Here is a 72,089-nt window from a genome sequence, read left to right as displayed (position 1 = left end):
AATGAAGTAACCAGGGAGAAGTTGAGCTCGCCATGTCAACCTCTTCAGTGGTTATTTACCAATCAGAGATGTCTTGGGACATCTAGGTAGGGACTGAGTGGTGAGTTCACAAGAGTCAGATGGGTCAGAGAAGGGAAATACTTTTTTGGATGGTAGAGATATAATTGGTCAGATTAAAATGTCTTGACTGATCAGCCAGTAAATTAACTTAAAATTAAGAAATATGATCTCTTGAGAATATCAATCATTGAACTTCTAAATATTTGAGAAAATATTGATGGAATTGAAGGACCTGATTTTCAATTACTGATTCCAGTAATGTGTTCTTTGTACCTGTGACTGAAGAAAGGTAGATACAATTTTCTATTAAATGTAAATATTTTTTTAGATTGCCATAGAGATATTTTAATAGGTTACTTTGTTATTCAGTTATTTTATTCATGTCCTACTCTTCATGATCCCATTTGCTTTTCTATTTTTTTAAATTACACATAGAAGTAATTTTTTACAATTGTTTTATGATATTTTGCAATTAATATTCTCTCCATTCCTCCTTCCTCTCCTCCCCAAGGAAGAGTCACTGACCAAAGACAAATGCCCCAAAATTCACAGAAAAATCCCTTACTTATAGGAGAATACTGATGCAGTCAAGTCTCCCAGAAGGAATTATAACACTTTTAGAATATTTGGAGACAAGAGAATTGATTCCCTTTACAATGGCTTTACAATGAACACATTCAAGTTAACATCTTCAAGAAATTGGAGAGTAGCGTCATATTTGATACATCCAAGCAAATCAATATTTTTATGAAATGCTCAGGAAGTTGGAGACAAATTGGGCTTGACCTCCTTGAAGAAACCTCAATAATCCAAATATATAAGTACAATATGAGAGTGTTTTAAGACAAAAGGGTACTCAACATTGATACTTAAGATTTGATCAAGGTACTTCAGGATCTAAGACCATCAGCCTGGGACTCCTAGCTAGGGCAATTCCCAGACATACTCACTTAAAGCTGTAAAGCTTTTGTAAGGATGTGGGGCGGGGGAGGGAAGGAACACCAGCTTTTAGATATTAGTAACTATTAATAACTTGAGAATAACATATTTATTTCTCACTCTACACAACCCCTATTATTTTAACTTTCAAGGTTGTGTTATTCTCACTTGCTTCCCCTTTAAACTATAAGAAACAGCAATATTGCTTACCAGACACTGCCTCCCCCCATCTTTAGAAGTTGTCTTTATCCAAGAGGAATCTTCAATTGCCTACAGTTCCACAGTTGTTTGTAGAAATTTTGGGGATGCTCTCACCAATAGGAATCTGAACACATAACACTTTTTACAAACAACTTTCTCTACCACAGATTTTGTAGGGAATACAGACTTTTCTGGATGTCTAAGCTCTAATCCTTGACTACTAATTTACTTTGTTTAGGAAATGGAACTTTGGAACTTCCATTTTATGATTTGCTTTTTGTGCTGTTCATTTTGTCACAAAGGAAAAAGAAGCCAGGGGAAAAATGTCCTCAAGTCTCAAAAGGGCACTGTGTCACATACAAGCCCAGGCTGTGTCACTGACTCATGCAGTTGTGGAGGGCTTGAGGTGAACCTCCTGGGTTCAGGAAGGGTGCCCTTTTCAAGAATGTAAAACTCCAAAATTTAGCTTAAAAATAAAAAGAGAAATTTATTAATTTAGAAGGGAATGTTGAATCTGGTCAGGAGGACAGCATGGATGGGAAACCATCTCCTAGAGGACATCAATTCTGGGGTCTTTATACTTTTTACAACAGCAGAGTACATCACTTCAGAAAGGTATACACTGGGGATGGGGGAATGGGAGGGTTGGTTGGGGTTCAGCCTGAAGACATAGGAAGTGATCCTCATAGTTTAGGGGATAGATAGATGTCTTAGATACAACCCAATGGTATCAAAGCATAGCCTGGAGCTGTATTTTTATGTCCGTCTCAAAACCTAAAGGACTTCCAAGAATAATAATCCTCTCGGGGAACTTATGTTCACAAGGATGCAAGGAAGCAAAGGAATTTTCCTGCTTATAGTTTGACCTGAAACACTTCTATAATTTGGGGGTACAATGTCCCATGCCAATACCATATTCTTTTCTCAGGCATCATCATTTTCATCTGGCCCTAAATTGAGCTTAGGAGAGCCCTCCAAGCTTCCCCTATGGACTTTCCTCTGAGTACCTCAGTGATCATTACTTCTTTTTAGAGAGAGGTCAATCACCAAGACAGCCATAGACAATAGCCTAAATTGAGATCCCAAAAGCCTTTTTGCCTTACATGTGTCAACATGGAAATATAGAAATCCCCAGTTTACTCAGTTTGAGGGTAGAAACCCCAGGTTTTGACCTTGTCACAGGAGAGGTTTCCCCCTGAGGGAAGGCCCCCCTTCACCAGACAATGAACATCCTGGTAGTTTGGGTGGAGGCAGCTAATCCCATCCAATATTAAGTATCTCTTTTGTCCCAATGGTTTCTCCCCCTAGGCTAAAGCCCTTTACCAAGGTGGCCCAGCCCCAGGCTGACTCTTTCCCTTTTGTGTCCATTGTAGGGCATCAGCCCCTCACTGTTATTCCTGTCTGGAACTCCTCATTTTCCTTTCTTACCATTGTAAAGTCAGTCAACTGTCTCTCACTCCAAGCCCCCAGGTCATCTAGAGTGGTATATAGGTTCCCCAAATTCTTTTGTTCCTCAGAGTCCATCCTGAGTCTGTGGCACTCCCAGGGGTCAGTGACCAGGGCATCCAGACTCTATGCAGTCTTGGGGAGCAGCTCTGTTGTCACAACTTAGTAGTGCTAACCCCATTTTCCCTTGATTAAAGAGTGATTTTGACTATTTAATAGTTCTGTGTTTTTTCTAGTTGACATGACAAACCTCACCAATTATAGCTTAGAGAGAATTATTCTCAATATCCCAATTTTGTTCCTAAAATTTGTATAATCCAAACAAACCTTTGTCTGGCTCCTCAAAGCCTTACAAATTTATAAATAAAATATCCACTTTGCTACTAACTTTTACTCTACTACAAATCAAAACTTCTCAGATTATCAGTATTAACAATTACGTTATCCCTATACATAACATAGTATCCTTTGCTCATTGTCATAACTAATTCAGTCCAAACATTTAGTTTATAGTATAAATCATAGATCATTTGTGGGATCAAATTCTAACAAATTGCTTCTAAACTGTCAACACGCAATTTAGAAGCTCCCAAACATAGCCATGTGGAATCTGAAAGCCCCCCTGACATGGGCACTATACCCCAGAAACCCAGGCCAACTATTATCAGGGAAACTCCTTTGCCCTTGGATCCTTGTGACTCTTAACCTAGAAACACCCAATGACCCCACCTAGGGTCCTGAAATGTTTACCCTCTTTTGTCCTCTAGATTTAAGGTGGACAAAGAGATGAATCTTTATGCCTCCAGGCAGACCCCAGTCAGATGACCACCCCACCCCACCAAATGCCTGAGGGACTAGCACTCTCCAAGTCAAGTCCACACCAGGACATAGCACCTAAAGAGTATATAAACCCCAGAACTGATATCATCTGGGGGACAGCCTCTCCATCCATGCTGTCCTCCCAAGGAACTGCTCCCCATCTTGCTGTCCCACCTTGCTATCCCCCTGGCCACTATCAACATTACTTTCTAAATTAATAAATCTCTTTTTGTTTTTAAGCTAAGTTTTGGAGTCTTTCATGCTTGCAAAAGGTATCCTTCCCAAACCTCAAAAGGCTATCCTTCCATGCCCATAACACCCCAAATTCAGTTAGCTTGAAAGTTGAAGAACTCAAGTTTGACCTTGTCACATGAGAGTTTGGCTTAACAATGGACCTTAAAGTAGTTTAGGTGGAGCTAGCCAATCCCATCAGGTGTTAAGTAACCTTTTTGGTCCCAGTAGTTTCTCCCTTTGTGTCAAAGTCCTTTACCCTTGGCTGGATCATTTCCTTTTGTGTTCATTGTAAAGCATCAGCTTCCCCTTGATAGTCCTGTCTAGGGCTTCTCATTTTCTTTGTTGCCTTTGTAAAGCCAATCAACTATACCCCACTGTCCTCAGACCCCTAAATGGCTTATAAATCAATCTAGTGAAACTAGATGACAATGCAACTATCTAGTTCTAGTGTGGTTGTGCTCCCAGGGGTCAGTGACCAGGGTAGCCAGTCTTGGGCTCTGTATGGGTTTGTGGTACTCAATCCTGTGTGGAGGTCTGAGAGATAATTAAAGGTGTGTTTTTTCTGACTATTTAATAATTTTATTATTTTCAGTTTAACAAAACACACATTTACATTTAAATACATATTTACAATTTTAGCAGAATTGTGCTTACACAAAGTATATATTTTGGTAACAATATATCACAATTTAGTCAAAGGAATTTCTGAATTTTAACAGTATTCTATACTCTTAGTATATGTTCTATCTCGAATTTACAGATTTTAAAACTTTAAAGTTTTTAAAACTCAATCCCAGGGGTCATTATGTCTCTTTAAAGAAAGCCTGGTGGAATTCATATTTATAGGTCTGAGCTGACTAGACCTCTAGAGGGCAGCCTCTATTCGTTAGAGCCTCTTTGTATCCCCCAACTGTCACATACTCATTCTTTCTCTTTCTATCTAAGACTGATGAGGACTCATGTGTGACTTTTCCAGCCTCCTATAAGCACATTGCAGGGTTCAGATTTGAAATTACACAGATTTGGTAAGGTGTGCTAACTACTAGGATTCCTCCAAAAGTTAATTTCCTACTTTCTTCTATTAAAATCACAGTGGTGGCAATTGTTTGAGTACAAACTGGCCAATCCCTCTCAGCAGAATCAAGGATTCTAAATAAGAAGGTCCCTGGTTGCCTTTGTGTTCCTCCTGTCAATATTCCTGGGTTCACCCTGGCAAACAGATGAAAAGGCTCACTCAGAAAGGGTAGGGCCAAAACTGGGACTGATTTTAATGCCTTCTTAATTCTGAAATTTTTTTCCTTTCTGAATCCCATTCTATGAGGTCTAGAGCTTCTGCTAGTAGATGAACACACACCATCAGCTTGCCCATCAGAGTATAGGGGTTTGGCACAATTGGGTAGATTGGCATGACTATTTTATCTCCCTCATATCTTGAATTGGCAAGGTTCCAAAAGTCCATCTTCTAAGAGGACTACATTTTGTCCTGTCTTAACAATCTGACTAAGTTTCCTCAGTTGAATTTGTAAAGGAAGCCCCTCTATTCTTCCTCTGCTGTTCCTGGGTCTAAGCAGGTTTAATTTGGTAACTATATTTCTTTCTAACAAAATTGTGACTACTTATGGAATCAGGAGAAATAGATTGGCTTCCCCGGGTAGGGGAAACTCTAGCCAATTCTTCCTCACTCTAGTCTGCTCTATTTCTTCCTCTTAATCATATTTCACTTCTATTGGTTGGGTGAATGGAAACTGGAGAATTCCCTTTTACGGAAGTCATCAGACTCTTCTTATCTCCAGAAGCCTCTCCCTGTATATCACACCCTCCTTCCAAGAATCAAATTCGGATCTTCAGCTAATAAAACTCAAGCAGTGCCTACTGAGCTAAAAAGTCACTCAGCTTGGGCTTAGTCCCCACCTGAAGTGGACTGTTTTTTACCTTAGGGTCCATTATTCAGTCTGAAACTGCCAGCCTGAGATTCCCTTCAGGGTGGATTCTCTGGGGAACAGGGAACAAGGACAAACTTTGGGGTCTCCAACTTATAAGCTAGTCCTATAACTTGGGGTTCATCACATCTTACGAGGCTATAAGTTTGGGGTTTCTAGATTCCATGTTGACACAAGTAACCTACTCCACAGGAGGGACCCAAGTGGCCTCTGGAGGCCTTCTACATTGATTGTTCTCTCCTTTTTTCCTTACAAACACTTTTGAGGTTTGTTGTCTAAAAGGCTCCCTTAATCCATTTACAAATTCAGTGGGAGTCTTTTCCTCCCTCTGATTGATCTAAGATTCTGGCTCTTATTTCCTGCTTGATGATATCCATGTTTGTATGGTGAATGGATTCATTGCTATCCCAGAGGGAAATCCCTGTTCACACACTGGGCTATGGGATTTTCATTATCCCAGACCTCCATAGTAGCTTGTCTGATCTGGCTCTGTTCTCGGGTTTCTAGACAACTTTCCATCTCTCTCTTAAAATGCCTCACTTCAGAGTCACTGAGGGGAAACATTATCATAGCCAATTCCCTGTCCTAGTGGCTTTTCCTTCAGTGAGCATCGATTCACTCTTCCTGAGAGTAAAATCTCCTGAGGTGGGAAAGTTGCTACCACTTCTAGCTGAAGTACTGGAGGAGCTGCTGGAGGGGAGGTAGCGGAACAGCAGCAGGAGGGGGTTGGTGTTGATAATGTTGGTAGAGGGGCTGACACTGGTGGGGGAGGAATAAGGACGGGAATGGAGACCTGACTAGGAAAAGAGGTAGGTGGTGCCTGGGAAACAAGAGCTGGGAGAGAAGGAGCTGGACAAGGGGGTGGTGCCAGGACAGACTCCAGTGGGTCCCAAGTCCTCTCCACTTCCCCTCCTGATCCAGAAGCCTTCCCTTTCTCTCCCTCCCTTTCTGTCACCCTCTTTGTCTTTTCTCTGGCCACCACTGCTGCTTTATTCTCTTCTGCCCTTTTCCTTAACACCAAAATTTCTTCCTCAGTGCTACACTTTCTCCTACTGATGTACAAATATAAACTCTCACAAACTGAGTCTTCTGACCCAAATCTTGGCCAGTATATCTGGTTCTGGCTGTCCACTTCTAATCCAATCCATTTGATACAAAAGTAGTGAATAAAAACCTTTTGTTCAAAAGTTTAAAAATTGGAAGACTTATTCCAAGCTTTTAATTTTGATCCAATTGGACTGTCCAGAGGGATCCCCTTCGGTTCTCTCCTTTTCAGCTCATAGCCCGATGTTTCTCCTCCTCTGATACAGATTGTATTGTCAACATGGAAATCTAGAGTTCCTCAGTTTATTTAGTTGGGAGGTAGAAACCCCAGGTTTTGACCTTGTCACAGGAGAGGTTTCCCCCTGAGGGAAGATCCCTCTGCACCAGACAATAGACAGCCACTTCAGCTTTGGCGCAGTTGGTAGCATGTCAGTCTGAAGGTCCCCAGTTCGATCCTCCGAAGGAGGATGTGATATACTGGAAGAAGCTTCTGGAGACAAAAGAGCTACTTAACTTTGGATGGGATTTACCTCCCACCTGAAGTGGATGTCTGTTGTCTGGTGAAGAGGAACCTTCCCTCAGGGGGAAACCTCTCCTGTGACAAGGTCAAAACCTGGGGTTTCTACCTCCCAACTAAGTAAACTGGGGATTTCTAGATTTCCATGTTGACAGTATCAATCCCATGGTCCATCTCTGTAGTTTTAAACTCTAATCTTCAATGATCAGCAAAAGTTAGAATTCCACAACTACCCAACTAATTTACCTGATTCACTCACTCCTGTGAATCAGACCCTGGGTTCCTCCTTAGCCCAGGCTAAAGTACACTCACCCTCAGCCTCCTGAGGGATCTTGCCAACTACCACACTAGTCCCTTTAAACCTGGGTTCTTTAGCTAGGTTTAATTCAGGGGCTAGTTAGTCAGGGCTCTACCCTAGGAAACTGGCTGGCCCGGCACTAGCTGCTCACTCTAGACTCCTAAAACCCGATTTCCTGCCAGTTAATTTGGTCCTACTTCACTCACTCTCCTTCCTGAGAGACTGTGTCTTGTGAATCAATCCCTAGTGTGTCCATTCCCAGACTCAGGCCTGAGCTATCTTACAAGCTAGCACACTAATCACTTAGCCCGAAGGTCGATTCACTCCTCCTGAGAGTAAAATCTCCTGAGGTGGGAAAGTTGCTACCACTTCTAGCTGAAGTACTGGAGGAGCTGCTGGAGGGGAGGTAGAGGAACAGCAGCAGGAGGGGGTTTTAAGATGATCAGGAAGTTGGAGACATACAAGGAGGAGAGTAGTTCATTAGAACTGAATTATTTAGGAAGGAGAGACTGATGAGCTATTGGGTTTGACCTCCTGGAAGAAGCCTCAATAAATAGAGACTTCTAAGACAAAAAGCTACTTAAGATTTGATCTCGGGTACTTCAGGATCTAAAACCATCAGCCTGGTACTCCTGACTTGGGCAATTCCCAGACAGACTCACTTAAAGCTGTAAAGTTTGTGTAAGGATGTGTGCATGTGGGAGATACCAGCTTTTAGATATTAATAACTATTAATAATGAGAAAAATATGCCAATTTCTCATTCCACATAATGACCCTAGGCTATGAAATATTCCTTCCTGAAACTTTCATTTCAAAACATTCCTACTCTGTAGTTAGTAGGGAGATAAGGTATCCATTATTCTAAGTCAACACTGATTGATCAAGGGAGTCATTTCAGAAAAAAAAAATCCCACAAAATGAGAACTCAATAGGATTTGTTCACAATGCTGGGTCAAGACTTTTTCACTGCCCATAGAAATGTAGTTGCATTTTCACTACCTGCTGCTCATAGTGGTTATTAGACTCAAAGGAGAAAATGTATCCAAACTGCTTTTTCAGTGTAAAACCCGATATAAATTCAATATTAAATGATTGTTACTTTTTGCTATGCACCTTCAAAGTCAGAACTGTTGGTATCAGAATGCAGATCAAAGCTTACTATTTTTCACTTTAGGTTATTTGTGTTTTTATTTGGGAGTTTTGGTATTTATATGAATATTCTTTCACAACAGTGGCTATAGCAATATGTTTTGCATGGTCATACGTGTATAACCCATCAAACTGTTTACCATTTCTGGCTGTTAGGGAGAAAAAGGAGGGAGACAATTCGGATATTATCTTTTCAGAAAATGGATCTTTAAAACTGTTATTACATGTATTTGGAAAAATAAAATATTTTGTAAAAATGTTTGTTATTTTTTACAGCAATTCTCCAACAATAGATTTGATGACCTTTGTCAATGTGGAATCTAGAAACCCCAAACTTGTAGCCTATTAAGATTCAATGACCCCCAGTTTAGTTAGTTTAAAGATGAAAAACCTCTAATTTGACCTTGTCACATGACAGCTTCTCCCTGAAGGGAAAATCCAACCTCAAGAGTCTCAGACTAACAATACACTTTAAAGTAGTTTAGGTCCCATCAGGTGTTAAGTATCTTTTTTGTCCCAGTGGTTTATCCCCTTAGGCCAAAGTCTTTTTACCAAGGTGGCCCAACCCTTTTGTGTCCCACTGTAAATCAAGAGCCCCTCAATGTTATTCCTGTTTGGGACTCCTCATTTTCCTTTGTTACCACTGTAAAGCCAATCAACTATCCTCATTCTGAGTCCCCATGTTCCCTAGAAAGAAATTTAGACTTCCCACTTTAATGGCTCTTTGGAGTTATCATCTAGAATGTTGGCAGGAGTTTGGTGATTCTGCATGGGGTTTTGGTACACACTTCTTCAAGGAGGCCTAAATTTTAGTGCTAAACTCCTTTCTTTAATTAAAGAGTGGTTTTTCTGACTATTTAATAGTTCTTTGTTGTTTTTTTCCCCAGTTAACACCTTTCATAATATGTGTAGTCTTCTTTTCTATCTCATTAAAAATTGAAAATGAAAAATGATTCCTTTTAGTATTTATTGAGTCATGAACTATTTGATGATCTTGGCTAGGATATGAGTAAAGTGAAGTAGACTTGGAGGCTCCAATGGATGTCCACTTTTATTTAGAGATATGATAAAATAAAGTTAGAGTTGGCTTATTTCACCATAGAGTATTTGTGAACTGTATAATCACTTTTTCAGGAAGGCCACGAAGAAAATTGCCATAGAAACTAGTTCAATGTTATGACTGAACCCAAAATATAGTCAGTGAAAAGAGGTTTGCCTGGATTGTAGACCTGGGAATTCAGCCTTTACCATCCATGCTTATCCTTGCCTTTGAAGTCTCCCAATTACCCTTTCAGTGCCCTTCTTCAATCTTCCCAATTGCCATGGGATTCTAGGGACAGCTCCATTTCCTTCCCTCCCCTTTTAATACCATGCCTGGGTAGATTCCCATTTCTACCCCATTATCCCTCAAGGCTCAGGTTTTGATTAGAGTAAGTAACCAAGGTGCAGGGAAGGGGAGTCAACCCCCACCCATTGACCTTCCTTTATCATCTACCTCAATCTCTTTCTCTACTTGTATTATCAGGTTTTTGTTTGTTTGTTTGTTTTTTAAAGTGGATGCCTTATATTTTGGATAAATATTTTTGAAGTTGGCATTTCTCATTTCCTTAAGAGAAGAATAAATGGTAAATTATACCACAGCTATCTTGGTATATTATGAGAGAGAATGCCTAAGTCACCTTTTAAAAAAGTTGAGTGATTGGGTAAGGATAAGTCTAGATGCCTTGTGCTTTTTGAAGCTTTGAAAAGTGTGGAAGGTTTATTTTAAAGAATGGACTTCTTAACCTTTTTTTGTGTGTGTTCTAGACCCCTCTGGGCAGTCTAGTTAAGTCTATGGAATCCATAGAATAACCTTTCAAATTAAATAGAATAACATACATAAAATCTTAAAGGAAACAAATTAAAATCAAGTATCAAAATATTATAGAAAACAAATTTATATACTCTAGTGATGGCAAACCTTTTAGAAATGGAATACTGTGCCTACCTGATTGTTGCTGTGCCCCTCCCTCCAATATGCTGAGTACACCCCCCACCTTACCTCACACAGGGGAGTGAGGAAGCACTCCCATTAGGCTGCTGGATGGAGGGGTGGGTGAAGTGAAGAATGTCCTCAGTGAGTGTAGAGAGAGGGAAGGGAATGGCCCAAACACTCTGCTTCCCTCCAGCTCAGCCACCTCTGAACTGCCCACTTTACCCCCTGTGCTCTCCCATTGGACTGCTGGGCAGAGGGGCAGGGGATGTAAAAAAATAGCATCAAGCATGGTGGGGAGTGGGAAGGGAGCAACTCTACCCAAGTCCCTCTGCCTTTCTAGTAATGAACTGGGAGGGGGTGCTGGGAGCCATCAGGCCACAACACCTTGACAAAGTCACTCATGGTAGCTAAGGAGGCCACAGAGTAGCCGTTGCCAAGATGTGACTGCCCACACTATCCCCTTTGCATAACCTCTTTCATTAACATCCCTTACCTATGGAATTGACATGATTACTATTCCCCCTAGTCTCAGAAGGAATAATGCAAGAGCAAAATACCTGTACCCTAATTCTCTAAAATGTCACCAAAAGATCAGATCCTCAAACCCAATCCCAAAAGACTACAATGGGTTACTTTTTACTTAGGTACATAATTCCCAGCAAAACCATAGCTATAAGCCAAGCCTAGAAATTTCCCACTTACAGAAATTTATTCTCATGAAGCCAGCTTACAAATCAATCATAAAGGCCCATAAAAAATGTCCAGGTACACCAAACTTCACCATGCCTCAGTGACTTGATTCTTCCCCTTAAGAAACTCCCTAGCAAACCCTGAGAAATGATCAGTCTAATATTAAATCTGAATTGTGTTCCCAGTACTTCTCAACCTCACTGATATGATTGTTGAATTGTCTTTAAGAACTTCTGATTGATTACTTTTAATAAGTAAATTTCCTTGATTGTTTTTAAGCTCAAAACTCCTCACAGGGTGGTAAGAAAATTAAGCCACCTGTGACAAAATTATTTATCTGGAGTGAAAACTTTATGCTGTCAAGAATCTGCAATCACAATATAAGAATATAGAATTTTAATCAAGTGATTTGTTAAAAGTTAATGTATCACTTTTCCAAATATCTCTATTTGGATATTGTGTTAGGTAATGTATCTGTGTACCAAGAAAATGGGCATAAAAATAGACATCAAGTCTGAAGATGGTGGAGCAGCTATAAGATGCAAAACCTGTCCATGGCCGTAAATATACAGCTGTCTTCTGTTTATTATTTTCTTGTCTGATCGTTCACCACCTGTTGGGAATACCTGCAGTCTCGGAGTGAAGCTGGACCTTGCCTGTGACAAGGGGGGGGAGGGAGGGAGCCACATTCTGTCTTCACCATCACTGTTCTAGTTTAAGAATCCTTGATTAAATAGAATGTAAAGCTTGTGTTTTGGAGGAGATGGCAAATCCAAATCAGAGCTAAGATACAGTGTTATGGGGACCACATCTGGCACAACAAAAAATCTATGTTATGTTAGCCCTTCAATCCATGAAATCTACATCTGTGTTTTATCCATGTTGATGAGTAAAACTTTTTTTTTTATTTTTTTTTTAAACCCTTACCTTCAGTCTTGGAGTCAATACTGTGTATTGGCTCCAAGGCAGAAGAGTGGTAAGGGCTAGGCAATGGGGGTCAAGTGACTTGCCCAGGGTCACACAGCTGGGAAGTGTCTGAGGCCAGATTTGAACCTAGGACCTCCCGTCTCTAGGGCTAGCTCTCAATCCACTGAGCTACCCAGCTGCCCCCTGAGTAAAACTTTTTTTGAAATATATTATTTTCTCAGCATTAAATGTATTACAAGTGTCTCCATCTATTTTTAGTCCCTGTACCCTTTGAGTTTGTTAACCTTCCCATTCCCTTTTATTCTATATGACTGGAAATAAAATTCTAGACAGTTCTATGACTATTAGCTCAATAAATTAATCAACTTTTAGGAAGAGGTATTTATTAAAGTGCTTCCCTAAGAACAATTGGCAGAAAACATTCACTTTCCTAAATTTATGACAAACTCTACAAAAATATATATATAAGGAATCAAGGAAAGTAGGCTCAAATTTAGGTAATCCACATGAGGTAAAGGTAACCCAATGTCTCCTTTTTCCAGAAGCCTTTTTTTTTTTGTCAGTGGGGATGCTGAGGTATTCTCTTGAAACTTGACTTCAAGATCTATTCTTGGCTCTCGATGTAGACACTGACATCAGAAGATCTATGGAAGGTGGAACAGCATTGATACAAGGGGAGGAAATCCAACAACCTTAGGACTTTTAAAGTAGAAATTAAATTTAACCAAGAAGTAATAAAGCTGTCCTAATTTTTTACTTCTTTTGAACATTCTTTTTCTTTCTTCTACATATTTTGTTAATGCTTCATTTGATATCCTTTCTTTTTTTCAATCATAACTACCTGTGAATTCCCACCTCTTCCCATCCCCCACACCTCCACAAGATAAAATTTATATTAGGGAAGGTCAAACAAACTTGGCCATGCCCCAAAGGATATATGTATATATATATATATATATATATATATATATATATATATATATATATATATATATATATATATATTATTGAAAGCCTCAAAGAGATTCAGTCAAAATGCTTTAAGCCAACATAGTTTTCTAGTACATAACTGCAGAGGAACTGCTTTGGAGGGGGTGTGGAGCAAGGGAGGGAGTGGTAAGGAGGAGTCTTGCTTTTGAGCAAGGGAGGGAGTGGTAAGAGGAGTCTTGCTTTTGGCCTTAGATAGGTCTTCTTGCAGCCTACCCCACCCCCACCCCTTACTTTGACCAGAATAAGAACTTTCAAACTTGGAAAAGCCCCAAGGTTGTTGGATTTCCTACCCTTGAGTCAATGCTGTTCCACTACTTAAGGTTTTTAAGTGCCTTGGGGATGCAGACTCTAAAATATCACTTTATTGCAAATATAAATAATATGGAAATAGGTCTTGATCAGTGGTACATGTAAAACTCAGTGGAATTGAGCATTGGCTATGGGAATGGGGTGGGAGGAGGAGAGGGAAAGAACAGGAATCATGTAACCATGGGAAAAATTCTAAATCATTTAAATAAATAAAATAAAATAAAATCTACACAAAAATGAGACTGAATATTGGACCCCTCCCTTATTAATTTTATTCTATCAAAGAAAAAAGAGATCAATCCTGGAAATATCCCAACCCAACTAGTATTACACTGATTTATATATAGGTCTCATTTCCACCTAGATCCTTGGGCACAGCATTCAGCCTCATTGCCTTGCAGTTACCTTGAATGTAACAGGTATTTCAGATTTAATGTGAACATGATGAAGTGTGAATTTTTTTCCTTGCTTCCTTCAGCCCAGGTATAAATTCAGTTCTGATGATCTAATTTCAAAACAGAACCCTGGTTCCCAATCATTGAATCAAGCAAATTAGAGCCTAGTAGGTGTAAAGTCAGAGAGGTGGATCCTGGAGGTTCAGAAGAGTATAAAAGGAAACAATTTGGGAAGTTCAGAGTAGGAAACTGAATCTTGGTTGGGAACTCTGACCTGAAGCTGTATACATTGAAGGAAACCTGCTAGATAAGTAGAAGTAAGTATATAGTATCCATTTTTGAATATCACTTTTTTCATATTATATTTTTTTAATGGTGTCAACGTGGAATTTAGAAACCCCAAACTCAGTAGCCTAGTAAGATCTGATGAACCCCAAGTTTTAGGACTAGCTTGTATTTCTTCCTTGTTCCTGTAAGAATCCACCCTGAAGAGAATCTCAGGCTAGCATTTTCAGACTGAATAATGGACCCTAAAGTAGACAATCCCTTTCAGGTGGGGCCAAGTGACTATAGCTCCCAGTACGTAGTATGTCAATCTCATAAACTGAAGGTCCTAAATTCAATCCTCCAATGGAGGATGTGATACAGTGGGAGAGGCTTCTGGAGACAAGAAGAATAAGTTGGTTTGGGCTTGGCCCCACCTAAGTAGGATTGTCTTTTTTACCTTAGGGTCCATTATTCAGTCTGAAACAGCTATCCTGAGATTCCCTTTGGGGTGTATTCTCACGGGAACAGGGAACAAGTATAAGCTTTGAGGTATCCAACTAACAAACTAGACCTAAAACTTGGGGTTCATCAGATCTTACTAGGCTATAAGTTTGGGGTTTCTAAATTCCATCTTGCCAACGGACAAAAGAAAATAACAAAGGACAGTGATTCCTGGACAAGAAAGTACTTTGCTGCAAAGTGAGAGATTATAAGGGAACTAGATCAGTAAGAAAAGTGATGATGTTATGAAAGAGAGTTATTGAAGGTCATACATGTACATATGAATATACTATATTTACATATATATGCTCAAAGTATGCTTAAATGAATTTAATAATTCTTGCTCACCATTTTGCTTGAAGCTAGACTTCTGGAACCTGATAGTCAGGGACCTCCAAGATCTAAACGTAAAAGGAATGGGTTTGGACCCATGCCCTTTCAGGCCTACTCCTACTCTGACATTTGAAAGTCTGTGGTTGGAGAATCTTTGCACATGAAGGGCAAAGCCATATTGTGATTTTCAGAGAAATTCAAGCTATATTTTATATCATGTTTGGCCTAAACCTAAGGTGGTGTCCCTGCTACTAAAGGATCATTGAATTTTAACACTCAATGCAGGTTTTTCCTTTTTTGATTTCTAAATATTCAGAAAATAATTTTGCTAAAATTACAACAGTCTGAGTTTCTTGAAATACTCAAGAATTTCTTGGAAGAAACCCATTTTCAATTTCCGATTAATGTCTCTGTTAACATGGGAAAACAGAGAACTACTAAAGTAGGCATAAAATTAAATCTTTAATCAGGACAAGGGACAGGGCTCGATATTAAGTGGCCAAAGAATCAAGTGCTTAAAAACCACACAGTCAAGGGCTCTGGGACTCTGAGAACAGTGTCTCTCAAAGGACAATAGAACATAGGGATCTTATATGCCTTTTGGGGAACTAAGGACAAGGAAGGATGATTGATTGACTTTATATTGGCTACAAGTTCAAAAAAAGATTATCAGGGAAAGGCTGATGCTTTTCAATGGATACTAAGGAAAGAGTCCAACCAGGGGCTAGGCTTCCTGGGAGAGGACTGATTCCAGGGGAAAAATTTCTTAGACAAAAGTGGTACTTAATAATTGATTATATCTATTAGTCTCACCTAATCTGGGATCATTAAGTACTTTAAGGTCTATTGTTTACATACATACATACATGTTTGTCTGAAACAATATCAGTCTGGGACTCCTTTAAAGTATTTCCACAAGGAACAGGGGCAAATTTGGGATTCCCAAAAACCCAGTTGACATCTTCAGGAAATTCCAAGTGATTGACCAGGTAAGGGCCAAGCAATTCATGTAGTTGTGTTGTGAGATTAGATTGGTAAACTGGAAATATAAAGGTCAGACTAATCTAATATGATGGACAATGTGGGGTAGCCTGATTTCTTATAATTGAAGTTCTATATAATGGCTGAAAGGAAGAGTTTATCATTCTTTGTTTCACCTGGGATAATAGGACACATTCTAATTTGCTAACAAAGAAAGAACAAAGTCAAATTCTTTTTTCCACTTTGGTCTAATCTGTTCAAGAGTTTTTTCAATATTTTTTCATTTTCATCTTGGGGAAAATGATGTTCTTGGAGAAAAAGTGTGAAACTGAAAGTGACTAGAGGACCCTGGGAGGAATTTCAATTGAGGCAAAAAAAAAATTACTTCAGAATATTCTTCTGTTCTGGATCTTTCTCTTCAGAAAAAATGGCAATGGCTGAAATAGCTGAAAACTTCAAGGAAGAGCTGACCTGCCCTGTGTGCCTGGACTACTTCAGCCGCCCAGTGACCTTAGGCTGTGGCCACAACTTTTGCCGACTCTGCCTCCTAAAGAAGTGGGGAGAAGTTGACCAACCCTGCCCTTGTCCTGAGTGCAGAAGAAGCTTCCTGATAAGAGACTTTGAGATCAACCATCGACTAAGTAGGCTGTCTAAAATGGCCAGAAAAATTAGACCCTACTTATTACAGCTGAAGAAAGAAAGCGCTGTGTGTGAGAGACACCAGGAGGAACAAAAGCTATTCTGTAAGGAGGATCAAACCCTTCTCTGTGTATCCTGTGTCCAAACTCAGGATCACAGTAAGCATACAGTGTGCCCTATAGAAAAGGCTGCTGAGTATTCTAGGGTAAGTGTTTCTTAAAAGGAGAAAACAGCTAGGATTCATAATCCTATTAGTAATTCTTCAAGACTATGACTTCTGACAAATATAGTGGGAATGAGAATCCATGAGCACCCTGGGGACCCTATATAAGTATTACCTTTTAATATCCAGGATAAAGGTTTTCAATGACATCCTCACTATTATTGACTTTCCAGCTCTGAGATGGTGGGGTTTTGCTTATCTAATCCAAGACCTTCACAATATAGGGAAAAGCGTCATGGGTCAATCAATGATTATGTTTCCTCAGGACAAACTCCAGAAAACTTTGGAACTTCTTTGGAAAAAAGTGGAGTTAATTCAGAACATGTTGACTGAAGAGAGAGAAAAAATGTTGACTTGGAATGTGAGTGTCTTATTTCATTGGAGAAGGGGTGGTTTTAGCAGGGCATTCTGGAATTCAAGGGATCTTAGAGGCATACAAAAAAGAAATAACTAGGCTACTCTCTGGAAAGAGAAATCTCTGCCAAAGAATACAACCAAAGATTTCAGCCTAAAAAGAGAGACCCATTCCTTCAGAACAGTATTTGTTGATATGTAAAATCATAGTGCTGGCTTATTTAATTTATAAGTTTGTGTTCCTTTTCTCTTCTACCCTCCTGAGTTTTAAAAAATCTGTGAAAACACTCCTCTTAACAGATAGGCATAACCAACCAAGAGAGATACTCACATTGACCACAGCCAAAACCGCCTAGCTCATATCATGCTGTTTATCACAATGTGGGCAACATGCTTAGCCCCGAGCCTGTCATTTTGTGGTTTATCATTTTATTGAGAATTTTTCAGTCTTTTCAAGGTATTGGCTTGACAATGTTGTTATTATATAGTTGTTCACCTTCTTCTGCTCATTTCACTCTGTATCAGTCCATACAAGATACATTAATTTTCTATTATAATTGGTTTTCATAATTTATTTAATCAACACCCTGATTAATGGTCACAATACCTGATTTAGTCACAAATGTGCATGCCATATACATGTGCTTATAAATATGTATGTTTGTATGAGTGTAAGTATACATACATGTAAGTATATATGAGTGTATACATATGAATCCTTTTCCTTTTTTCTTAAATTACCTTTGTAGAGCTCTTCATAATGTATTTCTAAAGGAAAAAGATGGGCAAAGTGTAGTAATTTGGGGGGAAAGTTCCTAATCACTTTGCAGAATGGTTGAAATAATCACATCTCCATCAACAGTTAATTTGTCATATCATTTTCATTTTCAATTAACTCTGTTGCTCTAGTGTCATGAATTGCTTTATTTTTCATTCCTTGATTTGAATTATTCTGTGATAAAATTGTCAATGACATCACATGTATGTGTATAACAGTATTTTCTTTTCCTTTGACTATGCATCTATTGGAAAATGACTGGTTATTATAAACGTTAATAAGTTTAATTACTGTCTTGGAAATGATACTTTTAAATCAGAGAAAATTGAAAATTTCTTCCAACTCACATTGGAGTGTTTCCCTTCAAAATTTAGCTGCATTTTTCTCTTGTGTAAAAAATATTTTCCTTTTTATGTAATCAAAATGATGCATTTTATTTTATGTGGTCTTCTCTGTCTCTGGTCATGATCTAGTCCCCAACCATACATTGAAGGAATATTTTAATTCCTATAATTGGTTTATGATATCATTTAAAAATATTTCATATATTCATTTGTTTATGGTGTTCATTTTGGACCTGACACTAATTTCTTTCGAGGTTTCCCGACAGTTTTGTTGAATAAGTCCTTATTCTAATAGCTATAGTTAAGACTCAATTTGCTTTTAAACTTTGTGTATATTCTACAATGTGGAATTTTGTGTTCCTAAACTGTTGGATCTCTTTTTTTTTTAATAGTATGACCACTGCTTTTGAGATTTGGCACTGATCAACTGCTTTTATTCTCAATTTTATTCAAGTATTTCCCTTGAAATTTCCAAATCCAGGCTTTTCCATTCCTTCAAGCATTTCCCTCTTATACAGTCTTGAGAAGTAGATTCACTAGTACTTTCTACATTCTATTTAGGTAAAGTTTTCACAATGTTGAGAATAAAATAGTCATCTGTTCTTTTTTAATATTAAAAAAGTCTTTGAACCATATCAGATTGTTATATCCTTGCAGGAACAGGCAGATGCTTGGAGGGAGAGCACCAGAATACAATATAAGAGATTCTGTGAGTTCCTGAAATATGAGGAAAAGTGGCACCTTCATCTCTTGAAAATGGATGAAAGTAAGAACATGAAGAATCTAAGAGCAAGTGAAGCCAGACTCTCTCAATATCTTCAGAATTTAAAGAAGGTCATTATAGAACTTGAGCAAAATGACCAAAAAACAGATCTCCAGCTTTTGCAGGTGAGACTTGGGAAGATAAGTAAATATTCTGAAACAATTGCTTTATTTGAAAAGTCTAACAGCCCACTAGCTTTTAACAGTCCAGACTACCAACTAAAGTCTGAGCAAACTATTCAATGCATAGTACAATATTAACAATCACACCTAATGATTGGGGGATGGGAGGGGTGTTACCAAAGAAATATATTATCATGTTTCATGTGTTCTGTTTACCATGGCAGGGTACTGGACTATGAGTTTGAGCAAGTAGCCTGAGGAAGTGAGAATAACTTCAGTACAATGTTTTATAATCTGACCAATTTTCTTGATTGATGTCTCCCTCCTCGATGAACTCTGGCCCATGAAATGTAGGGGAAATGAAGGACACCTAGTGTTGTCTTCTTGCCCAGGACAGGCAGGGGTCCTTTTTTCATGAGATTTGGATCTTTTTCATTTTGTCTTTGAGAATTGCCAAAAGAGATTTTCCTCAATGGAGAATTATTGTCCTAAATTTTTACCACTTTGGTTCCATTTTCTCAAAAACTCATGTGTACTTGATGAACTCTTAGCTCATTTGACTTTATGATCATATCAGAGGACCATCTCACAGTAGGGCCTTGGCCCAGATCATGGCAGAGAACCAAACTAACCATCTCTTTTTTTTTCTCCTCAGGGAGTAGGAGGTCCATTGGTGAGGTAAGATTCCCTTTTGAGCAGCAAAGGGAATTTAAGAGGAGGGCCTATCTTAGAGGAGGGAGGGTGATAGTATCTATGCTGAGTCTATCTTGATCACTGAGGGTAAATGAGTGTCCTCTTTGCAGGAGTGAGTCCCTTTTGAGGCATCATCTAGAAACTACCAATACTCAAGTATCCATGATTCAAATCACTGGAATCTGGGAAATGATGAAATTCTTCAGAGGTGAGCATTAGCATTAGTGGCACTGAACCGGAATTTCAAAGTACATAGCAGCTTCCCTGATGGTTTACTTGATCAATAAAGTAAATAGGAAGACATTCTCATATCATGAATAACAAAGTTATGATGCAGGTCAAGTCACTTAATTAGTACTTTATAAGAATTAAATTATTTCCTTGTTATGAAATGTGTTTACTCTAGCCTAAAAGTTGATTTCTCTTCACATTTTTAAAGTGTAACCTGGAAGGCTCTTGTCTCCCATAGTAATAATAGAGTATGTCGTTGTCACAAGAGGAAAGCATTTAAAATCCTAGATCTTTGACCATTTGTTCCTAAGTAATTCTTTTCCTTCCTGACTCCATGGGCACAGTTGAACTGATTATTCATTCAAGATTTGAGGTCTTAAAAATCATGAAACTTCTTGGTCTTTTTATAGAGAATGTGACATTGGACACTGAAAGTGCCTGTCCCTATCTTATTGTGTCCGAAGATATGAAGACTGTCACCCATGGAGGATTTCAGAAGCATATACCAACTGGTCCCCACCAGTTTGAAGATAGTATTATTTTGGGGGCTCAAATCTTTACCTCTGGAATGCACTACTGGGAAGTATATGTGGGAGATAGTTGGGAATGGTCAGTTGGTGTATGTAAGGCATCATTGAGTAGGAATACACGCATTCCATTTTTTTATGGGGATGTATTTGCCCTTACTTATTTTCAGAAAAAAAATAATTACTCCATCATGACCACACCTTTGTCTGTAGAACATGAATTCAATTCCCCTATCAAAAAGATAGGCATTTTTTTAGACTATGATCAAGGGTCCATTTCACTTTATGATGCTGAGAAGCATTCTTTAATATTTCATTTCCCTTCTTTTCCCTTCTGTGAGCCCCTGAAAGCCATGTTTTGTCCTTGTCCCCCTCTGGCAGAGGAGAGGGGGATTCCAATGACCATCAATCCATGAAATACTCATTTCTGAAGAAGCTACTTCCTGAAGGACCCAGCTCCAAACTCTAATAGTGTAAAGACCAAGACCAAATCTGGGTATATATCTGATGTGTTATGTAAAAGCATTTCTACTGGGTGATTATGAAGAAATTATCATTATTTGTCTGCAAAATTAATATACAGATGGGTCTTTTCATAAAGACTGCTATTCTTATTAAAGTCTGATTGCAGATCAAAGCAAGCCATCTTTTACTTTATTTCCTTCATGAATTTTCTGTCATAGTATGAGGAACATGAGAATGTGTATTGCATGACAGTACTATATAACCTATATCAGAGTATTTTTTTCTTTTTCTTTAGAATATTTTCCAGGGGGTAGCTAGGTGGCTCAGTGGATTGAGAGTCAGGCCCAGAGACGGGAGGTATTGGGTTCAAATCTGACCCCAGACACTAGCTGTGTGACCCTGGGCAAGTCATTTAACCTTCATTGTCTAGCCCTTATCACTCTTCTACCTTGGAACCAATACACACTATTGATTCCAAGATGGAAGGTAAGGGTTTAAAAAAGAATATTTTTCCATGGTTACAAAAGATATATATTTTGGGAAATTAAACCTTTGTCAGAGTTTTGTTATAAAAATGTTTTCCCAGTTTGTTGCTTCCCTTCTCATTTTGGTTGCATTGGTTTTGTCTGTAGAAAACCTTTTTTATTTTATTTCATCAGAGTCATTCATTTTACATTTGACAATGTTCTCTACTCTCTTGCTTGATCTTGAATTCCTTCCTTTCCCACAGATCTGATAGGTGTACTATTCCATGTTTACCTAATTTATTTGTGATTTCACTCTTTATATTTAACCCTAACCCCTAAAGTCTGAGCACTAAACCCCATTAACTAATGATTTCACTAGCTATGAGTTTATTTGCTTTAACTATTCTAATTAACTTCTTAGTTACTATATTAAATTTAGGGAAGGACTTACAGGTACAGGAACAAGGGCCAAAGGAAGTCTCACAGACTGTTGTCTTTTGAGTCTGGAAGAAGTCCCAGTAGAAATTAGCAGCAGCAGCACACAGGAACAAGAAGGGGAGTAATGGTTTAACCCATACAGTCCACCTGTGTAGTGTGAACCAAACTCAACCACTTCTCAGTAGGTGAATTTGCTTGAAGGAAGATCACCAACCACCCTGTCTCCTCCAGAGAAACAAACTCCCTGCCTTATAGGATTTCCTTCTCCTGCTTTGCAGCAAAAGGCTAATCCTATATCCTTACAATAGTTCCCCACTTTGCACAAAGCCAAAATTGTGTTGAAAACATTATTTTGGTATTTGTGTACTAACAAACATATTTTCCTTAAATTAAAATTCTTACCCAAAATAATAAACAACTTACACTCATCTATCTTATCCTATCTAATACTATCCTATTCTAGGAATTTAATCAAGGAAAGGAAAAAGGAAAGTATACAATAAACAATTATAAAGTTCAAAATACAGATCAAACATATGAAAAAGCAAACAAACAAATAACATCAAAATCAAAATACAAACACAAATTTCATGCAAAACATTGAAATCATAAAATACTACTCTTATCAACTAATACAGAAAATTCTATTACTATTGCAATGTATAAACAGCAAACTTAGAAAAAAATTTTGAAAAAATACAATGAACATGTTGCATAAGTTTTACAAAAAATTAAACCAAGCCATCAAACTTATGTAAAATACATTTAACAATAGATGAAAATAAAACAACCTTATTCTTGTAAGAACTTAGCAAATATGATCTATTTATATATATACATATGTGCTACACATACATATATACTTCATATTTACAAATGTTACATATATACATATACATGAATATAATTAATTCTACAATCCCAACTATAAGCAGCTAACTATTCTTTATTAGTAACTAACTACTTTATAATTAATTATAACATTGTTAGTACCTAGCTATACATTGTTTCACTCATTCAACTAGTGAATCAATGGATCCTAACCATGTTCATGTTTTTGTATATATGTGTTTTATGTTGTTATTCATGCTATTTTTTTTTGTGTTATGTCTGTTACTGTTGTATGTAATATACTTAACAAAACTTTAGAATTTTCTTCTCATCTCATTTGAAGAATTCCTCTCCAAAATCCATGGTAATTATATATATTGATGAATGCTTGTGAATATATGTTATATTATATTACATTACCCAAATTTCTTAGAACCATTAGTCCATCAGTCACTTGATTGTCTTCATTGAAAATCCCCTTCAAAGTCTTTATCTGCTTAATATTTTAAAGTCAGCCTTTGTACAATGTCCATCAATTTTCTAAATCCTCCTCTTCAATTGCAATGTCCTCTTCCATCTGAATGTTCTCTTTCACTGGAATGGTCTTCTCCTTACTGATCTGTTTGACTGCAGACTCTATTTGACTGATGAATCTCAGCTTTCCATGAACTCTTCTTCATTTTCTTCAACAATTTCTACATTTTCATTAGCAATTCCATGAGCTAATTTAATATGTGAACAATGATACCATGAATTTCTGCTCTTAGTCTCTTATGTAGATAAAACAAAGCTATGGAAACATCTGGCCAATTTAGAAGAGTTTCATCACAAATTTTCCCCACCATGTTCTTGAGTTCCCTATTCAAATGCTCCACTTGACTTGAACTTTGTGGATGATAAGGAACATGATACTTAAGTGTTATTCCTAGATTCTCATAGACTCTTTTCAGAATATCTTGTGTAAAATGAGATCCTTTATCAGAATCAATGGTAATCAGTACGCCATACCTAGGAACAATTTCTTTAAGCAAAACTTTCACCACAAAGCTACTGCATTAGTATTAAATGGAAAAGCTTCAGGTCATTTTGTTTATAATTACAATACAAAACTTGTATCTTCTAACTTTTGGCATGCTTATGTAATCTATTTGCAAACTCTCGAATGGGACAATATGCCAAAGATCTACCATCCATTCTTTCTGAATGTACCTTGATTGAATTTTGGCAAATAGAACAACTTAATTTGCAACAGTACTTATTCCCAGTGCTAGCCATTTCCTTTTTACAGAGTCTACTACAGCTTGAGTACCAAAATGATCTTTTGTGTGAATGGCTTGACACAAATAGGTATATAAATCTTTTGGTAACAGCAGTTTTCCAGTGTCTGCAACCCATATTCCATGTTCTTTCCTCACTCTGTGATAGAGGCTGATCCCTGGGCAACAGGAGCTGAGGTAAAAAGTCTGCTCATGTTTCTCTTCAGAAAGTCCCTTCAATTGGGAAGTATTGGGGAGGAAAGATTTCTAGTCACCAGCAGGAAAACTGGGTAACCCTCAGGAGAAAGTCTTTTTCCCACCTTCTGTCTTTGACTTACTAAAGACTGAGAGCAACTCCTCTAACAGCCAGATTCTCCTCTTCCTCAAGATTCCAAACTCCTGGGCCTCTATCCCATCGAGGTGATCAATTTCACATACTCTTCAGCTTGGCACTTTTTCTCTAGTGCCAGCCTCTGTCACATCTCCGAATTTCTTCTTCCACTTCTGAATTTCTGATTCTACATAAGCTCTTTCTAAATCATAAGACTCAATAACTTACAAATTCATTACATACACTGGAGCATTCCAGGCTACATACTTAGCAGCTATATCAGCTCTATGATTTCCTTTTAGAAACTGAATCTCTGCCACAAATATGACTTCTACAATGGATCACTGCTAGCTGTTTAGGTTTTTGGATAGCATCCAACAACTCAGTTATTATTTCTGCATGTACAATTGGTTTTCCTGATGCAGTAATAGAACCTCATTGTTTCTAGATCTTTCCTGTTGCACGACATATTGAAAAGGCATACTGAGAGTCTCTAAAAATATTAGCACTTTCACCATCAGCTAAAATAGAGACTTGCTTTGAGAGGTTTTGAGACCAATTAAGAAGCACCTTTTTTTTTTCTTCAAAAGGTGAAGTATAAATCCTTCTACCCCCCCAAAGTGGATTTTCAAGTAATTTCTTTCAGCAGGGGAACACACCCACACATACCCTAATATGGCCAACCCAGATAGGCTTCCATTTTCTGCCTGTGGGGGAGAGGAATGAGGTAGCACATGACCTTTGGCATTTTATTCCTGGGGAAAGGGGAAGGAAGATTACTCTTCCAAAAAGGAAGTAGAATTGCAAACATGGCTCACTCTATGAAAGAACTGTACATTTGTAAAGGGTGAAATTATGGGTGAGACTGAATGTATAATCAATTTAGGTCTCCAAGGGTTTTATTTATAACAATCCTAATGAAAAACTCAAATAATAAAATACCCAAGTCAGCTGCCAAATTTTATGGTGATTTAATTGATATAGTAGAGAAGATTAAGAAGAAGAAAGAATAGGGTTTTTTCTCTCCTCTCCCTGCCTGACTAATATCGGGTGGGGAGATCAGGAGATAAGGGAGTAAGGGTTTGGAGTATGAAGGAGGAAGGAATCAGCCTGACCTCTGAAGGGGCTCAGCTAAGATGCCCAAACCTGAAATCAGTTCCAGGGAAAAACTCACCACCCAAACACTCCAAGATGTCAGAACTCTTAGCACGCTTCCAGCCAGAGTCATCTCTCTGGGGAAAGAGAAAGAGGCAGGAACTGACGTGCCTTATATGGACACTTTTACATCACTTTTCTGTATCTCATCTGTATCAATGAGGACTTAGCTTGACTTAGGACAGCCCAGAGGTCTGTCCTTTTTTTGCACATGTCTGTTGAAGGCCATCTCCTCAGATAATTAAATCTTGAGTTTGATGCAGACCTTAAAAATCTTGTTAAACTGAGTAGGGTGGAGAATGTAGAGTTTCCAAAAGACCTGATTCTGTTATTCCAAGTATCTCCATTGTTACAGGAAATAGCTAAATCACATCTTCTAAAGAATGGTCTGATTAGGGTGAAATAGTTTTAAAATTCACACATTGCCTATTTTAAACAGCTCCCAATCTTAGAATGCTTTTCCTTCTTACCATTCTTAGGTGCACTGGTCCTTGCAATTGTCTTGCCTGAGATTTAGGGGAGAAATACGTCTCCCTTGCTGTTTGGGTCAACACAGGCCCTAAAATACATCCTATTTGGGATTCCTCCACACTATGTTCATTGAGGAATTCTCCCTGACTATGAGAGATTCCAGAGGTGTGACAAACAGGAACATAAATGGATAGGGAAGATAGTTTAAAGAGTCCGGAAGTTAATTTTTTTTTGTCTCAGCCACTTTAAATAGCTAGCATTTGTATAACATTTTTAAAGCTTACAAAGCCCTTTATAAATATTCATTAAAATGGAATAAAACATTATCTTATTTTATCCTCACAACGACCCTGTGAATGTAGCATTGTCATTATCCACATTTTTTAGATCAAGGAACCAAGGCAGAATCAAGTGAAATGACTTATCCAGTATCACTCACAATTAGTAAATGGTTAAGGGAGAATTTGAACTCAAGTCTTCCTTTTTCCAAGGCCAGCTCTCTGTGTACTACTATAGCATATCTTTTTTTAATGAATCCTAGAGAATCAACTAAAAAGCTAAATGAAATAATCAACAACTTTAGCAAAGTTGCATGGTACAAAATAAATCCACATAAGTCATCAGCATTTCTATATATTTTCAAGACTTCTCAGCAGCAAGAGTTAGAAAGAAAAATTCCATTTACAATCACCCTAGATAATATAAAATACATAGGAACATATCTTCTAAGACAAACATAGGAATTATATGAACACAACTACAAAACACTTTCCACATAATTAAAACTAGATGTAAATAATTGGAAAAACATTAATTGCTCATGGGTAGGATGAGTTAACATAATAAAAATGACAATCCTACTTAAACCAATTTACTTATTTAATGCTATATTGATCAAACTACCAAGAAACATTTTTACTGAATTAGAAAAAAAAAACATAATAAAGTTCATTCAGAAGAACAAAAGATCAAGAATATCAAGGGAAATAATGAAAAAAACATGTGAAGGAAGGTGGCCTAGTAGTACCAGATCATAAATTTGTGCTATAAAGCAGTGGTCATCAAAACAATATGGTACTGGCTAAGAGATAGGAGGGATGATCAGTGGAATAGAGTTGGGGTAAATGACCTCAGCAAGACAGAAATATCCCAGTTTTGGGGACAAAAATACACTGTTTGACAAAAAACTGATGGGAATATTGGAAATAGTATAGGAGAGATTAGGTTTAGATCAATATCTTATACCCTACACCAAGATAAACTCAGAATGGGTGAATGACTTGAATATAAAGAAGAAAACTGCAAGTAAATTTGGTGAACATAGAATCGTATACTTGTCAGATCTCTGGGAAAGGAAAGATTTTAAGACCAAGTGGGAGTTAGAAAAAATTACAAAATGTAAAAAATATAATTTTGACTACAATAAATTAAAAAGGGTTTGTACAAACAAAACCAATGCAACCAAAATTAGAAGGGAAGCAACAAACTGGGGAAAAAATCTTCATAACAAAAATCTCTGACAAAGGTCTAATTACTCAAATTTATAAAGAGCTAAATCAATTGTACAAAAAAATGAAGCCATTCTCCCATTGATAAATGGGCAAGGGACACGAATAGGCAATTTTCACAGGATGAAATAAAATTATCAATAAGCAACATGAAAAAGTTTTCTAAATCCCTAACATGACAGCAAAACAAAGTAATAAATGTTGGAGGGCATGTGGGAAAATTGGGACATTAATACATTTCTGTTGGAGTTGTGAATTGATCCAACCATTCTGGAGGGCAATTTGGAACTATGCCCAAAGGGCTCTAAAAGATTGTCTGCCCTTTGATCCAGTCATACTACTGCTGGGTTTGTACCCCAAAGAGATAATAAGGAAAAAGGCTTGTACAAGAATATTCATAGCTTCACTCTGTGGTGGCAAAAAATTGGAAAATGAGGACATGCCCTTCACTTCGGGAATGGCTGAACAAATTGTGGTATATGTTGGTGATGGAATACTATTGTGCTAAAAGGAATAATGAACTGGAGGAATTCCATGTGGATTGGAACGACCTCTAGGACTTTATGCAGAGTGAAAGGAACAGAACCAGGAGAACATTATACACAGAGACTGATACACTGTGGTACAATCGAATGTAATGGACTTCTCTATTAGTAGCAATGCAATGATCCAGAACAATTTGGAGGGATTTATGAGAAAGAATGCTATCCACATTCAGAGGAAAACTGTGGGAGTAGAAATACAGAAGAAAAACAACTGCTTGATCACAAAGATTGATGGGGATATGATTGGGGATATAGACTCTAAATGGCCACCCTAATGCATACATCAATAATATGGAAATAGGCTTTGATCAAGGACACATGTAAAACCCAATGGAGCTGCACATTGTATATAGGAGGAGGTGAGGGAAAGAACATGATTTTGTAATGAAGGAAAAGTATTCTAAATTGACTAATTACATAAAATTTTCCAAGAAAAAAAAAAGCATAAATCTACCAAATGTTGCCATGTTTGTCATCTTCCTTTCTGTCCAAATAGCATCACTATTACCTCATCCCTCTAAATTTTGTACTCCTGGTAAGCAATGTATCCCATGACATCCAGCTGAATTCGGCTCTTTACTTTTATTTTAACTAGCTGTTTAACCTTTAACAAATCACCTTGCTGTAGTTTTTTCATCCTTTGTCAAATGGGGTTGATAATTCATTCTCCACTCTCTTGAATGTATATTAAGAGGGCCAAATGAAATCTTATATGTTAAATGATTTAGAAAGATTGTAAACCGTTATTTAAACAAAAAGGTATCATTGCTATGTCAGCAGATGAACCAATTAAATACCAAGAGATTGGTATATGACAATAGTGTTATCAGTGTAAATTTGATTTCATTGCTTTAATCAAAATCTTTCTTAGCCTCAATTTCCTTATTTGTAAATAATTGAGTATTTCTCTCACAGAGGAAATTATTGAGAACCAAATGATAAGTTGTTAAAGCACTAAACATACCTTAAACATTATAAAAATATTAGTTACTATAATTATGACTATTATTCATGCTTTTCTTCCCTATGTTTTTTCATTATTTCCCTTAAGACTCTTGATCTTAAATTCCTCCAGATAAATTTTATTATAATTTTAAGTGCTAGAAAAAAATCCTTTGGTAATTTGACTGGTATTAGACTGAATAAAATTTTAAAACACAAAAACAAAAAATCTTTTAGAGAAATTTCAGGAAAATAAACTTGCCAATACCCTAAATCAAGAAAGTGGATCTTTTTGGAGAACGTGCCATAAGAATGCGTGTGGAAACCACACATTGTATCAAAAGACCCAGAATGAACTTTGGGGTATAATGGAAGGGTGCTGAACATACTTATTCTGAATGTAAACTCTTATGCCAAAGGGAAATGGTTCCCAATTGGTGGTTTCTCAATGTGTCTATCAATCATTTTTTGTTTTCTTTCTTTTTTCTTTCCCTCTTATCCCCATATTCTTGAAATTTCTCCTTTGTAAAGTGCAATATGTTATGCACTTCTAGTCAAGAAAGGTCTTTAGAGGTATAAGCTGGGTATGTGAAATGATTCACTGGGGAGGCTAGGCATATGAATCTGGGAGATTTCAACATGCTTGTCTCCCAATAGAATTGCAGGGGGGATTATGTAGATAGAATCCCCCCCCCCCCTTTTCCCCACCTTGCTGCATGGCTGGATGTCTTGTGAATGCTCCAAACAGGTCACAGGTGAAAAGCCCTAGGAACATGGCTCAGAACTAAAGATTATGTCAAGAGAAAGTATAAAGGTGTGGGGAGAGATAGGTCTGGGGTCTCTATTCCCTTGGAGGTGGAAGTGGAGCACTATGGCTGAGTCAGCCAGCCATGTGGAGAACCATGAGGTCTGAGTTAGGTTAGATTAGGCTTAAATCTCTACATATCTGCTTTTTTCTGTTTCAAGTGATTATTAACAAACACCATAAAAATAAGGACCTGGAGTTATTAATTTAATTCTAACACACTCATGACTAATGACTTTATTCCCTTAAATCAGGGTTGTAGTACTCAAAGCAGCAGACTCTCTAATACCAAGACCCACTATTATAGTAAGGGATTAGGGAAGGTTTTAGGGAAGGGAAACAGAAGATAACATAAATAAATATATAACAGGGGTATATTTAATTAAATAAGGGTAAAAGGAATTATAAGGGATTAGGAAAGTCCTACTACTAATACCCCACCCAGGTAATAAATATCAATAATCTTAATTTAGCTAAACCTAAACTACAAATTACTAAGGAGTAAATCCAGCAGAGACCAGAATCTCACAGAGTCCTTGACAGGTAGGTAACAGGAATCCAGCTGTTGGGTCCTCAGATGTCCCAGAGAATAGAGAGAAGACTCCTTCACTCTGTTCACCAGAAATGTATGGGAAATCTTCCTCTCAGCCTTGCTGTTTATTTTGGAGGCAGTCAGCTTCCAAGATGATCTTGTCTAGGTACAGTCCAGGTACACGCATTCAGGCTTCACCATCAGGTCCAGACTCCCTGGAAGCTTAGAACTCTGACCCTACCAGCTCAGGAAAGATTCGAAGTCTTAAGACCTGCCAATCAATTGCAACTTCTACCTTCCCTTGCTACACCACCATGATTAGAATAATAATGGGCACCCAACAAAACCGGGCAAGGCTGGAGGGGGTCCCTCAGTCTGCTTCACCTCAAAATGTTCCCTGCCTCCCTCCACTGAATAATAGTAAACCTGAAATAATATGAAATAGAATGAAAATCATTGAGTTTCCCCCAGCATCTTGTGACTCCAGGGTTTCAGGTGACAAACAGGAGTAATGCCAGTATTGAATCACATACCAGGGGAGTGCTTCCAATACCATATATCTGAAGGATCAGTGTTGGATGCACTGACAGTGCTTGAATAGTAAGGAGCATGAGAAGAGCAGATGGGGACCGCTGGGTGGCTCAGTGGATTGAGAGTCAGGCCTAGAGACAGGAGGTCCTAGGTTCAAATCTGGCTTCAGACTCTTCCCAGCTGTGTGACCCTGGGCAAGTCACTTGACCCCCATTGCCTAGCCCTTACCACTCTTTTGCCTTGGAGCCAATACACAATATTGATTCTAAGATGAAAGGTAAGGGTTTAAAAAAAAAAAGAAAAGAGCAGATAATATCTGCCCTGGGGTCCAGAAAGCGATTGCCATTTTCCTGTAGATCTCCCAGAGTAAGGATAGGCTCATGTCCCCATTTACACTGAGTTTTGGACTCGTGGTCTGAGATGAAGGTGACATCCAGAGGGTCAGGAGGGGAGGAGGAAATCACAGTCCACTGACCCCCATGCCAATATAATAAGGTAGCTGAAGATTCAAAGAGAGCCAACAGTCAGACAGGATCGGGGGCCCTGCTATTCAAGAAGGTGAAGACTGTTGAGAGCATGTTGAGGAGGGATTGCTCTTCTGGGAGTGTCTGTCTGCAGCCTTGGTAGGTTGCCTAGGTGTGGAGACTGTCGTGCCAGTCTGACTTGTGCAAGGATGCCTCTGTCCAGGCCAACAGGAGAGGGCAGTAACTTATCAGCCACTTTTTGCATTGTAAAATCAGTCCCCAGATCTCTTCTGGTAAAATACAGCCAGAGTCCCAATGTCCGGCCAGCCAACCAGCCTATGTTGGCTGGGGTCCTAATAATCAAAATAATTGGTTTATAAGATCTGAGGGTAGCCCAGACTTCTAATCCTAACCCCCCACCCCCCACCACAGCATGACATCAGAGTCTATCTGATACCACAGGGCAAGGGGGCTTCACTGTCCCATCGCAATTCCCACTCTACTAGTAACTGAGTTGAACCTTTGATTCAGCATCAGGTAAGGGTACATAGTGGGAGCAAAGGAGTTTTCCTGCCTATAGTTTGCCTGAAATACTTCTACAATGTGGGGCTACAATATCCCATGCCATGTTTCCCCCTCTCCAAATATCTAAGGGAACAGGGTCTCAGTCTTCTGTAGCTTCTTCATAGCTAATAAGGGGCGACAAATCCATGAGAGGGGGAGGGAGGGGATATGGGCACAGGCTCTTCAGGGGCGTGTCCCTAGCAAATGCCTGGGTCCTAGTAGCTGGGGATTTGAAGACTCTGAGATCTGGGGGTTGGACGTGTCAAACGACTGTTTCCTTTGACTTGCAGACAGGTCACAAGGGGCAGAGTTAGTACCACAGGAAGAAATGTAGAAACCAGGACTGGGGAAAAAAAAATTAGGGCAACATATGAACAAAGAAGAATAATACAATAGAAATTTATATTAAACCTTAATTTGGGTATTTTAGCCAACAGATTCCATCTTCAGAAATCATCTTCTGACAAGAATGGATTCCTTTAGGAAATTTGATTCCTAAGTTATTTGCAGAGATAGTATGTGATGTGTAATATTTATTGGGAAAGGAAATGGGATTGGAAAAATGGGGGATAATAATGGGAGGTTTATATGGGGTATGGAGGAGTTGAGGAGAGAAGGAATATTGCTTGGAGAGGCAAAGGAGGGAGATACCCCCTGCTGAGAAGAAACAGGGGTCCGATAAGGTCTGTTTTGCCTTGATGACTGAACTGATTTTCAGCTCCCTCTATGACCAGAAAAGATAGTCCACTTATCTGACTGCGAATTCAAATAATATAAAGTTTAATAACTAGTTGGGATTGGAGTTTTTTCTCAGCTTCAGACCTGAGGCCAGGCCCCAGAGGCTGGTGGAGAGTTTGTCCCACTCACATCTACTCTCGGTTGTTCTAATTCAGAATCTTAGCAGTACACACAAAGCAACAAGGTCTGATCTTCAGAGATGAATGGGCCTGAATCTTCTGGCGGAACCAAGAAGAGCATGCCACTCCAGACAGGCTGAACAAGCTCCTCTCTCCTCCAACCCCAGGAAGCAAGTTCCACACAGCAGGAAGGAAGTGCTAGTCACAAGACCCAACTGCACTCCCAACTGCCCTTCCCCCACAAACTGTCAGTGTTGTTTCCTTTCCACAGATGTTTCTGATAAAGAGTATCCTTTCACAAAGCCCACATTTACATAGCATCTATGAACACTTGAGTAACAATATTTTACAGATTAATTTCTTTAACCCAGATTCTGGAGGAAACCCAGAAAATTTTTGGTTATTTCCAAGCTTAAGATCCAAACTTCAATTGGGACAAATTAAGGCTGCAATACAAATCTGTTATTAATAACTCTACCTAGTTCTCAAAGTATGTTCCCTAACAATTTTATAATTTTCAATTATTATCCCAATAGATTGTTTGGGGAAATGGAAATCCTAATTTCACAATTTGCATTATGTGCTGATTATGGGAATTTGTCACAAAGGAAAAGGTAGACATGGGAAAAAAAAACTTTATCCCAAGGGACACATAGTGAGTGGCTTCATGTACAGGCCAAGGCTGTCATTGGCTCATGCCATCATTGTGTCACTGAAGGATTAGCATCCTGAAAGGTCAGGAAGGTCCAGTCCAAATTAAGCCCTGAATTGCCTTTTTAACTATCATAGGACTTTCTTTGTCCTTTGACTACTTCATCACCATTGCATCCCAGAAGCCAATTTTATTTTCCCCCTGTACATGACAAGTCTACTCTTTTCAGCTCAGAGAAGTTCTGCTTATCAGCAGCCAAAAAACTTTCCCTACACTCAAACAAGCCTTTCTCATCCTACAAGGCTAATCATTTGCCCACTCTATGAATTCCTTAAAGCTTAGGAGTCCACATTTGAATGGTTATTCTTACATATTTTGGCAATAATTAACATATCATACTTTAGTCACAAAATCTGAAATGAGGAACTGAAGTGTTGAATTGAGTAGCTCCACTGTAAATACAAATCAGGGCTGGATCATATCCTGGCCCTAGGCCATCTGAAGGAACTAAGACAAGATCAGTCAGGGATTTCTCTCTAAGGTAACTTTCCATAGAAATTCCAGAAGCATTTGTGATTTTCAAAAACCATATGCTTCAATTTTAGAAAGTATCCCTAGGTCAAAGATCCAATTATGAGAATAGAACATCTATCTGTTCTATTTCACCTCCTCTCTCTCTCTCTCTCTCTCTCTCTCTCTCTCCTTTTCCTCAAAAACCCCTCTGCTTAAAAAGCAGAACATGACTTCCATTCTCCCTTCACAAATCTGCATATGCAAGCTTTATGGATTGTAGATCAAAATCTCTCTTTCTTCCATATTTAAACACAACATACCCCTTCACCTTCTCTGATTTGCTTTTATTATCAGAAAAATAAATATTCCATTTGGTATCCCTGCAAGTGCTAATCAATAACTCCAAAGAATCCTGATTTAAAGGATTACATCATTGAAACACTGTATCTTTAGCATAGTACTCATCAGTTATAAATTTTAGTTCATATTAGCAGCAATACACATAGTAGTCATCACAGTTTTACTGTGGTAATTATGCACAGATTAAATAAAAGTTCCAGCATTTGGATATGCTGACAAATAAACTCTTAAAATTCTGAACAAGTGTTTTCCACACTGTGTAATTAATTTCTGTACCCTTGAACTATGATCCCCAGCATCCCCCTTTTATCCTCAGGTTACATCCTTACGTTTTGGAGATAAAGTTTCTGTAATCTTGTCCTCTCTAGCTCTTTTCCCTAATCGTGGTCAGGAAAACTTCTCATTACTCAGATTCTTTCTATTTTCTCTACTTCAAGTGATCATTAATAAATTTTATAAAATATAATACTTGGAGTTATTGGATATTAACTTTAATCTTACATTTTGGGCAAGTCACAAAGTGATAGAATCCTTGAATTTTCTGTTAAGAAAGCCTTTGTGTAAAGAATAGGGAGTAGATAAATTTTGCAAAGCCATGTTTTTCTCATGCCACTTCTAGTGCTCTACTGCTTGTTCCTGCCATTTTGTTTTGTTTTGTTTTGTTTTGTTTTGTTTTGTTTTTCACTGGCCACCTCTCCTGCCTTCCCACTGCCCACTGCTTTCATTTGTGTGACTTAGCCTTGGGCTCCTTGCTGAAAGGGATAAACCTCAGCCTCCACTGTTGATCCCCTGAGTTTCCTGCCAGAAGGGTGAGATCCAAAATCTGTTGGGCTACCCTTCCCTACAATAATGTTGATCTCAAGCCTGTGCTAGCTGCTTTTCAGCAGGGGAACATAGTGTGGTGCAGCCTTTCCACTCTATCCACCCCAACCCCAGCCTGGCTAACCCAGGGGGTTTCCATGCTCCTGGATGTGGAGGTGGGGACTGAGGTATCATAGGGTCACTGGTTTTATCCCTGGGGGAGGAAGAGACAGTACTCTTCTCCCAAATACTTCTTGTGAGGCTTTTACTCCTAGCTAGTACATAACTAAGCTAATACCACCTATAGACAAGAAGTAGAGATTGCAAGCATGGCCCATTTTCCTGCCTATCTCAAACAGCTCCCATTTCCAGAAAGCCTTACCAAGTCCATGCAGCTTACAGCTTTAGGATGTCTTTTCTTGCTGCCATTCCTGAGGGTTCTTGTACTGATTAGATACCTTGCAGTTGTTAGCTTTAGTAATCTCAAGATTCAGAGGGGAGATTAATCTACCTATACACCCTTATCTTTTGAGATTCATCCAGTGGTCTCTCTCTGAGGGTCTGGGCTTACTCTGTCCAGGTGTGATGATTTCTGTCAAATAATGGAATGAAAAGCACTATGTGTTCAGTTCCACATACATAGGTGTCACATAGTGTTCTGCCATGGCACATAGGTTCATTTATTATATAGGTTAGTGAGTACATAGTTCTTTGGCACACAATAAATTTTCTACATACGTGGTCTTCTACATGTAATTGGATATGTCACACATTAACAAATCACTTAATCAACAATCTTGTGATGGTACTACAACAAAGAATTCTGTTTGTGATGGAGATGAATGACATGAATAGGGTAGTTTGGAGGTTAGTACCCCCTGACCTCCTGGGAGGATCATTGTGCTTTTGATTAGCTTTCACAATCAGTCACAATTACTTAGGTGATGAATAACAAAACATTTCATATCTAAGTACAGGGTTAAAAGGTAACTTAAAGCATACCAGATTTGGGGTTTTTATCAATTTACAACTTGTTTTTCTTGTGTTACTTTAAAGCACCTGACAATGTTGCCTGGTTTCTGTGAGTTTTAAAATTAATATTCAATAATTAAGTATTATATTTAAAATTTTTTTTATTAATAATATCTAGGGCAATAGAATTGCTTGAATTCAGCCCAGTCGCTGGTCCAAAAAAGAGAAAGAGGGAGAAGTTACAGTCACTTAAATACAATCATGCAAAATGAAGGGACACAGGAAAAGGGAATTTTGGGAAATACTAAGGAACTTCTGGGATGGAGTCCAAAGGCTCAAAATCTTCATTTATACATACCCCTCCCCCACCCATGATCCTATTGGGAAACCAGTTTCCCCAAAAGGATCATGGAAACATAATCAACTTAAAGATTGCAATAATTTGTGGATAAAAGGAAAAGAGAAGAAAACCAAGGATTATTAGGTTGACAAAAAGCCAATTTGGGGGCAGTCCTCTTTGGCATAAGAGCATACATTCAAAACAAAGGCATTTCAACCCCTCCTAGTTCAATTCACATCCCAAAGTTCACTCTGTATCTTCTGGTGTAGCATGTGGTCTCTGCAGGCATCTATCTTCATGGTACATTCTGGATTCTGGGAGGTAGCAAGTTTCTTATCCTAAAATTGATTAAATTTAAATCAAAAGTCACAACAATAACTTGGCCCCCCTGAGGTGAATAATAACAAGCACAGGGATCACTCAAGGATGCATGACTGAGCTATGAGGTATATGAATCAATTTGCAAAAGAAAATCAAAACCTTGAAAAAATCCAAATAAAAGAGAAAAATAACTTGTGAATGAAATGCAAAATGTAAAAGTCTTATGTCTAAAAAAATCTAAGTAAATGGAAAAAAAATCTATAAAGGTCTTTGAATCAGAGCACAATTAAAATTATTTAAGCAATTATGCATAAGTAGCCAGGACGATAGAAAGTTTGCCATACCCAAAAGACAGAAAAAGGGACTAGATTTCAGTAGCAAATGGGAGCCTAGATGTTAGTAAAAGGAGGTATATGGTAGAATGTGGGGCAAGGAAGACCTGCCTTTAACACATGTTCAACAGCTGCATCCTCAAACCCCAAAGAAATTCAAGTCCTCTTGTCTTGGCTCAAAATTGCATCAATCCCACTGTGATCTGGTCTCTTTGACCTTGTGCTCCATAGGCACTATGCAGGTGCTATGTTTCTTTAGTACTGTACAGTGGCTCTTCCGTATATTCCCTTCTTCTGGAATCAGACAGACTCATGAAGCAAAGTCCCATAATTCTTTTAAACAATCAATGGAATCATTTTTATAATCTAAATCTTTTGGGGGTATGCATTAATATTAGAACAAATGTATTTAAAACATATTACTGCAAAAAAATTTAAAAATCAAAGAAAAATCTTCTTAGTATTGTTGATATGTGCTTCAAATACAAAAAGGAAAGAAAAAATAAAACTCAGATACTATATTCCACATGCAAGGAAAAACAATAATAAAAAAGTTTTAAAAATCAAAAATATATAGCTTAAAATCAGTGACACACTGTGTCAGCCATGTCTAAGTACAAATGATTTTCAGAATAAAGCAGTAATGCAGTAGATAATGCACATTCAAAGAAGTACCAAAGTCCCAAACAAATCCACTATCATATTTCATATAAGTTGCTGTATGATATTAAAAAACCTACAAACTAGTGGATATTTGCCACAATTTTTAAAGATGTAGCAAAATTTTCAACCTTGGGAAATATATTTTTTAACAAAGTAAAACTTATTTGGGTCTAGAACATCATTAAGAAATCTAGATTGTTTTGCTGGAAGTAAATTAAAATGAAGTGTTTTGTAGGAGCTCTTTTTTGGCTTCCTGATTCATATAAACACCTTAGTAGGAACATTTCTTTGTTCTTTAATATTTATCTTTAATACAACATTCTTTATAATATATGTGTATTAATATAAAAAATCCATCCATTCAGAAACTACTAGTTACTAAAATTATTTCTGAAGACCCCTTAGAATTACCATTTAAATTCTTTGCTCATTTAATTCTCCAAAGATTGCACACAATTTAACCAGTTTTGTTGAAATCCATCCATCATCATCTATGTGACAATTAACAAGGCAACATGTAATCTTCAATGGCTCTAGTGACAAGGGTTTTAGGCAAGATGTTCATGGGTTTATACAGTGATATTTTGTTCTTCAGTAGAGGTAAAGGTACAAATTAAAGATCAATATAGGCAAAACATAGTAGCTTAAAATGATTCAGTATTAGATTAATACAGGTAAACTTTAAAAAATTTAAACTTTAAAGCAATCAGTAAATGCAATAATATAAACAAATGAGAAGGTACAGGCTTGCATTGCAGTCAAAATCCTTTTTTATCAATCCCAATAGACTTGTTCTATATTATATATAGGAGGAGAATAAACTCAAAATAGTTAGCAATAAAATTCCAGATCTCTTCTCCTCCCCCCATATTTATTATTCATTTATATTTCATTTGTCAGAGGTCTGAATTTTCTCATAGAAGCACAGGGCAGAATCTCCACTTTGCATGTTCAGAGCATTTAAGACTTTTAGGACTTTGTTAAAATATTTCAGGTTGGTTTGTAGTTTAAGCAGTCTAGCTTGTGGCATATTCTTGAGGAGAGGGAAACAAAGTGGGAAATCTCCGATGAAAATAAAAACTCCCTTGAAAAGAATTAAGCAGATCCAAACTGCACTTTTTAGTTCTACCAACTCAAATTGTTATTTCATAGTTTCAAGCATGCTTTGCAATGGCATTTTTTCATGAAAGATGCTGAATGGGGTTTGTTTACATAGTAAACAGAAAGAACAAAAAAATCCTAGGGAAAACAATAGCATATTTGCATATGGTAGAAAAAATACTTCTCCTTGGTGTTTTGGGTCAAGAGAAAGAAGGGGGAAAAACAAGCTTATTCATCAAAACTGACTTTAAATCTACTGATTTGGAACTAACTGCCCTTGCTGTGAAAAACCTTTAGTAACAGCCTTCTATACAATGAGTTCAGGATCAGTTTTTTAAAAATCTGCTTGAAAATTAGAATTTTCTTTCTGAGTGTGGGGTTCTTTTCTCCATGCTGAAAAATGGCCATGGCAGGCTAGAAACACACACACACACAGTGTGGAAAGGGATTGGGGTGAAAAGATTTTTATACATCACCCTCTGTGGAAAAAAATGGCTGGGATTGGCAGGCTGTTGTGGTGGGTCTGTTCTTGGCAAGAGGAGGCTCCAAGCTGGGTAGAGAGCAGTGAAGAATGCTGGCCAAGCAGATGGACAGGAGAAACAGCAGGCAGTGGCAGGTGGCAGGATGGGGCAGGAACTCAGGCACACCCCATCACTGGACCCTCGTGGTGGGTAGCAACTGGCAAACTTACTATCTTTACTGTAAGTCTATGTGCTCAAAAGTTTTTGACAATTCATAATCCCTTTGTGGTAAGACAAAATGTGAGTTTTGAAATTAATATTCAATAGTTAAGTATTATATTTTTAAAGTTTTATTAATAATAACTTGGGCAAAAGAACTGACTGAATTCAGCCCAGTGACAGGTCCAAAAAGAGAAAGAGGGAGGAGTTACAGGCACTTAAATACAATCATGAAAAACACAGGGATGCAGGAAAAGGGAATTTGGGGAAATACTAAGGGATTTCTGGGGGATGAAGTCCAAAGGCTTAAAAACTCCATTTATACATTTCTATCTACCAACAAATTCATAGGAGTGTGTCAGCTGTAAGGAAAGATTTACTATGGTGCTCAAGCATTTGGTCAGTTCTGGATTTGGGGCCTTGAAGCATATCTCTGCTTGAGAGAGAAAAAGGAGGGGTAAAGGATAGTGATCTTTATGTTTTAATTCTGTGAATGCAATCTTTTTAGGGTAATAATCTAGGGGGGGGACTAAATTGGGATATATGTGTGTTAACCCTATAAGTATTTGTTCTTATATTATTTCTCCTGTATTGGGGAGGGAATCATAATCATAAGAAGTCCATTAGTAAGGGAAATTGGAGAGAGAGAAAAATCACAGAGGGGGATCAGTGGGGGGGGGGGGCTCATTTTCAGGGGGCTGCAAGGCAGCCCCCATCTCCCAAACTGTGACTTTGTCAGCCAATGGGGATTTGTCAACTTCCTGCACTTATTATTTTGACCTGCTCAGTCTCTGCAACACATCCAATATGGGGTTCATCCACACTATGCCCAGTGTGGGTATAGGGAACCGGAGAGGTATGACCAAAGGAATCTAGATAGATAATGATACTAGAGAGGGGGAGGAACTTAACACATCTGGAGGTGAATTTTAGGCCTTTTCAGACCTCATTGCCTTATTGATGTAACTATTGGAGTTTGTTCCCCCCAAATAATGAAGAAGTCTTTGTAATGTGGCTATTGAAATTGAAGAAAAGGACTCTTGAATTCAGTGCCTGTATCCTGTCATATATATTGTATTTACTGACTGTTTTAAGATTTAATTTTGTTTGTTAAGTTCATATATTAATCTAATCTAATATCTTCTGTTACACTGTCATTTTCAGCTACTGTGTTTTAGCCATTAGCTATATATGCTGTTACATTGTCTTCATTTGTACCTCCCCCATGACTGGAATGGAGAAAATACCATCATAAAAGTCCATAAAGCATTTGCACAACCACTTTTCCCTGGCAAAACCCTATGAATGCTGGGTTTGTCACCAGACCCACCAAGATCACGTTGCCTTAAAAGCCTTTTGTTCCTTTTATGTCTTTGTTGTCATAGATGATGATGGATGGACTCCATAAAACTGGTTATAACCTGTATACAGCCTTTGGAGAATTTAATGACCTAAAAAATATCAATTCATTTTAAGTGGTCTTCAGAAGTGATTTTCATATATCTAATAGCACCACTACCTCTAACTGATCATTTGCCTACCTTTGAGTTGTTTGTAACAATCGGTCAGGATCCCTTTAGTAGTTGAAGTACAATAGCACTATTGTATTCCCTACCTCTGCTTATATTAAAAATGTAATGGATGAGACATCTGATGTGGTTTTCACTATTGAAGTCCTCACCTCCATACTGCAATGGATAGGACATATTATAAAGACATGCCTTTTACACTGCTACAATCCCATACCAGAGGAGGGAAGTTTCCCAAGCAGTTTAGATGCTCTGTAATGGGTTATAATCTCATTTGGGAAGTGGGAAGGATTTTCCAATGGAGATTTGTAACTCCTGGATGGTTTTTTATTTTTGTAATAACTTCAGCTTACTCTACCCTTTCACCAGAATGATCTGTATTTTGGGGGACATTTTATACCCAGAAAGTTTTCATAAGCAATATAGTTTTTTTTTCTTCTGGGCTCCTCTGCCAAATTTTGGAATGATGGCAGTAATAGATTTTGTTAAAAATATCTCAGCCAAGTTTGAAAGATTGGTTACATCTGTATAACTTGTGATAAATATCCATGAGCTTCAAAGTCCATGAGCTTCAAAGTTTTGGTTTTGCTTTTTTTTTTTTTAATGTCACACAGCAACTCATGTGAATCCTAATGATAGTGGGTTTGTTTGCTATTGTCATTAAATGGGCTCTTGTGATTTTGGGGAATTTGGTATTTCTTTGAATATGCTCCTTTGGGGGTCCATCCAAATGTGTAGAGGGAATTTCATACCCTCCCCCTCCTAGGTTGCCGACCCGGTTCATCAACATTCTTCACATGCCAATGCTGCATCCATGTAGGTAAATAAAAGGGCATGGGTAGAGCCCACTGGGGTCTTTTGGCACTGGGTATGGGCTGGAACAGAGAGGTGAGAGGGAAAGAGAGATTCCTGCATGAGGGTAGGCTGCATGTGGTGAAACTTAGAGTAAGGAAAAGACTTTAAATCTATGTTTATCTATCTTTTTATATTAACAAACTTTATGGAAAACATGGCCTGGTGGATATTAATTTTAAATATAACACAAAGGAAGAGAGGAAAAATCATAGAACAGATTTTTGCTTTTGTCCTCTGTCAAGGATTTTTTTTAATGTGGTTATTTTAACCTTTCAACTCCCCCATTTTTCTTTTTGTGAGTGTCCAATTTAAGAATATATAGAAACGAGACTGTGACAAAGACAACAATAAAGAAAAACAGATAACATTGTGACAAGCTTGCTTTGGAAGAAAAAAATCAGTGTTCTAGGATCCATACTTAAAAAGAAATATTTGGAGTGAAAAAAGTTCAGTAAAAGAGTTTCAGAGTGCTGTCCCTTTAACTGAGTAATCTGAATTCCTGGAATTTCTTGTTTTGTAACTTTCCCTTCTCCCTGCACAGGGTAATTGACCTAAACTGTCTTTCTCATTTGCTCCTTCTTTTCTGTCTGTGATTTGGGAGCAGTGCTCCCATATGCCAGGGGACCTTAAAGTCCCTAAACCTATATTTCTTTTACTGGGTTTCTTAAGGAAAGAACTTTTAAATCTCCTTACTTAGATTTTCTTTCTTTTTCTTGGAAGCCTGCTGCTGGAGTGGGTACAGTCTCTCCCGGGAAACCTGCCCTAGCAGAGTTTGGAATGTTCAGAATGTAGGTAGAGGGAGTGGGGGATAGCAGCTATGAAAGAAATTCCCCTGGTCTCAAACTCTTTTTGCCTCTTCCTCCCTTACTTCTTGCTTTTGTTGAATCTTATGTCTAGCCACATAGGGACAAAACAAAGACTTAACAGAAACCCACAGGACACACTCTCACACATTCATACCCTTTGAACCCAAAGATTCCCCCCAGAAGTCACTGAAAGACTTCTCTTTTCAACAACCTGGCTGTGGAAATAAGCCTTGTCTGGCAATCCAACAGCCTCCCTGGATCTAGGACAGAACATACAGACTCACATAGGTAGGGTGTTTATACTTTTAGCAGTTTCTCAGGATTCCAGTGTTGTCAGTAGAGGCATATGTACTAGGGTGGACTGTGTCTGAGTCCCTAGGGAAGCTGCTGCTTCCAGAGGAGACTCAAAGGTGCTGCCTGGGAATATGGTTTTTGTCTACTTCCCTGCAGGCTTCCTGTGCATGCCTGGGATTGTGAGTTTTTGTCCACTTCACTTTCATATTTATGTAGATATTAGAATAAATTATTATTTTTTATGTTAAAGTAAAATCTGTTCCAATGCAATATATTTTTGATTTAAGAGAAAATGTATGCAACTCTTGAATATTTGTTTATAAACATTCATATTCTTGTTACCAAAAAAAAGTTCTACAAAGATTTATTGAAGATTTTGTTCATAACTTTATAATATGTATGTTCATAAATTAAAACTTAAAATGAAGTTTGTTCCTATAATTTGTCTATGAAATCAGAAGTTGCAAGGTCATTGTGGGAATGAATGGCTATTATTTTTTTAAAACACTCTTACATTCCATCTTAGTATCAACTCAGCATATTGGTTCCAAGGCAGAAGAGTGGTTAAGGTTTGGCAGAGGGAGTTAAATGATTAGCCTAAGCTCACATAGTTAGGAAGTATCTGAGGACAAATTTGAACCCAGGACCATCTTTCTCTTTTCCTGGCTCTCAATCCACTGGCCCACCTAACAGTCCCTTTTGAATGGTTATTTATTAATGAGAATGGAAACATCCTCTGGGATTTAGTACTATTTGAACTCTATCTGGGAAACTACTACTCACCGGATGTAATGGATATCTCAAAGTCATGGGTTCAAACAAGCAATATTTTTACTATGCATGTATTCTGATACCTCCAGTAGAAGCTAGTCTAGAGGACAAAATAAAACAAAAATGACTTGCCAAAGGGCTGAAAAAACAGTTCACAAGAAAATCCTTTTTGTGTCTCAGGACTTCTGGTCAAAGCCCTCAGAAATGTTTTTATATTATTCTTGACTAAATGGTTCACATCTGGCTGTCAGATCAATCCACCTCAGGGAAGAGTTATACACATAGGTCTGTGTCTTCTCTATAATTTGCTGACTTGCAACAATCAAGGTTGGTGTTGTGAGGGTGAGCTGTGGTCCATAACACTGTTCCCACTGACCACTAGAGGGCAGTACCATAGGAGAAAACCAACATCAGCTTACTAAGAATAGATGACCCTCTCTTCCTATTGGAAGATGCTGTATTTAATTGTGTCTTATTCTGGTCCTCCTGAATCACCACCATCCTCCAGTCAGCAGAGTGAGTCTATAAATATCATTGTACATCCTTATTGTCATGACAATGATGTGAAGGAACAGTTGTATATAAAACAATAAAATTCCATCTTGGTTCAAGGAGATGAAAGAGGGTGCTATGAGATGATATAAAGTAACAGAAGTATTATGAAATAGGAATGAATGAGATGAATAAGAAAGATATTTTAAGTAAAGAAAAGAAGAAGAGGAGACCATGGTGTACTTGAGATCCATCCTGTATTCTGATTTCCTGTCTCAATAAATTCAACTGGAATTACCTGAAAAGATATATTCTGATACATTTTGATTTATTATGTAAATGATTTTTTCATTTTAAAATTATTTATAATTAACCATTCAAGACATCCTTAGTTGGTCAATTAACTCTCTCCACAATTTGGCAGGTTGAAAGAAGAGAATTCCCCCCTCAGAAGAAGGTTTATGTATCATTTGTGAGTTTACCACTCAGTCCCTACCCTTGACATCCAAAGACATCTGTGATTTATAAGTAGCTACTGAGGAGGTGGACTTATATACCTCAAGAGGCAGGTCTTTGTCCATAAAAGGAAGATGCCAGCCTTTTTTCCTTAAAATGTGGCTGGGAGCCAGAGTCTTCTGACTTCCCTTAATCTCTCCAGAGGGTCAGAATTCACCACTATTGCTCAACCCTGACCTTAATCCTGTTCTAAGATCTTAACAAAAGAAGGGAGGTCCCAACCCATTTTCATAGCCTGGAGTAGAAACTGTTTCATTATGATCTTAGAATAACACTGTTCTTATGGGAGCTTAAGGTGGGAATGGCTGGGTGTGCTAAAGGGAAACTTATTTCACAAAAAATATCCTAATCCAATATTAAATTTCCACAGGAAGTAGCATCCCATCCTTTTTCATCTGAATCAACAGAAGATTATACTACAATTCTAAATTTACATAAAGGCATGAGATGATTTCTCATAGGGCTCTTACTTAATTGCCTTACTGAAATTCTATTATCTTTTTTAATTGATAGGCTTTGTCCTCAGAGCTTCCATTCTTTTTTTAAAATTTAATTTAATTTAATTTAATTTTTTAGATACTTCCCACAGCCTGAGGATTTGAAGTTAGGTTAAAACTCCACATAGTTCCCTGAACCTCTGCCCAGGCCTTGACCTTATGAGTCTTGAATAGAATTTTTATTCATCCTCAATTATTACCTACTAGCCATTAAAGCTAATTAATAATGCTAGCCCTTCAATAGTAGAGTCTGAATATGCCCCTATACAGGGTTAAATGAAACCTTGCCCTGTGTATGTGCAGATTGTGGTTAGACAATATATTTTTTAAAGCTTATTTTAAGTGTACCTACACCTATCTGCCAGACTATTCCTAGAATCCAGCCTTTGGCAATGGATTCTGGCAACAGTTTTGATAGTGGTCTAATCCAGGACAACTGGGAAAAAAAACAATACAGTAGACTGAATATTTTTCCTATCTTTAGTCCACTTTCATATTTAATCCAGGTTTTAGTGGACTTTGTGTCCACTAAAAATGGTTAATCCAATGTGCCCATTTTATTAGCACCTGGCATCTTTCACTGTCTTCCTTCACCTCTTCCTTTCTTAATTTGCTAATGTGACCTGTCTTCTTTTTCCATTTTCTCTTGCTTGATTATCATTTATTTGTTCTGTGACATATATAACTTTTATCTTAATTTTTACATTAGCTATGTGTTCTGTTATGGGGAAGAGATAAGTATATAGGAGGAGAGAGGAAGTTGTGCAGAGGACAGATGCATGAGACCTGAAGTTGGTGTAATTGAAAAAATGTGGGTTTCCAAGACTGTGAATTGCCAAAACTATAAAGGTTTCAGCCAAACTGTAAAGATAATTTTTAGTATCTTGATTTAAATCAAAAATAAGTGGTCACCATGGGAAAATTCCCAAATATGAAAATACCCAAGTCAACTGGGTTTTATGGAGATTTTAATTAATATAAATGAAGGAATTAAAGAGAGAGAGAGAGAGAGAGAGAGAGAGAGAGAGAGAGAGAGAGAGAGAGAGAGAGAGAGAGAGAGAGAATAGTAGAAAGGGCCTAGGCCTGAGGAGGCTTAAGGGAGATTAGTCAGTCTTTATCACTCGCCACAAGATCATCCCAAGCAAGCTCTAGTCCTTCACTGAAATCCTCAACTCCTGAACTGAGTTCAGAGAACCCCCTCTGAACTCCTGACCTCCTCCAATTCAGCTTCCAAACTGAACTAAAACCAAACTGAACTGAATTCTCCTTTTAAAGAAATTTTCTCTTATGTCACCTCCCCTAGATTTTCACATCTATCAATCACAGTAGATGCTTTTTCCCAGGACTGCCCATTCTTAGTTCTCATCTTCTTTGGTTCTCACCTTCTCTGGGTAGATTATATCTTCTGAGTACTTCACACCTCTTTTGTTAAGCTTGACTTTTGTAAGTTGCTTGACCTTTTAGTGATTAATTTAACCTTTATAGGTGCTTAGCATCCTTTTATGTTAGATCTAAAAATAGACTACCTAGCTTAGGGTTTTTGCTTCACTATCAATATGAGTTAGGGACTTTCATTGTTCAATCAGGAGTTTACAACTTTATCTTCTCCTAAGGTACTGTCTGAGCAGGGTGGAGTAATTTTTAAAAGTTCTCAATACATTCCTGATTAAGTACCTCCATTGTTACAATAGGGGGATAGCTTAACCAAATCTTCTAAGGTACAGTCTGAGCAGTTTTTAAGATTCATAATGGAAGATTCTGGAATGCTGGAAGGAAGAGTTAAGGTGGAACTCAGGGGATGTTTGTAAAGATAATTTTAGCGTTGTGACTTAAAATCTAAATTTAATTGGTTGTTGGGGAAAATCCCAAATAATAAAATACCCAAGTCAGCTGGAAATTTATGGTGATTTAATTGATATAGTGGAAAGAGATTAAGAAGAAGGAAGAAGGAAAGGGAGTAGGAGTTCTCACGCCTTGCTAGTGCCAGAAAGAAGACTAGAGGCTCTAGAAAGTAAGGAGGAAGGAACCAACCTGAACTCCAAAAGGGCTCAGCCAAGATGTCTGAGCCTGAATCAGCTCAAGGGCAAAATCACTGCCAAACCCAGACAAATAGCTGCCACCATGCCAAGATGTCAGAAAGCTTAGGATGCTGCAAGCCAGAGTTGCCTCTGCGGGGAAAGAGGGAGAGAGAGGAAGTGACGTGCCTTATATAGATGGTTTTACGTCACTTTCCTGCATCTCATCTGTACCAATGATAGCTTAGCTTGACTTAGGTCAGCCCAGGGGGTCTGTCTGATGTTTCTGATTTGTCATTTGCTAGCACATGACCATGTAATGTGGGTGTGCACATTCCTGGGTGCTAAACCAAGCAAGATGGAGAGAATCTAAAAATCACATGTTAGCTCTCTCACTAGATATAAACCTAGAAGGAATGACTGCCAAGTCCTAAGGTTTCAGATCTTCTCCGTGTTGCTGTCCTTGTTAATGTATTTCCTTGAAAGAAGATCCTGTGAATATGACACTAACCTGAACCAGGACCCAGCTATCTGCATTGTCAGTAAGCAGAGGTCTGGGTCCAGTTGGACCTGGGATCTACCCTTAGGTTCCTGTCTAATCTGTCACAGACCAGCATCTCTACTAATAATCAAGAGAGGTTGTTTAGTGCAAGATAGCTAGAACAGGGTCTGAGTACAGTTAGAGAGGTGAGGGTGACAAGTGTAGACCATCAAATCTCTGAAGGCCCTTCATGAGAAGGTTTGGATCTGAGGTATTAGCTAGTAAAAATAGCAGGGATTCCCCCTTTCCCTTCAGACCTCTCTGTGGAAATAAACTACATCTTCCATTAACTTTATCCATCTCTGTGTCTAAGAAATCTATGTGCTGGACCCAGATCAGGCTCTGGCCTGGTCAGGGATAACTGCCAGTCCTTTCAACCCACACTGTAGAAACCCTGATACTGCCCCAAAATAATGAATTGGTATCACATCTGACCGTATCCCCAAAATCCATCTACAACAATCCCCCAGATTCCTTTACCCAAAAGTTTCTGTCATTTACTGTCATTTTTCCCCCCATAGCTGATCATATAAGGCTAGTCCAGTACCCACTGTCTCTGTTAGTATATAACTATATATCACTACATTATTGAGCTGTTCCCTAGCGGTCTTGATGACAAGTAGCCACACTGACCCTTCATCCAGAATATGAGGTTGACTTTCTATCCCCTTCTTTAGTCACCAGTGAATGAGTTGAGGGTGCCCTCTCACCACATACATACTTGGTGGGGTGAGAATAGTAATACAACATGACTCATGCATTGTTTTTGTCCTTTAGCTATGACCAAGTTGGAGACCACTCTGTAAGTGGTTTGATAACTCAAATGACCATCTTCTCTGGTAGCTTAGTTGATATATTAATTATCTCCTGATCAAGGCAGTTCAAGAGGATAGAGTCCCCAGGTCTGGTTCTGTCAGTTATAAGCTATTTTCATTTCAACCAATATGTGGTGGAAGTCCCAACATGTTTATAGAAGGAAGTGGAGATTATGACTCAAGATAGTAGAGAGATCAGTATTATCTAATCAGTGGACCTGTCCAGTCATCTCTTTAGTCCAAAATCCTACTGGCATGTAATCTTTCTCACTTATTCCTTTTGGCTTGGACCACTAGGATTAAGGCATACCAATTCCTTTATAACAGCCTTCTAGCTAGTCTAAACGAAGGATCTGAGGAAATTGCAAAAGAGACCATGATATTCTGAACTGCCTCCTTGACTTGTGTTAATACATGCTTTACTACAGACATTGTTACAATTCAACATTAAATTTCCTCAGAAGGGAATCTTTAATAGGTTCAGTCTCAGTATATACATATATATAGTCCAGTATAAGTCTCCACTACCCTTTTTACTTATCAAACAAGAGAGCAGTATGAACTATTTTTTTCTTAACTATGTATTACTGTTCCAAATCTTTCCATGTTGTGATGATTTCCTTCTCACCTCTCTTGATTATAAACTTCTTTTTTTAAAGGGGATTGAGTTTATAGGAAGAATCTCCACTAAATTGACACTGACCTCACAGATGTGTTAACTAAAATACCAATGGTCTCATTGTGAGAAAAGGCTGGGGGTTGTTGAGTGGGAATAAGGAGATAGTGAGTTCTGCCTTACTAGAAGTGTCTTCCAACAGAAAGTGGATCACCACTTGGTTTTTTTTGTTGTTGTTGGGAGCTTTCTTATTCAAATATATTTAGGACTGCATGGTGTCCAAATTCCTTTCGAACCATATATTTTGTAATGTCTGCAAATGAAATGGCTACTGGAAATTGAAAGCTGCTGGGAAGGCTAATTTAGTAGGGTTATATTCAAGATGTCAGGTCCTTTCTGACTATCAGATTGAAGGATCTAATTATTTTACTAGAAATGGAAAGAATCCACCAATCAATTCTTAAAAGATATCCCAAAAGAATAACTGCATGGAATAAATTAAAGCCAAATTCCAAAATTTTCAGGTAAAGGATAAAACATTGCAAGAAGTCAAAAAGAAATAATTCAAATATTGTAGAGCCACAGGCAGAATAAAACAAGAAATAGCAACTTCTATATTAAAGGATCATAGTACCTAGAATATGATATGCCAGAGGGCAAAGGAGCTAGGACTTCAACCAAGAATCATTTACCTAGTAAAACTGAACATGATTATTCCAGGACAGAATGAGTTTTTAATTAAAAAAAGAGGACTTTTCAAACATTTCTGATGAAAAGACCAGAGCTAAATGGGAAACCTGACTCTCAAAAAAAGACTTAAGAGAAGCATGCAAAAGTAATCAGGAAAGAGAAATTAAAAGACATTAAATAAATTTAAACTATGTATATCCTTACATTGGGGGACAATTCTTTAACATCCAAAGAACTTGTTAAATTTATGGTTGAACCGAATATATTATTGGTGGTCACCAGGGATTTAATTTCTAAATCCCAAAATGAATTACTAAAGTAAATGTAATTTATGGTAGTTTATTTTTACAAGTGGGAAAATATTAAGGAAGAGAGAAAAGGGGGGAGAGAGTGAGAGCTCTGTCTTCCTCAGAACCAGGTAGAAATTCTCATCCCCAGCCAGCAGAAAGGAGTCCCAAGATGATGGGCCTTTCTCGGAGGTTCACACCTCCAGAAAGGGCAAGGAAACTAATTCAGCCTTTACATTCACTATGGCTACCATCTAAAAGGAAAGCAGTCTGAAGTCTCCTGCATGAGCTCCTCCAGGGGTTCAGTTCCACAGCCAAATGTCTTCACTCCAAGTCTGAGTATCTGTCTTCCAGTCTCTTCTCAAGTGTCTGTCTTCCAGTCCAACTCCGAGTGACTGATTCCAGTCTCTCCTCCGGGTGACTCTTTTGTTTGCTCCAAGCCCAAACTGACTGCTCTATATCCTGTGTGTCTCTGTTTCCACTATTTAAAGACCTTTTCCTCTTGTGTCACCTCCCTTAAATTTTACACCTACCAATCACAGCAGATGCCTTTCTCCAGGACCGCCCATTCTTTCACCAGTGGGTCACAGACCTCCTATTCAATGTATTAAATGGGTATTCACACCTTTTTGTGGTTAGTTCACACCTTTTGTAGTTATTTCACACCTTTTGTGGTTAAAATGGGTAGATCTACTTTAAATACTGCATTTACACTTTGGGGATTAAGATCTAAAAATAGACCAAGGATTACAATTTAATCTTCCCAAATAAAGGCAGAGCTAAGTACTGTAAACCTTAAAATTTCTCAGACTTATGAATGTTGGAAATTTCCCCATTGGGGAATCTTCTACTTAAAAAAATTCCCTAGCAGATAGTGAGAATTCTACTTGAATGTGAAAACTCCTTGCCTTGGGAATATCCCTACTACACCCTACTTAAGACTGCTTTAGGACAGAAAACTCCTTGCTGAACAATGAAAGTGCTTTGACCCATGCTTATGGAAAGGACAGGAAGTTCTTTGAGTCATGCCTGTTTTTAGAATTGATACAATGGGATGCTAGGTACCCATATAGGTGGGGCAACTTGTAAACTACTTAAACCTAAAAGGGTGATAACTTATTCAGAGGTTTTTGCTTAATGAAATTTGTCAACACAGCAGCATTTTTTTTCTGACTTACTAAAGAGATTATAACTACTCAGCTGTGAATTCAAAATGGGCAATCCTTTAGAAACATCTACAGTGATTGTAGATGTAAGGACTTAGGGGAGGTGACAGAGGAAATTTTTGCCCTTAAAAAAATAAGAGCTTGGATCTCATTCAGGATCTCAATTTCTGATTCTCATTCTGGAGGATCTCATTCTGAGAGACTCATTTCCTTGAGGACTGATGCTTGAGGGCTCTTTCCTTGGAGATAGATCTCTTTGAGGAGAAGTGCTCTTGGAGGAAAATCTCATTCTGAAGGAGAGCTCCTTGAGGAGCTCCTCTGAGGGGCTCTGTCCCTCTGGGGTAGGAGCTCTGGAGGCTCTTGAGAGAGGCCCTTTGAAACAATCTCTGGCTGGAAGACTCTTTGAGGAAGGACGCTGGCCTGGTGTCACTAGTATCCTTGTTTAGTCAGACCTTGTGATGAGTGTTAAAAAACTGACTGATTTCTCTTTTAAGGCTTGAGGCCCTTCATACTTATTCCTTTCTTACTCTCTCTTTCTTTGAGTACTCATTGTATTGTTAATTAAAATCTCTATAAAACCCAATTGACGTTGGGTATTTGAATAATTGGGAATATTTCCCTGGCAACCACCTTATATTTGATTTTAAAACCCAAGACACTGTAGTGAAACATATTTCTGTGGTAAAATTTACTCACCCTCTCTTATATCTATCACAATTTATATCTTCCAGTATTTTAATCACTACAGTTTAAGACCTCAACCATTTTAAATCTCACAGTACCTTCATTGTTACAATCAGGGAAGAGCTAAATCCAATCTTCACAAACGTTATGATTATTATAGCAGTTAGAGGGAGTGTACACCTCAGAGGGAAAGAGAGCAATATGATGATGGGATAATATCTAAAAAAAATAAAATTAAGGGGTGAGATAGAAGAATGCATTGGGAGAAGGGGAAAGGGAAAATATAATGGGATAAATTATCTCACATAAAAGAGCTTTTACAATGAAGGGGCATGTGGGGGGTGTGAGAAGGGAAGCATATGAACATTATTCTCATCAGTATTGGCTCAAAGATGCAAGAACATACACAATCATTTAGGTATAGAAATCTATAACTACAGGGAAGTAAGAAGGGAAGTGAATAAGAAAAGGCGGTGGAGGATAGGGGTGAAAGAAAAGAGGACAAATTGAGGGATGTGGTAGTTAGAAGCTAAACACTTTTGCAGATTGACAATGAAAGGTGAGAGAAAAGTATACAAGGGGGAAATGGGTTGGAAAGTAATACACAGTAATTATAAAAGTGAAAAAAAATCACAGAATCTAATAATGACCTCATTTTCCAAATACATTGAGAAATGAGTCAAATGTATAAGAATATGTCACTTTCCCAATTGATAAATGGTCAAAGCATATGAATAGGTAGTTCTCAGACAAAGTAATAGCTTTCCTTAGTCATGTGAAAAAATTCTCTAAAGCACTATTAATGATAGAAATGCAAATTAAAACTACTCTGAGGTACCATCCCACATCTATCAGATGAGATATTATGGCAGAAAATGATAATGACCAAAGTTGGAGATTATTTTGGGGAAAATAAGGCAAAAATGGACTGCTGGGGGGAATTGTGAACTAATTCAGTTCTTCTAGAGAACAATTTGGACCTGTGGTCAAAGGGTTATAAAACGTATATCTGTTGGCTTAGTAATACTATTACTAAGTTGGCATCCCAAAGAAATAAAAAATAAAATGGGGAGGACCTAGAGATAGAAAAAGACTTAAAACAGTTATTTTGGGGGAGGGGACAAAGAATTGGAAAACCAGGGGATAACATCAATTAGGGAATGAATAAGTTATAATATATGATTTGTAAAATTAAATTTAGTCTAGTAATAAAAATATTATATTTTGTGAAGTTTATTAAGGATTATTAGAAAATCAAGGAATAAAGAAAATAGACCACATGCCCATGGCTGATTAGCCACTTCAGAATGCCCATGCTTAGTTTACTTACTATACCATTGCAATGGCTGAGTAGAGAGACCCATCTGAGGCAGAGAGCCAGTTAAATACTCATTGTGATCTCATCCAGGTGGAGATTCAGGTGAGATTATTGGGAATTCTGGGAAGTACCAAGGACTTCTAGGGATTGAAGTCTAGGGTTCAAATCTCCATGTTACATTCCTCCCTTGAGGCCCAAAGAAGACTAGTCTGTCTGATGGGTCTTATAAACATACCATTTTTACCAGTTGGTTTTTGATTCTGAAGGCACAAAGGGCAGCTACCAGCAGTCTGGATTCTAGGGCTGGGCCAGGGCGATCTGGAGCAGAGGCTGGAGATCATCGGGGGCTCTGCTGGGGCAGGGCAGAATTGGGAGAGTGATCTGGGTCAAGCAGGTCTGGAGCAGATGAATGGAGGCAGGAGTGGGCAGCAAGAGCTGGGTGGACAGGGCCGGGACCAGGTGAGAGATCTTGGTCAAGTCACTTGAACCCCATTGTCTATCCCTTACCAATCTTCTGCCTTTTGACAATAGGCATCTAAATGAATTAAAAAAAAAGAACTTTAAAGAGATTGGAGGTTATATTTTTAAGGCATTTCAGACTCCAATGTTTTATTAAAACCTCTGTATTTTATTGCATTTTGCTAATTGTTTTGTTTAAGATTTAATTTTGTTGGTTTTAAGTTCATATATTAATGCATTCAATACTATTCTGTTACGCTGTTCTTTATAAAAAGTACTGGGTTTTAACTAGTTATGTTCTGTTGTTTTCCCCCTGTAACTATACTGAACAAATGATATTGAATAAGCCCATATAAAAATAGCTTTTTTCTATTTTTGATTTTGTAAATTGTCACATAGAGGATGGATGGACTTTATAAAATCTGGTTACAATTGTATAACAAGCTTTGGAAAATTTAATAACCTAAATATCTCAAACTGATTTTAAGGGCTCTTTTAGACATGATTTTTAGATTTTTTTTTCCAACAGCTCTGGTCATTTTGCCTGTTTCAGGAGGTAAGGTTCATTTTAGTAGCTGAAGTGAAATACAATTATAACCCCCACCTCCCACATTTATAAAAATGTGTGTAGCAGTCCATCCCATAGGTATTATGGAGAGACAAGGATTGTGAGTGAGCACATGGTCACCCTGCGCTTGGCAATGAGCTCTATTCTCAGCGTGGCTGAAGTTTAGGCGGGAAACCTTGCTTCCCTTTGTCTCACTCACCCGAGGATAATAACCCCACCTTCACCTTGTCGTAAGTTGCAATTAGCCAATGGCAATACACTAGGTAACTCATCCATATGTATTGAGGTATCATGTAACTGATCAATATGTATTGAGCTCATTTGTATATCAAAGAGAATATAAGGGACGTGACCCAGCCAGCCCACCCACTGGGAGGACACCGACAGGTTTGCAATGGAGCAACTTCTCCCCTTTCTCTCTTCTCTCTATCTTTCTACCTGAGGCCTGGCCTTTCGGCCAGGCCTCCCTGTTTCTCTCTCTTTTCTAATGCTAATACATAGCATCATCTACCGCCTTTAGTTTCTGATCTCCTTTCCTACTGAGCTAGCCTTATCCTCTGACCAGTGCAGTGTTAAATTGAGATCATTGGATGGGAAGAGCCTGAATAGTAACCTCCAGTGGTCGGAGCAGGCTGTGGCTCCCGAAAATTAATAATTGATTACTGACTCGATTATTTACATCTCTAAAACAGGCTCGTTCACGCCCTTCGCGGAATCCAAAACTTCTATCCTGTTTCTATCTTCTCTCCTTGAAACCTCTCCCGGGCCGGGAGGTTGTAATGTGAATGGATGGGACATCACAGTTTCATACCAAAGGAGCTAGGAAGTTAATCCCAGGGCATCGTACCCCTCTGGATGACTCCCAAAAGAGGAACATCCCTCATTTATAGCTCTTCAGCTCACTTTACCCAACATCAACAGCACAGAGGTTTGAGTATTTCCTAGACTCCTCTGCCACATTTTTAATGATATCTAGATTTCTTGATGATGTTCTAGACCCAAATAAGTTTTACTTTGTTTAAAAATATGATTGCCAAAGTTGAAAAATTGCTACACCTGAAAAACTTGTGAAAATATCCATTTTCTTTAAATGTCATACAGCAGAATCATGTAAAAAATGATAGTGGTTTTTGTTTGCTATTGTAATTAATTGGGCTATTGAGAATTTGGGGGATTTTGAACTACTATTCTTTATAAAAAAAAAGTTTCTTTGTAAAATTCATTTGCTTGTACTCACAGTGGATTATGTTCAGGCATGAAGAAGAAATGGATATCATTTTGGTGAGAAAGCCTTGTATTCTATATTTCCTTAGCTGACACAGTGTGTCAATGATTATAAGCTATATTTTTGATTCTTACAACTCTTTTGTTATATTTTTCTTGCATGTGCAATATACTATTTGAGTTTTATTTTTTCTCTTCTTTTTTATATTTGAAGCACATGTCATCAGTATTAAGATTTTCTTTAACTTTTTGATTTAGCAGTAATATGTTTAAAATATACTTGCTATAATGTAAATGCATGACCAAAAAAGCTTGAGACTATAAAAAATGATGCCATTTATTGATAAAAAATTATGAACTTTGCTTAATTATTCTGTCTGATTCCAGGACAAGATATACAAAAGAGACATTGCACAGGGCAAAAGAAGCACAAAGCTAAACCTGAATTGTGCCAAAAGAGCACACAGGTTAAAAAAGAAGAAACCAATCTAGGAAGGATTGATGAAATTCTAAGCCAATAGAAAGGACTTGAACCTAGTGTGAGAGGCGAGGTTGCAACTCTTGACATACTTTAAGATGTAGACCGTCCTTTTATCCATACTCTTTGTGAAAATGCTTACAGACAAGTATCTCAAATTTGGCTCCTACCTGACTCCTATAATCTAATCCCTTTTCTGTCTTTCATTGTGTGGCAACTTTCTGTAGTCCTGGCTACTGACTGGGTAAATGCATCATTGCTCATATCATTTTAAGTGGGCCCTGATGCAAGGACCTGTTATACATTTATTTTTCCTTTACTTAGAATTTTTACACATAAGATTTTCATAGTCTATATTTCACCCAGGAATTATCTTTTTTTATTTGGATTTTGAAAAATATTTTTTATTTCTCTTACCAATTGATTCATATACCTCATAACTCAACCATGCATCCCTAAGTGATCCCTGTGGTTTTCAATCACCCTCTTCAAGGGGGGAATGTAAAAATATTATTATTTTAAATTGCAAAGTTTAACTTCCTTGAGAGAGAAATTTTAGGTTAAGAAACATGCTACCTCTCCGAATCCAGAAACTGAACTCTTTGGAGAAGACATCATGAAGATGCCTCCACAGACCACAAGCTGCACGAGAAGATCAAGAATGAACTTTGGGAGTGGTTTATTGAACATTTATTTGTATGTATACTTTCATGCCAAAAGGGACTGCCCCCAACTGGCTTTTTGTCAATGTGTCTAGCAATTATTTGTTTTGTTCTCTTTTCCTCTTATCCTCAAATTATTGTAATTTCTAAGTTGGTATGTTTACAAGACTCAGCAGAGAGACTAATCTTCCTCGGGCCTCAGGGGGAGGATTATAAAATGGAGATTTAAACCCTAGACTTCAATCCCCAGAAGTCTTTGGTATTTCCCAGAGTTCCCTATAATCTCACCCGAGTCTCCACCTGGGCAAGATCACAATGAGTATTTAATTGGCTCTCTACCTTACACGTGGTCTCTTGGCCATTGCAATGGTGTAGTAAGTAAGCTAAGCACAGGCACTCTGAATGGGCTAATCAGTTCTAGGCACATGGGTTTCTTATTTTGTATTTTCTTTATTCCTTGATTTCTAATAATCTTTAATAAACCTCATAAAATATAATATCTCTATTACTAGAGACTAAATTTAATTTTTACAGATTGTGATGGAATACTATTGTGCTGTAAGAAATAACATTAAAGAGGACCTCAGAAAAACCTGGAACCACTTACATGAACTAAAACAGTGAAATAAGCAGAACCAGGAGAACATAGTACAAATTGACAAGAATATTATACAATGAGCAACTGTGAATAACAACTATGCCATGCAATAAAATGATCCAAAAACCAAGCAAAAAGATTCATAATAAAAAATGCCATCTGCTTCCAGAGTAATAGAAGTGATAGAATCTGAATCTAGATAAAAGCAAATTTTAAAATCATCTTTCTTAATTATTTGTTTCCTTTCAAAAAAAAGAGTTAACATAAAAAGATGATTTTATATTACACATGCAAAATCCATATTAAATTGATTGGGGATGGGGACAAAAATAGGTACTCTTTTATACCCTAATTTATACTCCAATAGAAGGGAGGAGGAAGGGAGAGAGAGAATTCAAGACACAATATTCTTTGAAAAATATTGGAAACTGGGAGGAGGAGTCTAGATAAGAGCTTAGACACAGCAAAAGTCCAGACCATTGGAAACCCTTCCACCCCAATAAGAAACACCATGCTTTGAGGGGACAGAAAACCAAATCTAACAACAGGACAGAGTTAAGGAGCCCTCGTGTTGAACTCAACTTAAAAGAGCAAAGAAAAAGCCCCTTCAGGAAAGAATAGTCTGTAAAAATGGAGATTTGAACCCCAGACTTCAATCCCCAGAAGTCCTTGGCACTTCCCAGAATGCCCTATTATCTCACCTGAGTAATCATCTGGGCTGAGAACATAATTTGTATTAAACTGTCTGTACCGCCTACTTGGAATCTCTTCTTCTGCTTCTAAGCACACACAGGCAAGATGTAAGTGGTTGTGAATGGGCTATGTGCCCTAGGCATGTGCTTTCTTATTTTGTATTTTCTTTATCCTTGATTTCTAATCATCTTTAATAAACCTCTAAAAATATAATACTTTTAGTAGAGAAACTAATTTAACTGTTAAAAGTCCAAACCCACAGATCCAGCACATAATCAAAGGAGGAAGATTACAGGCAATTACAAGGGGGAGGGGGTAGGAAAAAATATTAGTAAACAACAGAAAAAAGAAAAAAGAAATTAAAATCAACAGCTTCTGTTACATACAGGTAATGTACAAAGAGCAAATGAAACAGAGGAGGACCAAGGAACAACAAGGAAAAACACAGAAACTCCAGTGAATTGGGCACAGCCTTTGGAAGAACTCAAAATACAACTCAAAAAACAATTAAGAGAGGCTGGAGACAATGGGGGAAAAGAACTTAAAAAGCAAAATATGTCATCTAGAAAACAGAAAATAGTGTCTTGAAAGCCAAAATTAACCGGCTTGAAAAAGAGATGAAAGATGAGGAAAAGAAGATGAAAGATGAAGATGAAAGATGACCTACAAAGAAAATCAGACCAGAAGGAGAAGGATGACCAAAAAGCCACGGATGATATTCAGTCTTTAAAAACTAGAATCCAACAACTGGAATCAAATGATTTCACAAGGCAGTAAGAATCTATAAAACAATCAAAGGAATGAAAATTTTGACGAAAATATGAAACATCTCATTCATAAAACCTCAGACCTGGAAAACAGATGAATGAGAGAAAACTTAAGAATTATTAAACTATCAGAATATCACGATGAAAGAAAAATCCTGGGCATTATTCTACAGGAAATTATCAAAGAAAACTACCTTGACATTCTTGAGCAAGAGGGAAAAGTGGAGATTGAAAGAATTCACAGATCACCTCCTGTATTTAATTCTTAATTGACAATGCCCAGGAATGTTATAGCTAAATTCAAGAACTACCAGACCAAGGAAAAAATCTTACAAGCTTTTAAGAAGTCATTCAGATACCATTGTGTCAAGGAAGATCCTCCCCTCCCCCTCCTGAATAACTTTACCTGTTTATCAAACATTCCTGACATAGTAGAGTTGTGCCAGGTTTGCATCCATGTATGTTCTATATGTTAATTAAAGTCAAGACTTTGGAAGAATTGAGAGAGAATTGGGGAGAACTGAGAAGAGAACAAAGAAGGAAGAAGTCGGGAACAGAGCAGGCAGGTGAAGGGATGGAGAAAGAGACTGGCAGGCTAGGGACCACGTGGTCAGGTTACTTATAGGAATGATTGTCTACTCTTCCTAAAAAAATTTATAAAATATATATTTGGGTAGAAATATTATTTAATTCTTACACCATGGATCCACAGTTAGGATAACACAGGATCTGGCTGCATCTACACTGAAGGACCAAAAAGCATGGAATACTGTATTTTGGAAATCAAGGGAACTGGGTCTACAATCAAGAATCAACTACCCAGAAAAACTGACTATATTCTTGCAGGGGAAAGTATGACCATTTAATAAAATGGAAGACTTCCAAGCATTCATGAAGAGAAGACCGGACTTAAACAGAAAAGTTGATGTCCAAACACAGAACTCAAGAGAGTCACTAAAAGGTAATTAAGAAAGGGGCAAAAAACAAACAAAAAACAAAAACTTTTTTAAGGGACCCAACAAGTTAAAATTCTTTGTATTCCTATAAGAAAAGATGAAAATGGTAACATTTAAAAATTGTTATTATCACCTGGGTAGCTAGAAGAATTATACTTAGAGGGAACAGTGACAAAATGTATAGGATGAAATGTCAAGACATACACACACACACACACACACACACACACACACACACACAGACATAAATATATATAAAACTAAGGTTAAAAAAAGAGGTTAATACTAAGAGAAATGGGAAAAGATACAAAATGGGGTAAACATACTTCAAAAATAAGTACTTGGTGGGAGTGGGTGAGAATACCAATACACTGGAAGGGTAAAGAGGTTGGAGACAGGAAATACTTCATTCTTATGTGCATTGAAATTGACTCAAAGAGGGAAGAAAAATCAAATCCATTGGAGCTGAGAATTGAGTCAGACCCTATAGAGAAGTAATGGGGTAACAAACGGACTGGTGGGGAAGGAAGAAATACAAGGGAGGGAGAGTGTGGGGGGTAGTTTAAAAAGATCCAAAAGAAAAAAGAGAGGGGAATAAGAAGGGAGGGGGGAAGTGAAACAAAATAAGGGTGGGAATTAAGGGAACTGATTAAAAACAAAACACTGGTGTAGTAGGAAATACTGAAAGAAGAAAGGGCAGAACTAGGAGTAGAAATCAAAATGTTGGGAAATACACAGCTGGTAATCATAACTCTGAATGTGAATGGAATGAACTCACCCATAAAATGGAAGTAAATAGAGTAAATTAGAAACCAAAATTCTATCACATGTTGTTTGCAAGAAACACACGTGAGGAAGATAGATACACACAGGGTAATGGTAAGTAGATGGAACAAAATATACTGAGCATCAATTGAGCAAAAGAAGGCAGGTGTCCTGATATCTGATCATGATATCTGATGAAGCCAAAGTAAAAATACATTTAGTAAAAAGAGACAGGGAAGGTAATCACATCCTGATAAAAGGCATTATAGACAATGAGGAAATATCAGTACTCAACATGTATGCACCAAATGACATAGCATCCAAATTTCTAAAGGAGAAAATAGAGGAGCTCAAGGATGAAATAGATAGAAAAACTATATTAGTGGGAGACCTGAACCTTCCTCTATCAGATCTAGATAAATCAAACCAAAAAATAAATAATAAAGAGGTAAGGGATGTAAATGAAATCATAGAAAAATTAAAGTTAATAGATATGTGGAAAAAATAAATAGGGACAAAAAGGAATACACTTTCTTTTCAGCAGCAGAATGTATATTCACAAAGATTGACCATGTACTAGAGCATAAAAACATGGGAAACAAGTACAAAAGAGCAGAAATAATAAATGCCAACATTTCAGATCATAATGCAATAAAAAAATAATTAGTATGGGTACATGGAGAGCCAAATCAAAAATCAATTGGAAATTCAATAATATGATTCTCCAAAATAAGTTAGTTTAAGAACAAATCATAGGAACAATGAACAATTACATTGAAGAAAATGACAATGATGATACATCCTTTCAAAATCTATGGAATGCAGCCAAAGCAGTATTCAGGGGGAAATTTATATCCTTGAGGGTATATATTAACAAATTAGGGAGGGTAGAGGTCAATGAATTAGGCATACAAATTTAAAAAAATAGAAAGTAAACAAATTAAAAATCCTCAGATGAAAATTAAATTAGAGATCCTAAAAATTAAAGGGTGAATTAATAAAATCAAAAGTAAAACAATTATTGAGTTAATGAATAAGACTAAAAGCTTGTACTTTGAAAAAAACAAATAAAATAGACAAAGTGCTGATCAATCTAATTTTAAAAAGGAAAGAAGAAAACCAAATCAACAGTATGAAAGATGAAAAGGCCTCACCTCTAATGAAGAGGAAATTAAGGCAATCATTAAAAACTATTTTGCCCAATTATATGGCAATAAATATGGCAATCTAGGTGATATGGATTTATACTTAGAAAAATATAAATTGCCTACTCTAAAAGAAGAAGAAATATATTACCTAAACAACCCCATATCAGAAAAAGAAATTGAACCAGCCATCAAAAAACTCCCTACGAAAAAATTCCCAGGAGCAAATGGATTCACAAAAGGATTCTATCAAACATTCAAAGAAAAACTAATCCCAATACTATACAAACTATTTGACAGAATAAACAAAGAAGGAACTCTACCAAAGTATTTTTATGACACAAATATGGCTCTGATTCCAAAGCCAGATAGATCAAAAACAGAGAAAGGAAACTACAGACCAATCTCTTTAATGAACATAGATTAAAAAATCTTAAATAGAATACTAGCAAAAAGATTCTAGCAAGTGTTATGAGGGTTATTCATTATGATCAGGTGGGATTTATACCAGGAATGGAAGGATAGTTCAATATTAGGAAAATGATCCACATAATTGACCATATCAACAAGCAAACCAACAAGAACCACGTGATTAGCTCCATAGATGCAGAAAAAGCCTTTGACAAAATATAACACTAGAAAGTATAGGAATAGAAGGGTCTTTCCTAAAAATAATAAGTAGTATATAAAACCATCAGCAAGCATCATCTGCAATGGGAATAAATTAGAAGCCTTCCCAATAAGATCAGGAGTGAAACAAGGCTGCTTATTATCACCTCTATTATTTAACAATGTATTAGAAACACTAACAGTAGTAATTAGAGAAGAAAAAGAAATTGAAGTTATTAAAATAGGCAATGAGAAGAACAAGCTATCACTTTTTGAAGATTATATGATGGTCTACTTAAAGAATCCCAGAGAATCAACCAAAAAGCTAGTTGAAATAATCAACAACTGTAGCAAAGTTGCAGGATACAAAATAAACGCACATAAGTCATCAACATTTCTATATATTTCCAACTCATTTCAGCAGCAAGAATTAGAAAAAGAAATTCCACTTAAATGCACCCTACACAATATAAATTCTTAGGAACATATCTGTCATGACAAACACAGGAACTATATGAACACAACTACAAAACACTTTCCACACAATTAAAACTAGGTCTAAATAATTGGAAAAACATTAATTGCTCATGGGTAGGATGAGCTAACATAACAAGAATAATAATCCTACCCAAACTAATTTACCTATTTAGTGCCATACCCATGGAAGTGGCAAAAAAGTTTTTTACTGAATTAGAAAAAACCATAATAAAGTTTGGAAGAACAAAAGATCAAGAATATCAAAGGAAATAATAAAAAAAAAGTGAAGGAAGGTGTCCTAGTAGTACCAGATCTTAAAATGTAATACAAAGCAGTAATCATCAAAACAATATGGCACTGGTTAAGAGACATGAGGGAGGATGAGTGAATGGAGTTGGGGTAAATGATCTCAGCAAGACAGACTATGATAAACCCAGTTTTGGGGACAAAAATCTACTATTTGACAAAAACTGATGAGAAAATTGGAAAACAATATGGGAGAGATTAGGCTTGGACCAACATCTCCCATGCTACACCAAGATAAACTCAAAATGGGTGAATAACTTGAATATAAAGAAGGAAACTATAAGTAAATTAGGTGAACACAGAATAATTTACATGTCAGATCTTTGGGAAAGGAAAGATTTTAAGACCAAGAAAGAGTTAGAAAAATATCATAAAATGTAAAATAAATAATTTTGATTACAATAAATTAAAAAGGTTTTGTACAAACAAAACAAATGCAACCAAAATTAGAAGGGAAGCAACAAATTTGGAAAAAATCTTCATAACAAAAACCTCTGACAAAGTTCTAATTACTCAAATTTATAAAGAGCTAAATCACTTGTACAAAAAAAATTAAGCCACTCCCCAATTGATAAATAGACAAGGGACATGAATAGGCAATTTTCAGTTAGAAATAAAAACTATTAATAAGCACATTGTAAAGGATAATTTTAGCATTTTGACCTGATATCTAGAATTAAATGGTCACCAGGAAAAATTCCCAAATAATAAAATACCCAAGTTAGCTGGGAATTATGGTGATTTTAATTAATAGAGAGAGAAGGAATTAAGGAAAGAGAGAGAGAGAGAGAGAGAGAGAGAGAGAGAGAGAGAGAGAGAGAGAGAGAGAGAGAGAGAGAATTAATTTAAACTGCTCTGGCTCAGGCTGAGCCAGGAAATAGTTAAAGGCCTTGGCCAAAGTGGCCTCCCTGAGGCCAAGGGAAAGGAAGTCAGTCTTATCACTCACCATGAGACAGTCTCCAGGAAGCTGTCTGAGGGGTATCCTCAAGGCTGAGTTCCAGTCCAGATTGAACTGGAATCCAAATATAATTACACTTCGAACTGAATTGCCTGAACTGACTTTTTTAGCCTCCTTTTAAAGAAATGTTGTCTTATGTCACTTCCCCTAAATTTTCATGTCTACCAATCACAGTAGACCCTTTTTCCAGGACTGCCTATTCTTTAATTCTCACCTTCTTTGATTAGATTTTCTCCAGGACTATCCTCTCTTTAGTTCTTACCTTCTCTGGTTAGATTATATCTTCTGAGGCACTTCACACTTCTTTGTTAAACTCACCATTTGTGAGTTACTTGGTCTATTTGTGATTAATTTAACCTTTATAGGTACTTAACACCTTTTTGTATTCGATCTAAAAATAGACTTAGCTTAAGTTTTAGCTTCACTATAAGGTAAGAGTTAAGTACTTTCATTGTTCAATTGGGAGTTTACAACTTTATCTTCCCCTAAAGTATGTCTAATTAGGGTTGAGTAATTTCCAAGTTCACAACATGAAAAAGTGTTCTAGATCTCTTATAATCAGAGAGATGCAAATCAAAACATCTCTGAGGTATCACTCCACACCTAGCTGATTGGCTAACATGACAGGTATGGAAAGTAATGAATGTTGGAAGGGATGTGGCAAAGTAGAGACACTAATTCATTGCTGGTGGAATTGTGAATTGATCCAACCATTCTGGAGGGAAATTTGGAACTATGCCCAAAGGGTGATAAAAACTGTCTGCCCTTTGATCCAGCCATAGCACTGCTGGGTTTGTACTCCAAAGAGATAATAAGGAAAAAGACTTGTACGAGAATATTCATAGCTGCACTCTTTGTGGTGGCCAAAAATTGGAAAATGAGGGGATGCCCTTCAATTGGGGAATGGCTGAAAAATTGTGGTATATGTTGGTGATGGGATTCTATTGTGCTCAAAGGAATAATAAATTGGAGGAATTCTATGGAGACTGGAACAACCTCCAGGAAGTGATGTAGAGTGAAAGGAGAAGAACCAGGAAAACATTGTACACAGAGACTGATACACTGTGGTACAATCGAATGTAATGGACTTCTCCACTAGTGTCAATGCAATGTCCCTGAACAATCTGCAGGGATCTTAAAAACAGTATTCACAAGCAGAGGATAAACTGTGGGAGTAAAAACACCGATGAAAAGCAACAGCTTGACTACAGAGGTTGAGGGGATATGACTGAGGAGAGACTCTAAATGAACACTCTAATGCAAATACCAACAACATGGAAATGGGTTAGAATCAAGGACACATGTGATACCCAGTGGAATTGCACGTCAGCTGTGTGTGGGGGGGAATAAAATGATATTTGTTTCCCATGAATAATGTTTGGAAATAACCAAATAAAATAATGTTAAATAAAAGAAATTAATGAATGCTGGATGGGATGTTGTAAAGTCGGGACATTAATTCATTGCTGGTGGAGTTGTGAATTGATCCAACCATTCTGGAGGGCAATTTGAAATTATACCAAAAGGGTGCTAAAAAACTGTCTGTCCTTTCATCCAGCCATAGCACTGCTGTGTTTCCCCTTCAATTGGGGAATGGATGAACAAATTGTGGTATATGTTGTTGATGGAATACTATTGTGCTCTATGAAATAGTGTAGGAATACCATGTGAACTGGAATGACCTTCAGGAATTGATGCAGAGTGAAGGGAGAAGAACCAGGAGAACATTGTACACAGAGACAGATACATTGTGGTCTAATAAAATGTAATAGACTTCTCTATTAGTAGCAATGAAATGATCCAGGACAATTCTGAGGGATTTATGAGAAAGAACACTACTGACATTCAGAGGAAGGACTGTGGGAATAGAAACATAGAAGAAAAACAACTGCTTGATCACATGGGTTGATGGGGATTGGGGTGTTATGTAGTAAAAATCAACTGACTCTCACTAAGTAAGGGACAACAGAATGTCCAGCAACAGAATGTTCTGGGCAAGGTCCCAGGAATTACAGGACCCCTGAAGTATGCTAGTAGTCACGACGTCACCTACCTTTCATGTCTGTCCAAAAGCCCACCTGATATGCCCACCTTTCACGTCTGTCCAGTGTGATCCACCTGTTATGCTAAACTAGCCAACATCATTAACAGAATGTTCCAGGTGTCCCCCATCAAGTAACTCAACTATGACTGCTTTAACCAATATAAACCCCACTCTGACTGTCCTTCTTTGGAACTCACTTGCTGAACTTCCCCTATCGATGCTAGTAATAAATTTCCACTTGCCTGAATTGCATTGTCTCCATGTGCTCCTTGGGGTGGTCTTCCAGTGGGACCCTAATGGAGGATGTAGCCCCTAATGCTTACCCTAGTGCAAACATCAACAACATGGAAATAGGTTTTAATCAAGAACACTTATAAAACCCAACACAAATGTTCACTGTCAAGGGAGGGGGTGTGGGAAGGGAAAGGAAGGAACATGATTCTTGTAACCAGGAGAAAATGTTCTAAATTGACTAATTAAATTAAATTTTAAAAGAAGAATCTCCCTTCCTAATATCCTTAGTACTTCTTAAAGCATTACACTGAACAAGTATAAGTTTAAGAAGGATTGGTTCAATTAAACTTAGTGACCTGTGAAACTCTAGCTTGGAAACTCAAGCCAAGGTGTGAATTCAGTCCTGAAACTTCTAGCTAAATCAGAGCCCAAGTCAACAAGTTTTAAGGAGTTTATACCTTCAGGTGTGAACCAGAAAGATGGAGCCAAGGAGGAGAGGGTGGGAAAGTGAGAGATTAATTTTTAAAAGGCTTTTTACTTGTAAAAATAAAAAAAATATGAAGTATTTTAGAATGCCATTTTTAAGGATAATTTTTAAATTTTAATATTGCTCTCTTACTCTCCCAGCCTCTCCTCCATTTAGTAAAGAATAATAATCATGTAAAATAAATCCTTCAATACATATCTACAAAATTCCATAAGATAAATTCTGCTATTAGTTGTCTAAAAATATGTCTATTTCTGCATTTGAATGGATCACTTCTCTTAGGAGATGAATGAAGGCTTTCGTTTTCATTAATTTGGAGTAGGGTTTTATCATTTATTTGATTAATCATTTAAAGTAATTCAAAATTCCTTTTCTCTATTTTTTTAACTGCATAAATCTCTTGATTAGGGGATTAAGATAATCTCTCATTGTAATATCCTCAATACTCCTTAGAACATTATACTGAATTAGTATAAATTTAAGAAGGATTTGTTCAATAAAACTCAGTGGCCTGTGAAACTCTAGCTTGGAAACTCAAGCTGAGGTGTGAATTCAGTCCTGAAAATTCTAGCTAAATCAGAGCCCAGATCAACAAGTTTTAAGGAGTTTACACCTTCAGGTGTGAACCAGAGAGATGGAGCCAAGGAGGAGAAAGTGAGAGAGTGAGAGAAACAGGTTATTTTTTTTATTTATTTAGTAAATTTGGAACATTATTCCTTGGTTACAAGAATCATATTCTTTCCCTCACTCCCCTCTCTACCATCCCTTCCTGTAGTTGACTTGAAATTCCATTGCATTTTACATGTGTCCTTGATCAAAGCCCATTTCCATTTTATTGATGTTTGTATTAGGATGATCATTTAGAATCTAAATCCCCAATCATATTTCCCTGGACCCATGTAATCAAGCAGTTGTTTTTCTTCTGTGTTTCTACTCCACCATTTTCCCTCTGAATGTGGATAGTGTTCTTTCTCATAAATGCCTCTGAGTTGTTCAGGATCACTTCATTGCCACTAAAGGAGAAGTCCATTACATTCCATTGTCCCACTGTGTATCAGTCTATGTGTATAATGTTCTCCTGGTTCTGCTCTTCTCACTCTGCATCAATTCCTGGAGGTCATTTCAGTCCCCATGGAATTCCTCCACTTTATCATTCCTTTGAGCACAATAGTATTTCACCACCAACACATACCTCAATTTGTTCAGCAATTCCCCAATATATATATTATATTATTATATTATATATTATATATAGTATATCCCCTCATTTTTCAATTTTTGGACAACACAAAGAGCACAGCTATGAATATTCTTGTACAGGCCTTTTTCTAATTGTCTCTTTGGGGTACAAAACCAGTAGTGCTATGACTGGGTCAAAGGACAGAGAGTCTTTTAGTGCCCTTTGGTTTTAGTTTCAAATTGCCCTGCAGAATGGTTGGATCAATTCACAACTCTACCAGCAGTGCATTATTGTCCCAACTTTGCCACATCCCCTCAAACATTCATTACTTTCATTTGCTGTCATGTTAGCAATATGCTTGGTGTGAGGTGATAACTCAGAGTTGTTTTGATTTGCATCTCTCTTATGATGAGAGATTTAGAACACTTTTTCATGTGCTCTTGATTTCTTTAACTGAAAATTGTCTATTCATGTCCCTTGCCCATTTATCAACTGGAGAATGGCTTGATTTTTTTTTTTTTGTAAAATTGATTTAGCTCTTTATAAATTTGAGTATTTAGACCTTTGTCAGAGGTTTTTGTTATGCAGATTTTTTCCCAATTTGTTGCTTCCTTTCTAATGTTGGTTGCTTTGGTTATGTTTGTAGAACACCTTTTTAATTTAGTGTAATCAAAATGATTTATTTTACATTTTGTGATTTTTTCTTCTTAACTCTAGCTTGGTCTTAGAATCTTTCCTTTCCCAATGGTCTGACATGTATACTATTCTGTGATCACCTAATTTACTTATAGTTTCCTTCTTTATATTCAAGTCATTCACCCATTCTGGGTTTATCTTGGTGTAGGGTGTGAGATGTTGATCCCATATGAAACAGATTAATTTTTAAAATGTTTCTTACTTGTAAAAGTGCAAATGATAAAGTACTTTGGAATGCCATTTTTAAGGATAATTTTAAAAATAATCTTTCATCCTAATATCCTCAGTACTTCTTAGAACATTATACTGAACTAGTATAATTTTAAGAAGGCTTTGCTCAATTAAACTGAATGTTCAGTTAATTTGTTCAATTAAACAAGGTGTGAATTCAGTCCTGAAACATCTAGCTAAATCAGAGCCTAGGTCAACAAGTTTGAAGGAGTTCACACCTTCTAGGTATGAGCCAGAGAGGTGGAGCCAAGGAGTTTAGATAGATATAAAAGGGCCAGTCAAATGGAATGATCCATCTGAGATCAAATTTGATTCTTGGAAGTTCAACTGAGCTACAAGTCCCAAAGGATACCTAAATCTGCAGTACTAAAGGTAAGTTTCTCATTTAGGAATTTTTTTTTCCCCTAACTTTCAGCCAGTAACTACTATTAAAAAAAAAGCCATGAAAGTTATTTATTCCAAGTTGAAAAAGAGTGTGAAGATGCTAGCTCTCTCAGGAAGAGAAGATAAATAACAAAGCAGAGACACTCTCTTTAGAGTGTTAAGTTACCTAATGATAGGTCCACTTTGAATCAGATAATAGGAAAGATATGTTAATTTCTAGAAGCAGATTTGCTCACAAAATTTCACTTAATTTTGTTTTTATTGATCTGAGGGCTAACTACTTAGTTTGAAATTAGGCTTTGAAAAGATTCATGATTTTCTAGACCTCCAAGTCACAAATATAAAATGGAGTTGACTACCATGCTTTTTCTATCCATGCTCTTCTTGCACTGATTTCTGAGAGGCCATTAATTATGCATCTTTGTACATAAAGAATGAGGTCATAAAGTAGATATGATCCTAAGATAACTTGAAGTTTTAAGTTCAGTTCACAAAATTGATCAAAGATTATATTGTGTTACTAAATGGCCATTAAATGCTTGTTAACAACAGTTTTGACTTTCATATTTGTAAATAAATTTTTTTTCTTTGGAGAGTTTTAATTTTTGAATATCCAATGATATCTGAGCAGATGCCTCCTTTCTTCCTTTGATTCATTACTTCCAAGAGAACCCAGACAGGAATTAGATGTTGTGGTTGGAGGAGAGGAATAGAAGTAGAATAGACAACCCAATGTAGGACGTTGGAAAAAAGATAGGGACAAGTTTTCAGGTCGACCACAATGACTTTTAGTAATTTTTATTGGGTTCAGGGAAGAGACCTTATGTTTTTCAAACACAGAAGGCTGAAGACTTTTTGTTAAGTCCACATTGCCTTCTTCAATACACTGCTATGCCAATACAGTTTTTTTGTAGGGTGATATTAATGTTGAGTTATTGATTTGATTGGCATAAAGTGTTGGTCTATTATTCTCTAGAAAATTAGACTGCCATTAACTTTTCCACTCCTTATTCTTAACAAAATTATATTTCTCTTTCAGAGGTGAAAAGCTGAAAGTGGACAGAGGATCTTGGGAAGTAAACAAATTCAAACAGAGAAATCCTGAACACCCTTGATCCCCCTGAGGAATATGGATGTGGCTAATTTACCAAAAAATGTCCTCAAGGTAAAACTCACCTGCCCTGTGTGCCTGAAGCACTTCAACCAAGAAGGGACTTTGTCCTGTGGTCAAAGCTTTTGTCAAAAATGCCTGATGTGGAGCTTGGTAGAAGATGACCAACTCTACCCCTGTCCTGAGTGCAGAAGAATCTTGAAGATCAATTCCTTAGAACACTGCCTCTCAGAAGAGACCCCAGATGATGATGATTATATATGTCAGAACTTTCAGGAACTGACTGATGCACATGGTCTGGGTGAGCTTATCAATGACTGTGTCCCAGGTGAAGATGAAGGTGAGAGTATCTCTGAGGACATGGCTGCATTGAAAGACCAACAGCAGATCTGTGACTGTGTCCCAGGTGAAGATGAAGGTGAGCATATCTCTGAGGATATTGCTGAATTGAAAGACCAACAGGAGATCTGTGAGTGTGTCTCATGTGAAGATGAAGGTGAGAGTATCTCTGAGGACATGGCTGCATTGAAAGACCAACAGCAGATCTGTGACTGTGTCCCAGGTGAAGATGAAGGTGAGCATATCTCTGAGGATATTGCTGAATTGAAAGACCAACAGCGGATCTGTGACTGTGTCCCAGGTGAAGATGAAGGTGAGAGTATCTCTGAGGACATGGCTGCATTGAAAGACCAACAGCAGATCTGTGACTGTGTCCCAGGTGAAGATGAAGGTGAGCATATCTCTGAGGATATTGCTGCATTGAAAGACCAACAGCAGATCTGTGACTGTGTCCCAGGTGAAGATGAAGGTGAGCATATCTCTGAGGATATTGCTGAATTGAAAGACCAACAGCAGATCTGTGACTGTGTCCCAGGTGAAGATGAAGGTGAGCATATCTCTGAGGATATTGCTGAATTGAAAGACCAACAGCAGATCTGTGACTGTGTCCCAGGTGAAGATGAAGGTGAGCATATCTCTGAGGATATTGCTGAATTGAAAGACCAACAGCAGATCTGTGACTGTGTCTCATGTGAAGATGAAGGTGAATGTATCTATTCATATTTGGGTGCATTGAAAGACCAACAGCAGATCTCTGACTGTGTCTCATGTGAAGATGAAGGTGAATGTATCTATTCATATTTGGGTGCATTGAAAGACCAACAGCAGATCTCTGACTGTGTCTCAGGTGAAGATGAAGGTGAGCATATCTATGAGGAAATTGCTGAATTGAAAGACCACCATCATGTCTGTGACTGTGTCCCAGGTGAAGATGAAGGTGAGCATATCTATGAGAATGTGGCTTCATTGATAGATCAACAGCCTTTGAAAAAGGGTATGACAGAAGATGAGAAAAGAAATTGCTGCTTACTAGAGATTCATTTAACAGAAGGCAAATACTATGAGACTCTTAAAGACATAGAAAAGAATTGCATGAATCCTCTGAAGCTGTTTCTGAGCCCTCTGGAAAGGACAGCTATCTTTATTAACCTGAAGGAGCTAATTAAAGTGCAGGAGAGCTTTCTAAGGGCCATTGATGCATCAGTGATGGCAGGAGGGAGCAGCCTGGCTAAAGTCTT

The 72,089-nt window shown here is 37.5% G+C and overlaps 1 protein-coding gene across 1 annotated transcript; it reads left to right on the top strand.

Annotated features, from left to right (window-relative positions):
- The first annotated feature begins 16,450 nt into the window (after positions 1-16,450).
- Positions 16,451-70,516, top strand: LOC100023930 (probable E3 ubiquitin-protein ligase TRIML1). Its single transcript, XM_056803810.1, has 10 exons — positions 16,451-16,861; positions 17,145-17,240; positions 19,013-19,243; positions 19,896-19,918; positions 20,044-20,141; positions 20,575-20,787; positions 48,682-48,706; positions 53,747-53,939; positions 66,794-66,930; positions 70,441-70,516. Exons 1-10 carry the CDS (start codon positions 16,451-16,453, stop codon positions 70,514-70,516), a joined length of 1,503 nt encoding a protein of 500 aa, XP_056659788.1.
- Positions 70,517-72,089: the final 1,573 nt, after the last annotated feature.

The sequence above is a fragment of the Monodelphis domestica genome, chromosome 6 (assembly GCF_027887165.1).
Source record: "Monodelphis domestica isolate mMonDom1 chromosome 6, mMonDom1.pri, whole genome shotgun sequence".
Taxonomy (NCBI): Eukaryota; Metazoa; Chordata; class Mammalia; order Didelphimorphia; family Didelphidae; genus Monodelphis; species Monodelphis domestica.
Note: the sequence above shows the minus strand (reverse complement) of the source record. Positions and strands in the feature narration are given on the sequence as shown.

What these genes read in the sequence shown, in the direction of transcription:
- LOC100023930 (XM_056803810.1), top strand. Translation starts at nt 16,451, where the DNA reads ATGGCTGAAATAGCTGAAAACTTCAAGGAAGAGCTGACCTGCCCTGTG. An exon ending in GGAATGGTCAGTTGGTGTAT is followed by an intron (nt 20,788 to 48,681) that starts GTAAGGCATCAT and finishes TTTGTCCTTTAG; the next exon opens with CTATGACCAAGTTGGAGACC. An exon ending in ACCAAGTTGGAGACCACTCT is followed by an intron (nt 48,707 to 53,746) that starts GTAAGTGGTTTG and finishes TTGATTCTGAAG; the next exon opens with GCACAAAGGGCAGCTACCAG.